Source organism: Rattus norvegicus, chromosome 13 (assembly GCF_036323735.1).
Source record: "Rattus norvegicus strain BN/NHsdMcwi chromosome 13, GRCr8, whole genome shotgun sequence".
NCBI lineage: Eukaryota > Metazoa > Chordata > Mammalia > Rodentia > Muridae > Rattus > Rattus norvegicus.
Window position 1 is genome coordinate 57,503,167 of NC_086031.1, and position 72,089 is coordinate 57,575,255.

The 72,089-nt window shown below is 39.5% G+C and overlaps 1 long non-coding RNA gene across 1 annotated transcript; it reads left to right on the forward strand.

Moving 5' to 3' along the window:
• The first annotated feature begins 35,976 nt into the window (after window positions 1-35,976).
• Window positions 35,977-54,387, forward strand: LOC134481505 (uncharacterized). Its single transcript, XR_010057035.1, has 2 exons — window positions 35,977-36,269; window positions 54,177-54,387. It is a non-coding gene; the product is annotated as an uncharacterized LOC134481505 (long non-coding RNA).
• Window positions 54,388-72,089: the final 17,702 nt, after the last annotated feature.

The following is a 72,089-nucleotide window of genomic DNA, read 5'->3' on the forward strand; positions in this document are numbered from 1 at the left end:
GTGTGGTATGTGTGTGTGTAGTGTGTGTGTGGTGTGTAGTGTGTGTGGTGTGTGGTATGTAGTGTGGTGTGTGTGTGTGTGGTGTGAGTGTGTGTGTGTGTTGTGTGTGGTTTGTGTGTGTGCATGTGGTGTGTGTGTGTATGCATGTATTCCTGTAACTAGCTACCCCACTTTGCTGTGCCTAGGTTTGAATAGTAAAGCCCTACATCCAGTGAAAAACCTCAGTCCTGAGCAACCCAATATAGATTCTCACTGTGATTCTGTTCCTGAGCAGTGTAAAGTAAGGTCAATAACCGCAGCTCCAGAAACAGGAAGGGGAAGCAGACATGTGAATCTGGTCACACAACTGGGAACTGCTGTCTCTGGTGTTCTGTGTTGTGTACTCTGAGTGAGAAAAGAGAAGCTCAGCCAAATGCTCATCATGGCAGCTGGGAATGGATGAAAGAAGAGAGGGCCAGTGGGCCGCAGGCCATGGCCGACATTCAAACCTACAGCCAGAACAAGCCAGCTTGAAAGGGAGCTTGGTCATGTCTGCACCAGGCACAGGCTTCATCTGGAATGCTTGCAGAGCAGAGAACCAACTGGAAACAGACATGCTCTATGGCCCAGAGGAGAACCAGGAACACTGTTCTGGTCTTCAATTCTGCCTTAGTGTGAAATAGCCTTTCTATGTTTCTTCCCAGGAAGTATTTCCAGAAGCTAGAACCAGCATTATTACCCAAGAACAATTCAGGGTCATCCAAATAGATGCCAAAGATCTTCATATCACACTAACCTTTACAATCAGGCTGTCTAGCAGACAAAACAGAAGACATTTTCCTCCAGTCATCTAAGTTATAGTGAGTTTTGTGTGTGGCCCTGTTAATTACACAGAAAAGTAAACAGTCAGAATTGTGGGGCTACCCTCAAAAACAGCTGCCAAAAAGGAGGGATTAGGATTGCTGCAATCCCTAGCAGTAGAAAAGTTACGTGCTTGTTTTAGTCAATCATCAAACATTCGAATACCTCATTGGTATTTATCTAGTACTGCACTAGGTTCTTGCCTTAAAATAAAAGCTTAACATCATTCTCCTTAATTTGTTTTTGCTTTGTTTTGTTTTTCTTCTAATAAAACAAGGTCATCTCCAATCACCTACCCAATCAGCTTCCTTTAAGCCAGGCTTTTAGCCAGGACATTGGAACCCAAGAGAAAAATAACCAACTTACACTCTCCCATATCCACTTGGACTTAAGCGTGCCAGTTGCCTGAGAGACCTTTAATAGGTCAGAGCCCCCTTGAAATAGGGTGAATCTCTCTAAATCTAGAGGATTATGCTTTTCAAAGATTGGAATGAGGAAAATCCTCTTTATTTTTTTTCAAAATCCTTCTAAAACACCATAAATCCAATAGTCTCTATTTTTGTTTGACTTACTACAGTCAAGCTGGTCTGGGGCATGCTTACTCTGGGCATATTCTCCTGGAGACCCAAATGGCGAGAACATGTCCACCCTAAAATAACTTTTAGCTCTTTGAACATATAGCAATTTCAGGGTCAAAAATATCCACTTCACAAACCATGCATTTGCATCCTTCTGTGACCAGTTCTACATCACATCAGCATGACAACTTCCAGAGGCAATCTAAATGTGAGTTTTTACAACACAAAGAATTAGGAGGGTCCTTATCTGATTACTCGTTCTGGAGAAATCATCATTACAGTCCTATTCATCAACATCAACTGATATTGAGACATTCAAAAACTTGCAAAAAATCAAGCAGCCACAAATTCCAAGCTCAGGCATTGAAATCAGACTCTCGGGTCAAGAGAACTATTTCTGGGCAACCCCCCAGTGTAATCATCACTATATTATAGGATGTGACACAGGTAAGATAGGCAATGTTTGCACAGCCCAACAACTCTGTAAGCTCTGGCTACGCCATGTTGCACCAGCCGCTTCAAAACCCAATGATGCAGGCAGATGTGGGCATCAGGTCCAGCAAGTATTAGGAGCTAGGATAATGAAACAATGGCTAACAGCGTTAGTAGGTGCTGAGAATAAGAAAGTTATGAATATGCTATATTTGTAAAATTAAGAAAATGGGCTATTTTCTTTTCCTTAACTTTTTTTTTTTTGCTAAACAAAAGCATTCTCTAATAGGAGATGAAAATGTGGTTTGCAATCAGTGAGTCATTAAGAAGAGAATATTTAAGGAAATATTCTTTAAATAAAAAAATCGTAGTTCCCTACAAAGTATGTTAGCACAGGGATGCAACTGACAAAAATGTTTTCCTCACCTTAATGGGGAGATTCAAAAGGAGTGTTTAAGACCAGATTCTTACGAGCAAGTCAAAATGTTAAATAATTACATTTTCTGCTGTGCCCTTTCACTTATAACAAAGAAACAAAAAAGAAAAAATGAGAGCGAGAGAGAGGGAGAGGGAGAGGGAGAGAGAGAGGATGTGAGAGTGGGATAGAGTATTATAGAGTACTCTTTTTGGTATAGGTATGGCATAGCCATGGCCCTCATGAGCTCACGGCATCTTTACTATCTATAAAAGAGCTGCACAAGCTAGGGACACCTGACCATGAATGGGGAAGGACTGTTAAAGCCACATACCCACCCTTAAGGATTTTTAGGTAGATAAAGTAATCTAAGGGGAGAGGACAAAAAGTTTTCCTCCTGCTAGCGGAACAAAAGGCAGTTAGTAGTTGCTAAGGGGAAAAAAAATATCTTACAGAGTAGTGTGTAGACAGTGGTAAGGTAGCCATTTTCTAAACAACCCCTTGTTCACACTACTGCAAGCAACTCTAATGAAACTCATCATGTCATGAAAACTTTCAAAAGCAGACTATTGACGAAGAGGAAGGAGATAAAGAGGAATGGAAAGGAAGATCAAAGAAAGTAATTGGGGGTGAGTATAACCAAACATTAAATAATTATGTGAACACAGAATAGTAAAATCTAGTATGTATGTGCAATTTATACTAATAAAAAAAAACAAAAGAGATAATACAAGGAAGCTATACATCCTACATTAAAGAAACATACATCATACCTCTCTGTAAACCAGTACCACCCAGGACAGATTTTTTGGTGTTACTTATATAAATATCCAAACGGATAGTTGAGTAAAATCCCTAAGTCTTTTCGGCTGCAAAGCACAATATTAATCAAAGCATTTCTGAGCTGCTTTCCTGTTCTGCTCTAAATAAATCCCCACCCCACCCCCAAGCTTAGGACATGCTCATTCTCAGTTGAGAAAGCCATCATCTTTCAATCCATGTGCCTTGAAATACTCAATATACATTTTATGGATTACCACAGATGTTGATCATATTATAAAACAGATTTGCAACTGTTTGCCAGATAAGTTTACATATATTAAGCTTTCACTTTTTAAGGTAAAATTTCTAAGGATCTTTGACTTTATGCTCTTTATCCCTTCACTTCCTTCTTTCCAATAAGTGGCCGATCATAGATTATCATGCTTAACAACAGCACTCCCGGCCCAGGAGCGGCAGGACCCCTGCCTGAGACACCACCGGAACCTGAAGGAAACAGACTGGATAAACAGTTCTCTGCACCCAAATCCCGTGGGAGGGAGAGGTAAACCATCAGAGAGGCAGACAAGCCTGGGAAACCAGAAGAGACTGCTCTCTGCACACACATCTCGGACGCCAGAGGAAAACATCAAAGGCCATCTGGAACCCTGATGCACTGAAGCTCCCGGAAGGGGCGGCACAGGTCTTCCTGGTTGCTGCCGCTGCAGAGAGCCCGTGGGCAGCACCCCACGAGCGAACTTGAGCCTCGGGACCATAGGTAAGACCAACTTTTCTGCTGCAAGAAAGCTGCCTGGTGAACTCAAGACACAGGCCCACAGGAACAGCTGAAGACCTGTAGAGAGGAAAAACTACACACCCGAAAGCAGAACACTCTGTCCCCATAACTGACTGAAAGAGAGGAAAACAGGTCTACAGCACTCCTGACACACAGGCTTATAGGATAGTCTAGCCACTGTCAGAAATAGCAGAACAAAGTAACACTAGAGATAATCTGATGGCGAGAGGCAAGTGCAGGAACCCAAGCAACAGAAACCAAGACTACATGGCATCATCGGAGCCCAATTCTCCCACCAAAACAAACATGGAATATCCAAACACACCAGAAAAGCAAAATCTAGTTTCAAAATCATATTTGATCATGATGCTGGAGGACTTCAAGAAAGACATGAAGAACTCCCTTAGAGAAACACAGGAAAACATTAATAAACAAGTAGTAGCCTACAGAGAGGAATCGCAAAAATGCCTGAAAGAATTCCAGGAAAACATAAATAAACAAGTAGAAGCCCATAGAGAGGAGTCACAAAAATCCCTGAAAGAATTCCAGGAAAACACAATCAAACAGTTGAAGGAATTAAAAATGGAAATAGAAGCAATCAAGAAAGAACACATGGAAACAACCCTGGATATGGAAAACCAAAAGAAGAGACAAGGAGCTGTAGATACAAGCTTCACCAACAGAATACAAGAGATGGAAGAGAGAATCTCAGGAGCAGAAGATTCCATAGAAATCATTGACTCAACTGTCAAAGATAATGTAAAGCGGAAAAAGCTACTGGTCCAAAACATACAGGAAATCCAGGACTCAATGAGAAGATCAAACCTAAGGATAATAGGTATAGAAGAGAGTGAAGACTCCCAGCTCAAAGGACCAGTAAATATCTTCAGCAAAATCATAGAAGAAAACTTCCCTAACCTAAAAAAAGAGATACCCATAGACATACAAGAAGCCTACAGAACTCCAAATAGATTGGACCAGAAAAGAAACACCTCCCGTCACATAATAGTCAAAACACCAAACGCACAAAATAAAGAAAGAATATTAAAAGCAGTAAGGGAAAAAGGTCAAGTAACATATAAAGGCAGACCTATCGGAATCAGACTTCTCGCCAGAAACTATGAAGGCCAGAAGATCCTGGACTGATGTCATACAGACCGTAAGAGAACACAAATGCCAGCCCAGGTTACTGTATCCTGCAAAACTCTCAATTAACATAGATGGAGAAACCAAGATATTCCATGACAAAACCAAATTCACACAATATCTTTCTACAAATCCAGCACTACAAAGGATAATAAATGGTAAAGCCCAACATACCCTAGAAGAAGGAAGAAACTAATCGTCTTGGCAACAAAACAAAGAGAAGAAAAACACACAAACATAACCTCACATCCAAATATGAATATATATGAATATGAATATGAATATGAATATAACAGGAAGCAATAATCACTATTCCTTAATATCTCTCAACATCAATGGCCTCAACTCCCCAATAAAGAGACATAGATTAACAAACTGGATAGGCAACGAGGACCCTGCATTCTGCTGCCTACAGGAAACACACCTCAGAGACAAAGACAGACACTACCTCAGAGTGAAAAGCTGGAAAACAACTTTCCAAGCAAATGGTCGGAAGAAGCAAGCTGGAGTTGCCATTCTAATATCAAATAAAATCAATTTTCAACTAAAAGTCATCAAAAGAGATAAGGAAGGACACTTCATATTCATCAAAGGAAAAATCCACCAAGATGAACTCTCAATCCTAAATATCTATGCCCCAAATACAAGGGCACCTACATACGTAAAAGAAACCTTACTAAAGCTGAAAACACACATTGCACCTCACACAATAATAGTGGGAGATTTCAACACCCCACTCTCATCAATGGACAGATCATGGAAACAGAAATTAAACAGAGACGTAGACAGACTAAGAGAAGTCATGAGCCAAATGGACTTAACAGCTATTTATAGAACATTCTATCCTAAAGCAAAAGGATATACCTTCTTCTCAGCTCCTCATGGTACTTTATCCAAAATTGACCATATAATTGGTCAAAAAATTGGCCTCAACAGGTACAGAAAGATAGAAATAATCCCATGTGTGCTATCGGACTACCACGGGCTAAAAATGGTTTTCAATAACAATAAGGGAAGAATGCCCACATATACGTGGAAATTGAACAATGCTCTACTCAATGATAACCTGGTCAAGGAAGAAATAAAGAAAGAAATTAAAAACTTTTTAGAATTTAATGAAAATGAAGGTACAACATACCCAAACTTATGGGACACAATGAAAGCTGTGCTAAGAGGAAAACTCATAGCGCTGAGTGCCTGCAGAAAGAAACAGGAAAGAGCATATGTCAGCAGCTTGACAGCACACCTAAAAGCTCTAGAACAAAAAGAAGCAAATACACCCAGGAGGAGTAGAAGGCAGGAAAACATCAAACTCAGAGCTGAAGTCAACCAAGTAGAAAGAAAAAGGACCATAGAAAGAATCAACAGAACCAAAAGTTGGTTCTTTGAGAAAATCAACAAGATAGATAAACCATTAGCCAGACTAACGAGAGGACACAGAGAGTGCGTCCAAATTAACAAAATCAGAAATGAAAAGGGAGACATAACTACAGATTCAGAGGAAATTCAAAAAATCCTCAGATCTTACTATAAAAACCTATATTCAACAAAACTTGAAAATATTCAGGAAATGGACAATTTCCTAGACAGATACCAAGTATCGAAGTAAAATCAGGAACAGATAAACCACTTAAACAACCCCATAACTCCTAAGGAAATAGAAGCAGTCATTAAAGGTCTCCCAACCAAAAAGAGCCCAGGTCCAGACGGGTTTAGTGCAGAATTCTATCAGACCTTCATAGAAGACCTCATACCAATATTATCCAAACTATTCCACAAAATTGAAACAGATGGAGCCCTACCGAATTCCTTCTACGAAGCCACAATTACTCTTATACCTAAACCACACAAAGACACAACAAAGAAAGAGAACTTCAGACCAATTTCCCTTATGAATATCGACGCAAAAATACTCAATAAAATTCTGGCAAACCGAATCCAAGAGCACATCAAAACAATCATCCACCATGATCAAGTAGGCTTCATCCCAGGCATGCAGGGATGGTTTAATATACGGAAAACCATCAACGTGATCCATCATATAAACAAACCGAAAGAACAGAACCACATGATCATTTCATTAGATGCTGAGAAAGCATTTGACAAAATTCAACACCCCTTCATGATAAAAGTCCTGGAAAGAATTGGAATTCAAGGCCCATACCTAAACATAGTAAAAGCCATATACAGCAAACCAGTTGCTAACATTAAACTAAATGGAGAGAAACTTGAAGCAATCCCACTAAAATCAGGGACTAGACAAGGCTGCCCACTCTCTCCCTACTTATTCAATATAGTTCTTGAAGTTCTAGCCAGAGCAATCAGACAACAAAAGGAGATCAAGGGGATACAGATCGGAAAAGGAGAGGTCAAAATATCACTATTTGCAGACGACATGATAGTATATTTAAGTGATCCCAAAAGTTCCACCAGAGAACTACTAAAGCTGATAAACAACTTCAGCAAAGTGGCTGGGTATAAAATTAACTCAAATAAATCAGTTGCCTTCCTCTATACAAAAGAGAAACAAGCCAAGAAAGAAATTAGGGAAACGACACCCTTCATAATAGACCCAAATAATATAAAGTACCTCGGTGTGACTTTAACCAAGCAAGTAAAAGATCTGTACAATAAGAACTTCAAGACACTGAGGAAAGAAATTGAAGAAGACCTCAGAAGATGGAAAGATCTCCCATGCTCATGGATTGGCAGGATTAATATAGTAAAAATGGCCATTTTACCAAAAGCGATCTACAGATTCAATGCAATCCCCATCAAAATACCAATCCAATTCTTCAAAGAGTTAGACAGAACAATTTGCAAATTCATCTGGAATAACAAAAAACCCAGGATAGCTAAAGCTATCCTCAACAATAAAAGGACTTCAGGGGGAATCACTATCCCTGAACTCAAGCAGTATTACAGAGCAATAGTGATAAAACTGCATGGTATTGGTACAGAGACAGACAGATAGACCAATGGAATAGAATTGAAGACCCAGAAATGAACCCACACACCTATGGTCACTTGATGTTTGACAAAGGAGCCAAAACCATCCAATGGAAAAAAGATAGCATTTTCAGCAAATGGTGCTGGTTCAACTGGAGGGCAACATATAGAAGAATGCAGATCGATCCATGCTTATCACCCTGTACAAAGCTTAAGTCCAAGTGGATCAAGGACCTCCACATCAAACCAGACACACTCAAACTAATAGAAGAAAAACTAGGGAAGCATCTGGAACACATGGGCACTGGAAAAAATTTCCTGAACAAAACACCAATGGCTTACGCTCTAAGATCAAGAATCGACAAATGGGATCTCATAAAACTGCAAAGCTTCTGTAAGGCAAAGGACACTGTGGTTAGGACAAAACGGCAACTAACAGATTGGGAAAAGATCTTTACCAATCCTACAACAGATAGAGGCCTTATATCCAAAATATACAAAGAACTCAAGAAGTTAGACCGCAGGGAAACAAATAACCCTATTAAAAAATGGGGTTCAGAGCTAAACAAAGAATTCACAGCTGAGGAATGCCGAATGGCTGAGAAACACCTAAAGAAATGTTCAACATCTTTAGTCATAAGGGAAATGCAAATCAAAACAACCCTGAGATTTCACCTCACACCAGTGAGAATGGCTAAGATCAAAAACTCAGGTGACAGCAGATTCTGGCGAGGATGTGGAGAAAGAGGAACACTCCTCCATTGTTGGTGGGATTGCAGACTGGTAAAACCATTCTGGAAATCAGTCTAGAGGTTCCTCAGAAAATTGGACATTGAACTGCCTGAGGATCCAGCTATACCTCTCTTTGGCATATACCCAAAAGATGCCTCAACATATAAAAGAGACACGTGCTCCACTATGTTCCTCGCAGCCTTATTTATAATAGCCAGAAACTGGAAAGAACCCAGATGCCCTTCAATAGAGGAATGGATACAGAAAATGTGGTACATCTACACAATGGAATATTACTCAGCTATCAAAAACAACGACTTTATGAAATTCATAGGCAAATGGTTGGAACTGGAAAATATCATCCTGAGTGAGCTAACCCAATCACGGAAAGACATACATGGTATGCACTCATTGATAAGTGGCTATTAGCCCAAATGCTTGAATTACCCTAGATCCCTAGAACAAACGAAACTCAAGATGGATGATCAAAATGTGAATGCTTCACTCCTTCTCTAAAAGGGGAACAAGAATACCCTTGGCAGGGAAGGGAGAGGCAAAGATTAAAACAGAGACTGAAGGAACACCCATTCAGAGCCTGCCCCACATGTGGCCCATACATATACAACCATCCAATTAGACAAGATGGATGAAGCAAAGAAGTGCAGGCTGACAGGAGCCAGATGTAGATCGCTCCTGAGAGACACAGCCAGAATACAGCAAATACAGAGGCGAATGCCAGCAGCAAACCACTGAACTGAGAATAGGACCCCCGTTGAAGGAATCAGAGAAAGAACTGGAATAGCTTGAAGGGGCTCGAGACCCCATATGTACAACAATGCCAAGCAACCAGAGCTTCCAGGGACTAAGCCACTACCTAAAGACTATACATGGACTGACCCTGGACTCTGACCTCATAGGTAGCAATGAATATCCTAGTAAGAGCACCAGTGGAAGGGGAAGCCCTGGGTCCTGCTAAGACTGAACCCCCAGTGAACTAGACTGTTGGCGGGAGGGCGGCAATGGGGGGAGGGTTGGGAGGGGAACACCCATAAGGAAGGCGAGGGGGGAGGGGGATGTTTGCCCGGAAACCGGGAAAGGGAATAACACTCAAAATGTATATAAGAAATACTCAAGTTAATAAAAAAAAAAAAAAAAAAAAAAAAAAAAAAAAAAAACAAAAACAAAAACAAAAACAAAAACAGCACTCCGGTCCAAGCAGCCCTAATGCACAGAAACAGTTTCGTTATGAAAAATCCTATCTAACCTCTCACCTAGCTCCAAGTCCGTCTATCATGTAACTGAGGGTGACTCTGTGGAGAGACTAAATACAGTATTCTAGATGGAAGCAGGAGTCAGAAAGGTCACCTCTAAAGGTGTCACAGGCGAGCCAACAGTTAACAACTGAGTCAAAGGCAGAATCCAAGTCACCCATTCAGACTCACTTGGTAAGAAAACAAGAACCCAAGAAAAGCTGAGAAAATTCCCTGCACATTGTTCACTTAAGGGGAATTCTAGAAACTAATTACATTTAGTGAGAAAGGGGCTTCTAGACAGCAAGAAGCGTGGCCAGATTGAAGTTTGTCTTTTGGTACAGCCAGCAATAGCTGCCAGTTTGCTTATCCTCCTTACTCAGGAGGGTGGCAGCTTCATAAGTTTCCTGTCTCCCTTGTCTCCAGCACACAAGGAAGCCAGCTCACTGTTTTATTATCTGTTCCCTGTCATCAGAGGTCCTTCAAACATCTCTCACGTTCTGTATCCTGTTATCTTCGCTTCTTGTCCTCTCCTCTATAAATACTGCTACAGCCACCAGATAAGACAAGAAATGTTCAGGAGAAAGTTTGCGCAGCACCTTCATTTTCAGCTACAACTATGATGCCAATTGTGCACGCACAGAGGCATTCAAGCCTACCCCTAACCCCTCACATATAGGTCCTAGGACTTTGAGCTAAGCATACCACAAATAGTATACTATCTTCTCCTCACTTCAATTATGACTTTACACCGAGAGTGCTCCAGAATAAGCCTACACCAAAGTGTACAGGAAAATATATAGGTTCCACTACCAAAAATCCCCATTTTCTGGTTCAAGGAAGACATTGCTTTGTTTTGGAAACATCCCCAACACCTTCCTGACACACCGCAGTAATAATCATTTCTTCCTTTATGTCTCAACTGTGCTCATTTTGGTATTATGCTTATGAAGATGTGAGCATGGTGCATTGGGTTTTGAAAGTTTCAAATATAACACACATATACTTTTATTTGCATGTGTCTTCAAAAGACTCTTGGTATTATATAACTAGATTTTGATTGGCTTAACTGGGACTTTCTATTCTGTTGCCTATCTGTTCAACTATCCCACTGAATAGGACTTCTACCTGGGTTTCAGTATCTACTCCCCACTTGATTGGCTGTCTTCTGTTCTCACCATTACAAGGTTGCAATGCGGCCTCAGATGGGAGTTTTCATTCATTGTTTAAGGTCTACCTACAGGTTTATGTTCAGAAGCCTGAGCTTGGTTTATATGATAAACTATGACATAATTCAAGATTGGCACATAAAGCTTTTTGTATTATTAGTCAATTCCTACCAGTCCTGTGTGAGAGCAATATCCTCACATTTCCAAAAAGGTTCAAACCATCTTCTCAATGTCTAGAAATGAAATGAAATTGCTAGCAATAGCCTGTTGGCTGGATGTTTTGGTAGACAGCACTGGACTGCAACATACCACACTTACTTGTGAACGGTATAAGCTATTTCACATCTCTGTAAGTGAGCCAGGGAGCTGTGACCATATGGAGCATGGTTTCTGCCTTGAGTTTTGGTGTCTGGCGATTTTTAAATGGTATTTAATCACTTTACCACTTGTTACTCTTATTAAATGACTTCATTACACCTCTTTCTTGGCCCTCAATTTTCTACCTTGTAATTTGCCTATGTGTATTTCTAGGTATTTTGGGGTTTTTTTTTTCACTTGTATATTTTACATCTCTATATTGTAACCCTGAATATCTCCTCCATTCTGTCAGCTGTTAGTCATGTGTGTGGTAACCTTCCTAAAACAGAAAACTTTACTTTTGATGTCAAATTAATCCTAGTATACTTGTAGCTAGTGACTAAAAGTCCTTTGGACCATAGCATTGTTCTTTATCAAGGTATAGTTATTTTTACACTTAGAATACTTTTGCTCTGGTCTTTTAATATGCTGGCTGTATTTATTTCTTGAGTTCCCGTCATCTCTATATAACTGAGCTAATTAATATTGTTTACTCTTCAGTGTACATGTGTTTCCACTCTGAACCATAACCTCCTAACAGATGTGTTTCCTATTTTGTAGCAATCCATAAATATCTGTTATAGTGACAAAACTAAATGGAAAATTGTCACGGGGACTCAGTTATTTTATTAGATAAGTTCTATAAATTTGTAAGAGTCCAAAGGACCAACTCTACAGCAAATTTGAAGTTACAAGGAAAGAACATCTAACATTGCTTGCTAGTGGAGAAAATCCTGAGTTATCTTATTGTTTGACATTTAAAAAATAAACAGAAGTGTAATCTTCCTCCTGGTGCACAATGAGTATTTCAGAACTCAAGGCACACTTTTTTTTTGCCTCCCTTCTTGGTCTTATTTCTGTTCAACCAACATTAAAAAAAGAAATAACTCAAAATGTTTTTGTCCAAAAGAGCCTTTGCTCTGTCCTTTTTCAAAAATTGTTTGTTCATATTTAGGAGTTTTCTTCTTTATTTGTTTGTTTGTCTGCTTCTTTGTTTGTTTTAGAATGAAGTATTTGTTATAGGAAGCTTAAGGGAGAAAAAAGAGGGGGTAAAATCCCTGTATAGCTAGAGGGGTCTCTTAATTGAAATACTCCTAACCTACACTTGAAGTTTTCCAAATGTTCTTACTTTCTATGCAACCCAGCTTTATTCCCCTTTTTCACAGAGAAAATTACAAACAAGTTTTAATTTTCTCTTTTTCATGTTTTTATGCCCCAAATAAAGCAGCTGGAGCAACATCAAAACCACAAACCTTTCTCCTGCTTTTCAGTCCAGCACATCATGCTGAGTTTCAGATGAACAATGGCACCAGATCAATGACAGTATGAGTAATGCCAAGAAAACCCACAGCTTATCAGCCTTACACCAATTTCTGAGCTCCTTCGATTTAGGTGCATTACATGCTAACTATAATAGTGTACTTGTATTACAGACCACTATCAATACAGTGCTAGCATTTACACACATTTTCTGTTTACAATAAGCCCATATGAAAAAATCAGGCATTCTACTTAATAAGTAGCTTTAGTAAACATTATGATTGAGAGATTAGATATGGAGCTAAGAACCGGGGAATTGGTCCATGGTCCCATGGAGCAAATACCAATTGTTAACAGCAGGGAGATGGAGAGATTGCTTTTGCAAACGTACATTCCTTGATTAAATTTACTGCACTCCAGTGGAAGACTACACAGCCAAGGTTTGGGCAGCACAATTTAATCTTGAAGAATAAGAACAAAGTTAGATGTGTAGGCAAGGAGAGTACATCTGAGAAGAGGGAGAAGTGATACGATCAAAACCTGTTGTGTGAAGCTCAAAACACTCAAAGAATGAAAATGGTATAAGAAAAAAGGAATTGCAGGAAACATGAACCAGGATGCAAAAAAAGAAAAGAAAGAAAAAGAATGATCAAGCATTCACTTACTGCGTGTCTTTTAGACCCTGTATTTAAAAAGACTTGGATTCTTATAATGCGTGATTAGGTATGGTGGAGCTAATCTTCAAGAAATTAGATATTTGGCATTCAGGAAAACACCAAAAGATATTATATTAAATAGATTTTCCTTTCTCTAGATGTTAACCAGTGCCGGCTCATACACATAAGTCTCAAATGACTTGTAACTTTCATTCTGTAGGAGACCAGGCTTACCCACGTTTGATACTGGCTGTGTCAACAGCAGATTTTTCCTCTCTTTTCTTCAAACAGAAACATTTCTCAAGTGTGTACATGTCCTAGAAGGGGAATATTTCGGAGTTGGCCTCTTCTTCGGAATAGTCTGACAGCATCAGCCTTCTGAAGCAAGGGGGAGGGGAAGATAAAGAAGCTGAAATACAAGGTTCATATGGTAAGTTTTCAAGTAACTATTGCAATCTGGGGTGTATAAGAATGTGGCTTTTGGGCCTCAAAAAGTCTGAGTCTTGGTGTGGAAACAAGTACTTGGCTGTCAAGGCTCTTAAAAGCAAATGAAAGCTTCACTAATCACAATTCTGAAGTTTTCTTCTCCAAAATATTTGAATATTTAAATTATACATATGATATTTAAATAATATATAAATCATATAATAATTATATATATATATATATATATATATATATATATATATATATATATATATATATGGTTTCAAAGCCCAAAATGTAACACTCGTGAAATCATGTAAGCCAAGACCATGGCTCTTCAGGCAACAGTCTAAGCTTAGAAGGTGAAAATGTCAGGAAACAAATCAATACTAGACTGTTCATGAAAGGAGGTTTAAGGGAGGGCAGAAAAAACAAGAGACAAACACTTGTTGAAGGCAAATAAAAAGCTGATCCAACCTTAGCAGAAATCTCCAAACACAAACGTCCTAGAAGTGAAATCCTACAGAAAATAACTTAGTGAGTCATGCGTTTTCCCAGTAGGAGAACTCCAACTGAGCAGTTAAAAATGCATGGAAACCTTTTAGCATTTCTCTTACTGTGTTTTATAATACAAGTAAATGAAAAAGGTTATTGTTTCAGCTGATTGGATGCACAGTTTCTATTATAGGAAAAATTCTGCCTTTCGCTAGCAAACAAGCTTGCTGCATCTACCCCATCCCTTGCCACTATAAATAAAGTTTTATTGGGATGATTTAGGTACTAGCAGATTGCCACATCAATGAGGTATCACACAGTAGGAAGTTTATTGTCCACTACACTTAATACATTCATTCGGCTCCTTTACAGAAAGTCTGTTCACCTGTACTTTGGGTGATCATTGCCATCTGGCTAAGTCAAACCTCTCAGGCAACTTATACTCCAGCACTGAGGGAACAATGAACAAGTATCACACATTTCCAGAGTGAGAAAATTACGTCAAGGAGAGAATAACAGGTTTTCTATTAACCTATCCATATTGGGTGTATCATTCAAAAATATTTTAAGGCAGCTTTTTAAACATTTTCCTATTACTATGTAATCTTTAAAATAAATTTATACTTTATTCATTATTTGTCCTTTCCTTTTGTTAAAACAATTTTCAATCAGTCCACTGAAGGAGAAACTTTCATAGTGCAAATCTCTACCCTACATTCAATCCCTCTTTACAAAGCAAATGAAATTTCCCACCGGCAGAAATTAAGAAGGGTGTTTCAGATAAATGAGAGGCTCCAACAGGTTACAGTTTAATGAAAGGATTCTAGCAAATATGTATATATATCCATATAAAAGCAGTTATTTATCCCAGAATTGCAGAAAGATAAAAATCCAGGGGTCCATTCATTTCAGCAGAAGTAATCAAGGAAGAATCAAGCTAGAGGGGAGCAAGAGCAGGCAAAGTATGTAAAGGAAAAAGAGACAAACTCTTTTCCAGCTCAGCTGGTCAGCCTCTGACCCCAACCACAAGCACAACCACAAGTTCTAGTTACTGTCTTGCCATCAACTTAGGGTCATAGTCCCATCCAGAACTATGAACACCAGACAGTCAGGATAAAGCTTTTAGTTAAACACCATCCCAATTCCTCCATGTTCAGTAGCATGAGTATACAGTATCTTCTGCAATAGGGTCTTATTACCGTGTTGTAGAGCATATCCAACCACATCAGTCACGTTGGCAATAGCCAGTAATGCTTTGGGCTGTTCACTGGGGCCCCTTTGCCCCAAAGCTCAGAAAGATGCAACCCATTTCTGATGTTGAGGGTTTTATTTGGTTGCAATATGTTAACTCAGTTTAAATATTTTTAACATCTGTATATATTTTAGGAAACTTTTACAGTGATAGGTTCCCATATGGCTTTACAAAAAGTCTGCAGTGTTTCTAGTTTCAGATTTCCCTTTTCTTTTATTTTTTTTACTTCTAAATTTTATTTTTCTTGGATAGTTTATGTACTTACATTTCAAATGTTATTCCCTTCCCCTCCCCATCCTATATTCCCTCCCCCACCCCTGCTTCTCTGAGGATTCTCCCAGTCCCACCCACCCACTCCAACCTCAAAGCCCCGGCATTCCCCTACATTGGGAAAACGAGCCTTCACAGGACCAAGGGCTTTTGCTCCTATTGATGCCAGACAATGCCATCCTCTGCTACATATGTGGCTGGAGTCATGGGTCCCTCAAAGTATACTCATTGGTTGGTGGTTTAGTCCCTGGGAGCTCTGGTTGGTTGATACTGTTGTTCTTCCTATGCAGTTGCAAACCCCTTCTGCTCCCTCAGTCTTTTCTCTAACTCCTCCATTGTCATATCCCCTTCTCACACTCTCAAGGCCCTCCCCATTCAATCATCCATGTCTAGTTTTCCATTCATCCCTATACAGCATCATAGTCTATTTCCCATTCCTTGGAAGATCTCCCTTCCCTCCTTCATCCTTTGGTACCCACCTAACCTCTGAATACTCAGAATGAAGCATGTGCATCTAAAGCTTCCAAGCTAATATCCACATGTAAGGAAAACAAAACACGCATTGTTTATCTTTTGGGTTTGCATTACCTCTCTCAAGGTGGTTGCATCTGGCTTCATCTGTTCAACTGCAAATCTTTGTAATTTCTTTTTTCTTAACAGCTGAACAATAGTTCGTTGTATAAATGTACTACATTGATATTTGACAGTTTAAGTAGTATAAGACTGTGGCCATCTAAGAATCAAAGAGACTGTAGCATCCTAACTGATATTACCCACCAATGTCTCACTTTACAGCTATGTAATTTTATGCCGACACTTGATAAAAAAAAAAAAATGCAGCTTCTTATCAAGCCCTGCAAGCAAGCATTCTACTGCATACTGTACCTGCTAATGAATTCTAACACTGCTTGACATGCATTCAAAGGGCGTTAGCAATTTTATTAATTAATAAGCTGACTTATTTAAATGTCCAATTATGTTCAGTGCTACTATGTCAGCCAACTGATAATTGTTTTCAGGCTACATGTGTTTAGGGTACATTAAACCAGTTAAGTCGTAAATATTAGCACAGAATATAGCTAAGAAATTGAATTATGTCCTTCCTCCCTGCTGCATCCATTTCAAATTTACAAAACATAATTAAGTATAATGAAAATGTTGCTTGTATTACAAAAACAAACCTTGAGACAGTCAGGCCAAATGGATAAAGGCCAGATACAGCACAAGGCTTAGAAAAACTTTATCTTAGAAAGTACAATGTGGCATTTGAAGTGTTTGTATTTTCTGATGGTGCCTTTCAGTTACTCCTGATGAACAGAGTTCTACTTTAGCGGCTGAACAGCTACTGACTCACAGACCTTACATTAGGACTCCTCAATAAAGACAAGAGGATATCTCATTTACAGGAATGACTGTTAATACTGACATTTTTTGTTCAAGATCACCTTTTCGTCTAAGTTTCTATCACCGTTCTGTGAATGTCTCCACATTTCTAGTAACTGGAGGAAAGTATCACTCAAAGCCAATACTGACTCCATACCTACCTATGCTGTGTTCTCAAAACAGTTTGAAGACTTACAACCATGGCTTTCACCATGGCTGTTTTGCAGGAACATTTGTTATCAATAGCAATCCCAGCTTCTATGTTTCTGAGAAACTCCTTAATAATGCATTGCTTCCTAATGATTTTACCAACAAGACAGGCATTGATGAATTTCAATTCGGGTTTGGAACAGCATGGTCCATGAGTCAGTATTGAGCACTACACTGGAGAATGGCTGCATTCATTAAGAGTCCAGGGAAGGCCCTCATTAGGTGAGGAATAATGGCTCCCGCAGCAGTTTTTAAGGCAAGTTTAAAATATCCCTTCCAAAAACAAACTTCCACCAAAATGGTACTCAGTCTGGGGCAGTATTGATTCCACTTAAAATTAACTATCTCGTGTACTAGTTCATGATCACGGAAACTGACAGTTCTTGTTTTTAAAATATTAACTTTGGAGTATGATAACCACTTAGTAAAACATACTTAAGTATAATTTGACAACAGTTTGGAAATGTATTCGTAGCAAATACACTGATGATTTTGCCGTGCTACATCCCTTTAAAAGGAAGGTAAAAGTCAGGGCCATTGTCTATCAGCTTGAAGAAGAACCTGCCTCATCACGAAGACACTATTAAAACAAAGACTACCTTTAAACAATGTTACATTTATCAGAGCGATGTATTAACTTTCACTTTCTCAACGGAGCCGACTGTGTCTGATCACTTGAATGCCAAGCTCATGGTAGGACTGATTCAATCACCAAACCTGCTTTCTCTTTAAAACTTCACATTAGTGATGAGGGAAAAATCATTTCAGGTTTAGGTCATATTCTTGGCTTTGTAGAATATTGATAGTGAGTCTAAATTGGTTTTCCTAAAAGAGCATATTTTTCCAGAGACAAAGAGTATTTTTTTTATATTAGCGCATAGTTTAGCCAGGTGCCTGAACTTGCAGACAAAAATAACCACGTCGTCCTCACCTATTTTTGTATGCTGCGTAACTTATGTACCACTTAAGGAGGACCATTGGGCCAAGCACGCATTTTGTTTACATTATTCATCCTGCCAGGAACCTGGGAGCTTAGCAAGCATCTCTCTCTCCTCTTGCTCCTCTCTCCCTGTCCTAGGGGATGTGAACGATAGAGGAGCACAATAGAGTGTAACAGGAATACAAATGTGTGTTGTCTTCAGCCCAAAGGAAAGGCTGGCAACTGAATAGATTGTAACTAATTTCTCCTGTTCCATATTCCACGGAGTTCAATTTGAGCCTGCTAACAGTGAACCCGGGCAGCTACATTCTCTGAGACAATAATACATTTTGTAATTTGGGCCACAATATCTTCAGGCACAGATTACAGGTGAGCGTAGGGGTGTAGATCATTAAACTTTGTTTTTAATCTTTCTTACTGGGCATACCTTGTCTTATTGCAGATAAGGAATGCAAAGTGTGTCTTCTGGCACCTGAGAAAGACCTTGAGGAAGCTGTAACAATGTCAATTTTTTTCCCCAATAAAATGTTAAATGGTGTGGGAGGGAAGTGAATGGGAGGGAGGGCTGGGAATCTGAGTGTGAGGAAGAAGAAATACAGCAACCTGCCTCAAAACTGAGGACCCCCAAATGATGAACACCAAAGCTTAAATCTGTTTGCATAATTAACACAGCTGTGCTGTAATTTCATTTTCATTCTAATGGTGCCATTTAGCTATGCCTTGAATATTAAAGACGAGCAAAGTAAAAATCATTGATTACTTATAAATCATTTCTATTTGAGGTCTGTTTTCAGACTCATTTTTAACAACAGGCATTGGTTAATCAATGCATAGCTCTAAGAAACCAAAGGGCAATGAGGAAGATAGAGAATTAAATCATTTTGCACTCCAATCCAATCGTGTTTAACATATTTATGTCCCCTGCAGTGTTCAAAATTGTCTGGTGTAAGGGATCTCCACCAGAACAATTAAACAGAAATGGCAGGGATGGCATTTAGTTGTAATTCTTTGGGTGCTCACACAGCCAAGGCTGAGTAACACTGACAATCTATTGCTTCCTATACCAATTTCTTTCCAGGGAGGAATGGAATAAACAAAAAGCAAGCAACCACAAGAAGTACTTCAGATTTGGCCTCTGGAAAACGAGTTCTACAGGCAAAAAATAAAAATACAAATAAATAAATGAATAAATAAATAAATAAATAAATAAATAAATTGTCCTCATAAATACTAGTATGTAGAAAGCAATTTTTATTATTTCCTTTATAAACATTTGGAAAGTTTACAGGTTTTACAGTAAACCCCAAACTAAGTATATAAAACAACTCTGAACCCTGGCCCATGCGTCACCAATAATCCTTGTTAGAAAACCCATAGAAGCAGATTGGCTAAGTGCTCTAGTTGTACATAAATTGCTCTCTGAAAACCCTTAGCCTATATCACTGAGGAATATATTTAATCATCTCCTGTCCCCACTGTTCCCAAAAATCCCTTTTAAAAGGTACATAAAACCAAGACAGATCCTCATGAAAGTGACGATTACAGCATTCACTGGAAGACAGTATCTCACCCATCCCATCTTCGGCAACTAGCATACTACTGATGGACATTGTCAGCCCAAACGCCAGGCTGTCTACTCAGTATAGGGCATATTCCTTCTTATTAACTGATCTACACATTGGGAAAGTGATCTACAAATCAGGAAACTAGTTCCTGGGTCATAGACTTATTGCAATGGTGAAATAAACTCAAAATAAACATGCAGCACCTGCAATAGCTGCTGGCATATGCTAAGTACGCAGTGAGTAAATGTATTTCCTTACTGTCCTGTCATTTTACAGTGGTTGGTTGGTTGAATGAGGTCTCTTAGTTAAAGGCTTTTAGTTGTTTACAGTCCCTCCTATCAAAATGTACTCCTAAGGAAGGGCCACTTTCATATACTACAATGGGAGCTAAGGACAGCTTAGCAATGGCAGAATAATCCTTGATGGTTGAAGTGCAACACAAAGTCCAAGACACTGAACAGGAGAGTACCAGAGATAAATTGCTTGTATTTCCCCGTTTCGCATGAGCCAGCCCTGCGGGTGCCTGGACTTAAGCCCAGACCTTCCCAAAGAATTCCTCAAGCAGCATAATTTTCAGTGCCTAAGAAATATAGAATGCAAAGGCCTAAAGAAATCAAAAAAATTACTGTAATAGAAGTGTAACAGTCATATCCCTAACTTTATTCCTTCCTTGCCTCTTAAACATTCAAATTAGGTTATAGAATTCACAGTGGGAATGTAAAACATAGCACAATACATATATTATGTATAATTTTCTCCAATGTACACTTATTATCCTACCAATAATTACAAAATCCATTTCATTTAACTGCTTATAAAAAGTTCATGGCCAAGAAGTCATTGAAGGGGGGAAAACAATCACTTTGATGACCAACATTTCAATAGTCCAGATAAATTCAGGGGCAATGTTTTTTACTAGGTTCTAATACTTCTATCAAATGCTCTTTTTTCTATGGCCCCCATGAAGACATGTAAATATAACCTGAACACAGCAGAGAGGTACAAATAGCATGGGGTTCACTCGGCTGCATGCAAGGAGGCAGGAGATTACAGAAAATGTATTTCTACATCAGCTTACAGAATTCTAAGTCTCACACGAATGTCCTGATTCCAAACTCAGCCACACTTAATTTCCTTCTCTCGTCTCTCTCTTTCTTGTGTAGCACTGTTAATGTCATTCTGACTGTACATGCTAACATTTACTTAGGACTTATTCTATGCCCGGCTTTAACAAAATGTCATCAAAACAATCTTACAAGATTAGTTGTAGTGTTATCCAGGTTCTGTAGATGAGGAAACCGAGGCACAGAGAAGTAAGAAACTCGCCTAAGTCACCCGACTGAAAGGTTCTGAAGTAGCATTGGAATCCAAGATGCTCATCTGCATAGGGGGGTGCTGCTTAAGCACTAGCACAGATGATACTCCCACTGCTTCAAAATAAAACAAAAACAAAAACAAAAAAATCTCCTTCAGGATCTCAAGACTGTTTTGGCTTGGGGATTGCTTTTTTGGCTTTTTGTTTTGTTTTGGTGGTTGTTGTTTGGTTGGGAGGTTTTGTTGTTGTTGTTGTTTATTTGCTTTTATATCTGAACATAACCCCATGGGAGAAGATTTGTCCCCCTGTTCAGAAGTCATGCAAAGTTTCTGTAGCCTTAGAGACATGATGGCACTTATCTCCTAGGACCCATACCACAAAGCTCTCATGGTATGTTTCTACTTAACTTTCCAATTTTAAAATAAAATATAAAAAGCAAAAAACATAAAAATAGGGGTTGGGGATTTAGCTCAGTGGTAGAGCTCTTGCTTAGCGAGCGCAAGGCCCTGGGTTCGGTCCCCAGCTCTGAAAAAAAAAAAAAACATAAAAATAAATCCGTTTCTTCAAATTGCCCATATTCAACCCTTCCCACATTGTCAGTAACACAAATTCATAAAACTTCATCTGGCTTTTACTTTTACTTTCCTTGTCTCTATTCACTATGGCAGTTGACCAAACATCATAGGTCCACCCATCCTACCATGAAACCTGAGGTTTGAAAAGCTCAAAAATAAAGGTTTAAATAAATTATTGCCATCATTACCATGTGGTGCCTATAATCAGTTTCTAATGTTTCAAACTTCAAAACTTACAGACAATGGAGTAATTTCTCTTTTTGGCTCATTAGCACTTTCTAATTTTCTTCCGGAATAACAAACTTTTTCCTCTATATCTTTTAAAGTGCACTATCAAACCAATAAGAGACATTTTGAGGAAGCACATCCGCTCACCTGTCCTGGTGTAAACCAACGTATCCCAGGAAACCCACTTTTACACAGAACTCTCTACAAAGCAGAAAACTGACTACAATTTCAATGATGGAAAGATGTTGGAATGTTGCAGGTCCACAACCAGGCTATCTCGACCTAACCTTAACACCATTAAAAGCCTATTTACTGTGCATCTCTGTAGAGAGGCAGACATCTTCAGGTACATCCTTTGCAATGAGTGAACACCTATCTATCTTCCACCAAATAGAAAGTAAAGGATATCATCAAAGACCACCTTGACTTCTCTAGGAGAGGTTTCACACTTTGCTATAACTACCTGTATGAAGCAACCAATATATTTAAAAAGCACATTAATTTATACTTTTCTTTTTGTTACTATAGAAACTTCACGACACTTAGCCTGTTAGAAAACAGAATTGGAGTAACCTAAACCAGCATTCTTGGGCCCTGGTCACTCATATCTAAGTCCAGAAGAAGCTCTATTCTCCCTACAACGTTAGACAGATACTGTAGCCTTGACACCCAGGAATTCCTAGGATGTTCTTTCATATTTTTAAACATAGCCTTCCCTTTTTTGGAATCATTAACACCTCTGCTTAAATTTTCAAATAATCCATCACTTTGCTCTCAACATTTTGGATGCAAAGGGTGTAGGGAAGTGTGAATCTTGTATTTCTTCTTCCTCCTCCTTCAGGGTTTATTTTGAGAGCTTCTTCCTGGCGTCTTCAAGAATAGATGGCCTATTTGTACTTGCTCGCTAACTTCTGATGGCTTACTAATTCACTTGAGGACACTAAAGATTAACCTTTCTTTTTCTGTTAGCAAAGCTGTACATCTTCCTTCTCTAATGTCTCTAGGCTATTAGGGGTGGAAGAAAAGACGAAAGAGATGACAGTAGGAGGTAAAAGCAGGTAGCTTGTTAACAGATGTTATCCAGAACATCTGGATCCTAGAGGCGTTTCTGATTTCAGATGATGTAAAACATGCTCAGATTTTTTTCAAACCGAAAACAGGCTGAAGTTTAGGAACTGATCCAGAAGAGTCTCCAGCGGAGAGTGAGGTAACCAGACCTCACCGTGCTGTCTCTCCCCATGATCTGTTTTCCTTGTTCCTGTTGGGTTCCATGTGTGGCTCAATTTTTTCATCCTAGTCTATGTGCTTATACTATGGTTTCAAAGTCATTCTTGTAGCCAAGTTGTCCCAGCCATTGGGTTCTACTCGCATGCATTGTACCTACCATATCTCATATAAACTAGATGTGAATGTATGTACAAAGAAAATTACATGATCGACTGATCTGATTTTTTTTAAATAACACATTCTCCTTGCTTTATTTCTCAGAGATAAACATTGTCCACTTAGGACATTATGAATTAATAAAAATAACGCTAAATTCCTCATATCCCTAAAGGATGAAAAAAATTCAATATCTTGTCCTGGTAGGATCCAAAACTCAGGTATTCCATAAAGCTCTTCCAGCGAGAATCTGATATGCCACAGACAGAGCAGAAGGCAAGTACTTTGCAGAAGCTTTATCATAGGCAATATTTTAATTCTAGCTAGGGTGCAATTTCAGGTTTGCCTGATACACTGGATGGGAGCAGGAGTTAGGATTTCTCTAGAATGTGAGCTAGATCAAAGAGAGCTGCAGAAAGGGATCAGCTCCAAACACAGCAAAACTGAAATGCTGAAATCTTCCCTGACCCAACTATACTCATAGCAGGGGCTCTTCAAGGTAAATAAAAATATCTGACACTCAAAGTGCTATTCTATCAATTCTACATTAAGAATGAAGCCTCCCCTGTAGAGAAATTCCAGAGAGATTAGGCTATCAAGTTTTATCTCAATGCAAAGATACCACTGAATACTTTCTAGACAAGAGCTGACAGCAGAAGGGACTGAGGTAGAATAGCATGCATTTTGTTTGTTTTAGTAAATGTGATGGGTTACAGAAAACTATGTGAATGAGATGGGAGCAGAAAATTCACAGCATGATTGACAGATCAATTGAGGAGCCTCCTACAAGATCTTTCCCTCTAAGGAGATCCCAGGTACACTATCATCCTTTTTCAAAAGCTTTTAGATGAGTTTCCTTTTTCTTAACACTTTTAGATAAATTTCTGTTATATATTTTGTATTATTCATACAAACATGTAATGTGTTCCTACTTAATCCAACTCTAATACCCTACTCTTCACCTCCTTCTCATCCCACACGATTTTCCCTCCCAGCTGTTTGTATTCTATCTTTTTATTACAGTTTAATACCTACTGAGTCTTTTTAGTGCTTCCAGTGTGGGAATAGGTATGAGACCATCTACTGGAGCATCTGTAGCCTCTCCTTGATCCTCATCCTTGAAGAAAATTGACTCTATCCCCTGGTAGCCATCAACTTACTATACAAACATCTTTTACTGCACAAATTACTTGCTCACAGGAAGCTTATCTGGGTACCTGATGGAAAGAAATGAGTATTATGTATTTATTCCCATATTTTCTCAGAATAAATCATTGGGATGGATTTTCAGTTCTTTCCTTGAAAGAAGAAACTAAACTATGTGTCGTGGTTTGTATATGCTTGACCCAGGGAGTGGCACTATTTGGAAGTGTGGCTTTCTTGGAGGAAATGTGTCACTGTGAGTGTGGGTTTTAATATTCTAGTCCGCCGGTTGTGGTGGCACACACCGGTAGGATTTGCTGAAGGAGGCAGAAGCAGGAGGATCACGAGTTCGAGGCCAGCCTGGGCTACACATTTTAATATTCTAGTCCTAGCTGCCTTGAAGCCAGTCTTCCACTAGCAGCCTTCAAATAAAGATAGAGAACTCTCAGCTCTGCCTGCCCCATGCCTGCCTGGATGTTGCCATGCTCCCACCTTGATGATGGACTGAACCTCTGAACCTGTAAGCCAGCCCAATTAAAGGTTGTCTTTATAAGAGTTGCCTTGGTCATGATGTCTATTCACAGAAGTAAAACCCTAAGACAGTATTCTACAGACAGAAGCAAGAATGTATAAATAATGTAATATTCCTCTTACCTATGATATATACAGTAGATAAGTTCTTAGAGACAAAAGGGAATGGTGGTTGCCAGGGGCTGAAGGGAAAGGAAATGGACAGTTTAATGAGTAAAAAGCTTCAAGATAAAAGCTTAAGATATTGGTTTTGCAACATTTTTCGTGTACTTAATGCTACTGACATGTACAATCAAAATGATAAAAATGTCAAATTTTTCCACAATAAAAACCTTACTAAATGTAATTACAAATACAGTTGCATTCTTTAATTCTATTGTGATCTCAATATAAATTTTTCTAATAGCCTCATATAACAAGGACTAGGTTCCTAGATGGGGGAGCTATTGAAAGATTAGCTCAAGATGGTGATAACTTCAGCAATGGTTAATTCATTGGTAAGCTTAAGCCCAATGGGCTGTAGTAGCTGGCACCTGTTAGAATATCAGGCTATTGATCATGTACCTCTGACTTTAACATCTTACCTGCAAGCCCTCTACTTCCTACATGCCACAAAGTGAATGGCTTATTGTGCTTTTTGACCATGCTCTAGTATCTTATTACAAGCCCAGAGATGCAAAGCCAAGTGACCATGAACCAAAAATACTCTCAAACCATAACCCCAAAAAAGTAGATCTTTCCCCAAATTTTTCCTTTATCAGGTTGATTAGCTCAGACTTGAAATTCTAGCCCTTGGGAGGCTCTAGCAGGAAAACTGCTATAATTTCAATAATAGACCAGAATACAGAGTAAGACTCTGTGTCAAAACCAGAGGAGAAAGGTAAGCAATAGCCCATCTACAAATCTCTTATCAACTACTATGACCTGCCCGCAAGATACATTGTTGCAATAATGACACAAACATTGTAGGAGAAATCAACTAGTACATGATTAGATTTAGGGCCCATTCCATGAGATGTAAGTCCTACCTAACACTTCTCACATGGCCAGGAACCTGAGACTAGATAGACCAAGGATATGGGGAAAACCAAATACTATCATTCTGCTAAAAGAAGGTACCAGTGGTATATAGCTCAGCCATCATCAGAGATGATTCCCCTGGAAGTAGATGAGAAATAACACAAAGACCCATAGCTAGACAATGTGCATAGAGTGAAAGACATTGAACCACTCAGTACCAAACCCCTCCATTCTGAGATTAGGGATCTATGTGGAAGGAGAAACAGAATGGTTTTAATAGCCAATGGTGGTTGGTGATTCCAAGGAAACAATGTCCTCCAGACACAACAGGACTGATACAGTTATGAATTCATAAAGACTGTGGTAGCAATGACAAGACCTGCAATAGGGCTAAACCAGATGGGCTCCCAGCCCTGAGAAGGGAAGTAGACACAAGCACCAGTTCCTAACCAAGAAGCTATCTCCAATTGGCAGCTACAAACAAAGGAAAAATTAGACTTCTCCATGAAGGTCTCACTGAGAATACAAAACAAACTTAAGGGCAATTCCCAGGCCCAGCAGTAGATGGACAGCACAAAGCTAACTCAATGATATTTTTGAAGTTTTTTTTTGTCTCACATTGCTCCGTTCAAGTATGAAAAATAAAACCTTGCTGGTCTTTTGCTTATATATTATGGTCTCTGATTTTGTGCTTTTTAGGTTTTGATTATGAGCGTGTGTGTGTGTGTGTGTGTGTGTGTGTGTGTGTGTGTGTGTGTGTGTTTGAGTTGTCTATGCACATGTTTTCTTGTGATTTTTTTGTTTTGTTATATTCTGATTTTTTAAAATGTGCTTGTTCTATAAAGATAAAAAGAAAGAAGGCATGGAGTTGGAAGGGTGAGTAGATGGGGGCAATCTGGGAGGAGATGAATCAAGATAAACTATGATCAGAATATATTATATAAAAAATATTTATGAATAAATTTTCTCACCTTTTACCACAGTGACGAAAACTAACACAGTTGATATAACCAAGAGCACAACTACTTCAGGAGAAAACTTGTGTCTGTACTTTATGTGTACTGGTGTTTTCTTATTGCATAATTATTTCCTAAATAATTCAAGAGATGCTTAGCAGACCTATTACAGTGTCAATATTTTATACGTGATCTCAAGAAACTTTAAGGCACCCAAAAGGGCATACATTTAAATTCTAGGTTATCATATAGCAAGGATTCAGTCATCTTTTGTCTTTCTGTATCTATATTAGGTTCTGGAACCTATTCCACACAGATTCAAAAGGATGGTTCTATGTGTGACTGTTTGCACACCAGTCTGCCCACATATCTGTAAAATCCTTAACTCTTGCTCGAACAATTGCATTGGGGTGAAGGTAGACCCATTTGGCATGTACCTTGAAGAACAGGAATACTAATGCAGCCACCACTGTATCATTTACTACCTATAAGCTCTTACAACACCCTTTTCCCCAACTCAAATGCATCTACCACTCAAGAGGAAGCCACTGTCCTCATTTTCCTGTTGATTATTGCCTTACTTTCCCTTATTAAAGTCATATAAATTTTCTGGCCTCCCAACACAGCATTTAGCCATTTGAAGGTTTTATTTTACATGTTTGAAATTAGGTATACATTTTTGTTCTTTTGCCTATTTCTACTAACACATACAACCATAACCTGTTTTCATGCTATAATGAGTCCACAATATAAATAAATAAAACAATTTGTTACTTTAATGTTGGTGGGTATTTCAGTTCTTAACATGATGTTATGAACCCTGTCTTTTCCTCAGTAATCCAGTTCCTCAGCAAGCTATGTCATCTCTGCATTTTAGCACATACTGAACCATTTTCCAAAGCAGTCGTACAATTCACACTTCAACAAAGAGCATCAAATTCTAGTTTATTTTTATTTATTTCCTTGTGATATCATTTGAAACACAAATGTATTTTATTCAAATAGTTATAGCAGCAGGACGTTAAATTGAGTTTTGTAAGGATCAATATTTTGAGAGGGAAAAATGCACAGTACAGCCCCTATTTTAGCACAGTTTAATTACAGCACCTATGGAGGTCCCTAATCTTTGGGATACATTTCAGCCCACATACAGGGCATTTGAGTTCTGGCCATAACTCTGGCTTGTAGAATCAGAGAGTTAAGAGAGTTGACTTCTGTTTCTTATAGGTGAAATTAAAGTTTGCCTAAATAATCTCAAAGTGTTCTTTTCCCTGGAAAATGATATTGCTCTGTGAAATTATGTCACTAGCTGCCACAAAGTAGTTCTATCCATTCCACAATTGTCTTTTTTTCCTTAACTGTGTTGTTGTTCATCCTAATTGAATATATGTGGACAGGTATGAAATCACATATTTTCTACAGAGCCCATTGGTCCTCAGTGTTATAACCTGGACCAAATATTAACACTGATCCTCCTGGATTTGAACATTTGAATTATCCACTCTCCTCCTACAGAAAATATTCCTATCCACTGCAAAATACAAACAGCACTTGTGGTACCAATTATTTGTCAGATTTCAGCTTATTATATGCATTATTGTATTTATAATATTTCAGTGATTCTTTTGCCAGTAGAATAGAGGACTTCTCTGCTGCACAACTCTGAGTACACCAGTCAAGAACTCTTCCTTAAATCACTGTCATTCTCTTATGCATGCAACAACTGGCACTCCACTTTAAGGAAAAGGCCCAAAACTCAAATCTCCAGCTTCCCACTGGTGATTGGCACAGGAAGCCAGGGTATAGGAAAATGAAGTGGGATCAGATGCTCTTCAACAAGTGCCAAGCTCTGCCCAGAATCACTCTGGAAGCCTCCTCCAGACAACTCAGGAGCCAAACTGAACATATGCTCACAGAAGGGGAATCAGGAAACAACTAGGACATCAGCATTCATATCTTGGCACAGGCTCCTAACCCTTAAACAACATGACCAACTTCTCTCCATAGGGAAGAGGAATGCAAACTCTACACGGTAGCACGATGTACCTTTCCAAGTTTACCAGCCCTGAGAGGAGTCCACGCATGATATTTGCAGTTTGGCACGCTCTCAAAACCCTGCCTGTCTTATGTTAATAAGTTTATTTGGTTTTACAAGATCGTCTTGCTCGCCCACAGGCAGTCAAAAGAACATGCATCATTTTCAGCCAGATTGGCTGTAACCATTATCCTAACCTTTACTCTATCTGCTGACATTCTGGTTTTGTTCCCAGGCCAGATGTCACGTACAATAGAGTATATCCACACATTATATGCATTAGTGTCCAGGAATGTCAACAAAATTCAATGAACTGATTGATATTTGAGGAAAGGCCTTCGTTTTTGCAAATTAGTCACTTTTTTCATCAGCCATCTACAAACCAGGGCAATTCATTGCCTACCTAATGGCCCCTGAGCTTGCCCTAGATACAGTGCAATTATGCTAAAAATAATCTGGCTTTCTATTAATCAGATCAGCTGAAATACATCGGAATAGTATGAGGCTGCTTTATTATTCTTTTGAATAAGGATGCAGTTCTGGCCCTAGAAATCCCAGGTCTAATGCAGAGGCTCAAGTCTATGTAAGGAAAACACAAAATGACCCAATGAAATCTTGAAGACAAGGATGAGGACTATCTAAATTTTGCCAGCAGAGAAGTCCCTACTTGTGTTGTTCTAAGCCGATTGAGGTCATGCTACAGGGGGAAGAAAACCACTTAATCGCACACTCTGTGCATTCCGTTCCACTTAAGCTGTTGCCCTAGCCAGTATTTGAGAACTATTTTCTAAAATAAACTAATGCCCTTCATTTTTCAAATCCAGGGGCCACATGTCTGTCTTCTCATCCTAGACATCTAAAGCGTCTGACACAGCTGACTTATTCTATGAGTTCAGCATTCATTTGGGCCTTGAGTTTCCCACTTTTCTGTGTTGACTTCCATGCCAGACTCTTTTAATATCCAGTATTTTCTTCTTGGCCTTCTCGCTTTCTTCTTAGTCTCCCCGGGGAATACCATTCTAATGTAAAGCTTTTCAGAGCGTCTATACATTTGGATCCCAAGGTCTATCTAAACATTTAATACCAATCTTCCCTCTATACTCCAGCCTCATACAGCCGTCTAGTCTCTATCTCCACTCAAACATCTTGAATCTTCAGCTTAAAGTGTCCAAAAGAGAATTACTGGTCTTTATAGCCAGAAGTTGCTTTTTCTCTAATCTTCTGTTAAACGTGCTGTCTACTCTGTTATCTGGCTGAAATATTGAAGTCATTATTGATTCCTCTTTTTCTTATACTTCAAGCCTCTTCAGCTTGAACAATTAGCAAGGAATACTAGTTATAAAATTTGTTATTACATGTACTTACATAAAGAAAGGTTCAGTATAGATAGATGATAGATAGATAGATAGATAGATAGATAGATAGATAGATAGATAGATGATAGAAAGATAGATAGATACATCCATGTGTGTTTGTGTGTGTGTGTGTCTGTGTGTGTGTGTGTGTGTGTGTGTGTGTGTGTATCTCTGTGTGTGTGTGTGTGTGTGTATCCTGAGAAGCTTAGACTATGGCTGTATGATAAAGTGTTTACTTTGTGGGCGGGAGGACCTGAGTTTGAGTTTAGATCTCCAGCATCCACATAAAAAGCCAGGTGCAGCACTAGGGAAAGATCTGAGCATCCCTAGGGCTTGCTATTCAGCTTAGCTAATTAATAAGCTCTGGTTTCGATTAGAGACCCTACCTCAAAAAACCAAATGACATTAAGGAAGAGATATGATTTTGACCTCTGACCTACATACATGCACACACATACCCGACACAACATAAATACATAACAACAAAGAGCAAAATCCCAGAAGCTATCCACTCCCATGTCCACTGCTCTAATTTGATTCATGGCATCATGGTAATTTTAGCATGGTAAGAACTGTGTTCCATTCTCATGTTTTGAGGGCCTCATCTTCATGCAGGAGATTGATATAAAACAAAATCTACTCATATCTTTCTTGCTCAAAAAACAATCTACTGCAGTTTCCCATGAACATGAATCTAATCACTTTCCTCACAGCATTCTCTAGGACTGCCTAACTGACAAACTCTAGTTCATGCCATTCTTTGCCAGGTCGCTCCTGTCTGTAACCTGTCTCTTTTTGCCTCTGATTTTGTCCTGCTTGCCCAATGTTCACATAGCCAGGTTCATGTACATCATCTCTCAGCTCAAGTGTCCCTTCCTAAGAACAGTATCCCCTTACATTTCCTATCTGTGCTTCCCTTATCTTCACTCTTGGAAGTTTTCAAACTAAAAACATGTGGCTTGTTCTTTTACTGATCACTCATTAATCAGGAACCCCTCCCAAGAACAGACCCATCATTAGCAGAAAACTGGGAAATTTTGTTTGTCATTGTGTATCTCATGCAACAGCACCAATGCACATATCATGTGCTGAGCAGTGACTTTATATGTGGACCACTGACCTGGAAATGTTTCCGGGAGACAGTGTTAATTAGTACTATCCCTGGCTATATTTCAGAATTAGGTTAAAGCATTAGAAATTCCCAATACTATCTACTTCAACTTGGTTGGGAAGATACTTAAAATATCCACTGATAATAATTTTTCAGTCTTTTAATTTTTCATATAACAAGCAGTTTTATATCCAAAAGTCATATTGCTCATTTGGGACAAGATTAAAAAATATAATTCACCATGAGCACTAGAGATATTATTATGTCTCTTATTACGTTGTTCACCTTCCTCTTCTTGAGAACCAACTTACCATTCAGCACTGGCTTATGGACATCAGCCTGAGTGGTGTATGACTTCAATACCTTGTTTCAAACTATCTGTCTGATCCAGCCAGGGACGCTCATGTCAGTGGTATGTGTTCCCTTACATCCTTTCACAGCTCTGAATACTAAGATAAGACACAAGTCAGGAGTCTACATTCAGACCACCGAGAAATAGAAGTTGGCTACGGCTTTTCCATCCAGGATATTCACTAAGAAACTATGATGTGTTTTCTTCCTGAAACTAGAGATAATAATATCAATGCAGGGATAGGGTTGTGAAGATCAAAGAAGGGGCGTATCATAAAAGCTCTCAGTCCTGAGGCAGGAGCCGCTGCAAGGGAAGCTGAAGGTGTTTAGACTTAGAGTCCGGTGCTCAGCACTCAGCACTTGTGTGTGTGTGTCTGTGTGTCTTTGTAGAACATACAAATGATGTGGGAAACACAGGATTGACTTTTTTACAGTGGAGTGTGTGTATCTTTATCTATATTATATATTATAAATACATATAATTTTGTATCTTTATGTTATATTCTATCTATTTATAAATATAGATATACCTAAATATATATTATATAAATAAAGGTTCCAGGGTCCAGATGCAAAGAACACCCCACCCCAGCAACATATTCATGAAATCTGTAATACATAAGTCAGAGTGCTTCATCCTCTTGCTGGTAGATATTCCTAACACAATGTTCTGCACAGACAGAGTCTCGATAGTAACACTGGCCAGTAACTTTCTGCTTTCCAGACCATAACTAAGGCATGTAAGATAGACCAGAGTTCTAACCTCAATTTTCTCTCACTTTCACATTCTTCCCTGTTTTATGAGCCCAATATAGTCTTCCATATTAATACCTACCATGATTCCTGAACCCTTGTAAATATGACTGGCATACACTTACTAATAGTAAATAACTCATTGAGGTCAGCTTTATACCAGGCCTTATTAAAAGTCTTTGCCAAGTGCTGACTCACCTTATCCTCTACCAGTCTAGTAAGATTCAACCACTATTCTAATTTTCTATGTTAGAAAATTAAAGAACAGTAAAATCAAGTTATCCCCACCAAGAGTGGTAGTGACATAATCAGAATTCATACCCACACACTCTTACTCTACTGGCAGATTCCTGACCATCATTCACAAATCCAAGGCCAAGTATCACTCAACTTGAAAGACTCTATCCCCTTCTACTTCACAGTCCCTTCGCATGGGAAAGAAACATGAAGAAGCAGCTATGAAAAGACCCCTAGGTGCTGTTTTATGTGAGCCCCTCATTTTAGAGATGAAGAAGTTGCCACTCCCTTAAGGTTCACGGCATCACCAAGCTCAAAACAGTGAAAAGTAAAACTCGGAAAAGAATTCAAGTTTGACCCCATGCCATCTATGAGGCATTAATTACTTCTCTTATAACTTTGATTGCCTAGCAAAGAGCAAAAACTTAAAATACACATGGGATGTACTCACTGATGAATGGATATTAGGCAAAGATCTTGGAATACCCATGATACAACTTACAGACCCCTGAAGCTCAAGAGGAAGGAAGATCAAAGTGTGGATGCTTTAGGATAACTTAGAAGGGGGAACAGATAATCAAGGGAGGTAGAGGGTGTGAGGGACTTGGGGGGAAGAGAGGACGGGGAGAGGAAGAGAGGGGAGAAATCGAGTATGGGAGGAGATAGAGGAGATGTACAGAGGTCAAGAAATTGAACAGAGCTGTGTAGCAATGGGGGATGGGGAAACGGGTGAGCAACCAGAAAGTCCCAGATGCCAGGAAAGCAAAAGCCTCCCAGGACCTCCACGGTGATGACAATAACTGTAATACCCCACAAAGGGGAGAGAGACCCTGTAGAGACCATATCCAGGGTTAGGTCAGGCATGGCTCCAGTTGAGGAATGGGGCTACCTACTTATCTCCAAATTTTAACCCAGAATTGCTCCTGTCTAAAGGAAATACAGGGACAAAAAGAGTGGAGCAAAAACTGAAGGAAAGGCCATCCAGAGACTGTCCCACCTGGGGATCCATCCCACATGCAGACATGCAAACACTAATGCTGATGCCAAGAAGTACTTTCTGACAGGAGCCTAATATAGCTGTCTTCTGAGAGGCTCTGCCAGATCCTGACCAATACAGATGCAGATGCTCGAAACCAACCATCGGACTGATCACAGGGACCCCAATGGAGAAGTTAGGTGAAGGACTGAAGAAGCTGAAGGGGCCTTATCTGGCATCAATGGGAGGGGAGACCCTTGGTCCTGTAAAGGCTTGATGCCCAAGAGTAGAGGAATGCTAGGGGGGTGAGGTGGGAGTGGCCGGGGGAGGAGGGAGGGACGGGAGGCGGGCGGAGGGAGGGGGGAACACCCTCATAGAAGCAAGGTAAGGTGGGATGAGATAGGGGTTTTGCAGAGGGGAAACCGGAAAAGGGGATAACATTTGAAATGTAAATTTCCCCCACCTCATACATATAGAAGTTTTTAATAAAGTATTTGCAAACTGGAAAAGAAAAAAGCTTAAAAGACAGATTTTAAAAAGAGTTGACCTTTTATTGTTAATAAGAGGGAGAAGACTACAAAACAGAATTTTTTTTCTACTGCATTAGTATTTGAAAATATTTTTACTAGTAACACCATTTTTCAACAACATAAAGTATGATTTGTAAGTATTGTAAGACACGTTTAACTTCTGAAATTATATAATTTTCATTTCAATCTTGACCTTCTCTGAGCTGCAAAATGTAAACACTGAAATGGTTCGTAACGTGTTACATTTTAAGGCAGCTGTAGTTCATGGTCTTTTCAGCAAATTTAGTGTTTGGATTTGTTTTTTTCTCCCCCTTTGAAAAAATTAGCAAAATGTGAAAAACACCCAGAGATAAGTGTGACTATGCATTCCTGGCCCCAAATTTGTCCAACTCTGCTATGAGTTAGAACTAGAAAGTAAAATGGTTAACCCTTCTGTTTAGAGCTTTAGGGAAACAGCAAAGGAAAGAGATTAACACTAATTCGGATTTCCCATGATATGATCGAAGATTCCCAACACTACTGCTGTAAAAACAACCTGCTTTGTTTTTTTTGTTGTTGTTGTTGTTTTGTTTTTTTTTTAATCTTTTAAAAATAAAACTGGGGATCGAACTTCTGGAGGTCCCATTTGCATTATGAGTATTTCTGAAATTTCTTTGAACAACTTTAATCTTTTGCACCGGAGTTCCAAATCCCTGCTAATTAAAAAGAGAATCTACAATGAGATAACATTTCCTCTCTCTGCCAGATTGCTCAAGTAGCAACCCGGCTGGGCAACCGCAATCATGGAAAATGATGCATCCAGTCCCTGAATTGTCATAAAAATGCCACCCTGAGTTTATTTCTCAGCAGTAAATAAAATACCAATTATTCACACTGTCTAAAGTGCATCTCCCTAAGGATAGTGATCTTCCCCGATAGTTGCTTCAGCATGAGTTTATATAGCTGAGTCACAGGTAGCTCTGGGAGGGACAGTTTCCCAAATGTCTTGAAGAAGCTGACTGCTCAAAGCTCCAGAATACCGAGGAAATGCCAATAATCAGGCAATCTAGACAATTGTACACATCCTGCTGCTAGGCTTATTTTAACGCAAATTGTCTAGGACTTTACAGAAGGTAAAGAAAAATTCAGTGATTTCTAATCTAAGTAGGAAAGCAGGTCATTGAGAGAAACTGCTTGTGGCTCCAAACTGCTTCATTAGCTAGCAGGGTTGGCAACCTCCTTCCGTGTTTTATTTTTCAAATATTTTATTAGCAGTCTCGTTAGTAACTAAACGTCCATGCATTCGTATTTCAACACATTAGCAGTAGAATCAACCACCACAATTCTGATTAACAAGAGTCACAGTAAAATCCCAGCCAAAAGTTTTGGAGAAAAATAAAAAAAATGCTTTACTGAAACACACAGAATGATCAAGAGGGCATAGCGTACGGGATTTCCGTCAGGCTGAGGGACACAACACACTGCAAGCCTCTGGCAAGGCCTGAGGGCTCCCCGAGTGCCTGAAAAGCCCCGATTATTGCAGAGCTAGAGACGTTAAAAGAACAAATATTCAAATCATCCCCCTGGAAACTAAGCCAAAATGAAACCACTAGAGACCCAAACAGCTGCACAGACCCTGTCCTGTATGCCATTGCCCGAAAATAAGGCATTCTCAGGATGCACGACAGCCATAGTTAAGTTATTTTTTTTAAAAAAAAAATAGCTCATCTTTCAATTTTATCTTGGAGAAGTCTTTCACCTCCAATAGCAAGCAATGTTCCCACTCGGCCATCCACAGTTGCTATCTGACTCTGTCTCGGGCTGTGTGGCTGCCTCTGTGGTTCTGTTTTTCTCTACGACAGTATTAGCTACTGGCAATGGGGACCTGGGGGAGACTGCAGCTTCTAACCAGTAAGTATAATTGCTCCTTCCAGGACCTCGTTCCTTACTCTAAGAGTCACATGTTCAGCCCCTGATCTACTATGCTGCTACTTGATATATTTATTATTTACTCACTGTAGATCAAGGGGGTAAGTGTTCAGAGACTGTAACAAGTAGCAATTTCTGAGAAATTAGTCATATGGAATAGTTACTGGCTTGTCTGACGGTTGTATCTGAAGGGAAAGGCCAATGAGTTCCGTGTACACTTTAACACACTGCTCATTAACTATATTAACAACCGCCCTCGCCAACAAAAACCATAATTAACAGCTTATTGGCACATAGACTGCCAGCAAAAAACATGGTTAAGTAATTGCAGGAAGCCGAGAAGCTCGCTCTAGTTCTTCAAAACTTGGAGTAAACAATCATTATGTTCAAATTCACTTATACAAACTAAAAAGAAAAAGAAAAAGAGGAAAAGCTTTATTTGAGCAGACTTCACTCTGTTTCTTGGTTGAGTTCTTTCTCACATTGTAGCTATCCTCAATGCATCTATTTCCTTGCTACATTTAACCCCCTGCTCTAAAGCTGTCATCCTCACTTGTCACAAAGATGCTTCCTCGCTAACCTGATAGGCAACCTTTTCAAACCAGATCCAACAGCCATGCCTGTCAATACATTATTTTGCTCCAGTGCCTTGTTCAGGTGTTATTTTTAAACTCACAGAACAGGCTGTGTTTCCCAATCACTGTAATTTTTTTCAATCCTTTTCGTTCACAATCCCCCTTCCACAGATATACTAAAGAAGTGGCTCTCAACTCTGCTATGACTGTGACCCTTTAATATAGTCCCTCGTGTTGTGGTGACCCCCAACCATAAAATTATTTTTGTTGCTACATTCAATTTTATTTGAATTTTAATGAATGGTTATGTAAGTGTCTGTGTTTTCCGGTGGTCTTGGGTGACCTGCGAAAGGGTCCTTTGACCCCCAAAAGGGTTGAGAACTCCTGCACTAAAAAGAACTTTCTGGAACTCCAGCCTGGGCCAAGTTCTTTCATATTTTACCTAGTTTGCCTTCATGGATCTTGGGGAAATCAGGTTTAACTTTCAGTCCCACAGTCTCCTTGTTGTCTTTACTCTCTGGACTTTAAAATAGATGTTGGTCCTACATACATGACTAATACCTCAGACCTTTTTCAGTAGGAGCTTACTTTCAATTAATAAAGAAAAAAAATGTTATCAGTGGATTGTGCTAACAAGACAAATGTCAACGTGGCTAAAAGCAAGGTAAAGAGGTAGCCAGTCCAAGTTGCTCTGGATGAGAAAGCAGGATTGTGAATTTAATTTCCCACCCATTTTTCTCCTCTAAGAGCAAGAGTTAGAAAAATTAAGACTGGAAACATAATAAGCCACAGGTCCCCTAAAGCTTCTGAATGTACACCTACCACGGGTTGATAACTACTCATTGAACTCAGAGTTCTATGTTCCCAGGACTCCACACCTGCACTTCTCGGCTCTCCTCAATGGACAATATTAACTATTTTTGACAAGGTCATCTCTCTCACCCTGGTTGAGTCTCTGTCCTAGTTGACAACTTGCATCTTCTTTCTCATTGAACCACCACAGGAGGCTTATTCAGGTACCTGCTACGCTGGCCAGAGCACAGGGAGTGTTTCTATGTGCGGTGACTGTTCACTCCCACGCAGTGCTGACTTGAACTTCTAGACAAAACCCTCTGTGTTCTGGTACTTGTTCAAGATCAAACCTCTTTCGGAGGAAAACAGCAGCTTTAACCTGAGTTTCCAGGGGGAAACCTTAGAGGTTGAAGCCTTTCAAACTCAGAATAGATGAAATAAATCTCCAGTTTTAAAACATGAGTCTGCTAATAACAAAGGGGGTAAATTATATGTACTCAAGAAAAATATAAGATAGGAGCGCGCTAAGATAGAAAAGAGGAAACTTTTCAATTCCAAAATTGGACTGCTTTCCTAATGTTTTCACATTTGAGAACTGTTTCAAGACAAAAGTATCCTTAATGGTATTTTCCATTTATATGGCATAAAAGCTATACAGGAGTTATTGTTACTTTGCACTGGATAGTTAATAAAGTGACAGACTATACATCCTATTTACTACTAGCAAGCAGCTCCCGCCCAGGAGATTTTATTCATTGAATCTACTACTCACCCAAAACCACCTGAGCACATTGCTCAGCCCAGGTTTCTCAGGAAACTGCAATTGAGTCCATGGTCCTGATTTAATAAAACCCACCTCTGTGTTCTAAGATTTGGAAAATACTTGAATATATATTACATCTCTTACTGAGATAGGCGTCACTGATGTTTTGTTAATGGAAAGACTTAGCTTTTGACATGAAGAAACAAAGTATCTCAGTGAAATTTAAACTCTGGAATTTTGTCTGCAAGTAAATGTCCCTGGGAAATAAATACTACTATTCTCTCCATTTTACAGATTAAGAGAGATTTGCGGTCATGGAGTTACACTGCATCCATATCTCCAAACACTGATCTACGTCAATGGTGCTCCCTATTGGCCTTCAAAACCCATACCCATGAGTGCTGCCCCTTGGCACAAGTTCGGACAAATCCTTGCACTGGGTTTGTTGGTTGAACATTTAAAGGGTTGAGAGAACATAATAAGTGGACACAAAATCTGCCTTATTAATAAGCCAATTTTTTCAAACATAAATTAGCAGATGCCAGTAGTAACGAAAGTTAGACACAAAAGCATAAAAAAAACCAATGATGAACAGAGTGGAGGTTATGTGCACTGCCTTATGCTCTTACGAAGAGGCATCCAGTGTGCGTGAAAGGTCCCTTATGAAACTAGGAATGTTTAATGTTAAAGCTCTATAAGCAATTCTCTTATAAATTCTTCAGTACATCTATAACTACTTGGCAGTTTTTCCTGAAAATTATCTCAGAGGAGAAATGTATTTGCTGCCAACTTCAAGAAAATGTAGAATAACTTACATAATCTTAAGTTCTTATGACAGGCTTATTCTTTTTTCCCTACTTCCCAGAAGGCCAGGATTTTTAAGACCTTTACTTTCTAAATACTCAGCTTTAGCTCTAGTTCTAAGAATCAAAGGGATAAAAAAATAAAAGGAGAGAGTTAAATTGCCCAAATTTGATTGTTGATTATTGCCTCTGTGATAATTATTTGATCTTCAAACCCTCTTTGCTTATTTTGTTCTATTTAATAAACTCAGACAAATTTGAGAAATTTTTTGTGATATGAGTAGTCATTGCTTAAGTTTCTCAGAAACTCAAGTAAGATGACAAATCAAAAGGAGTATTGTTTTTGTTTAGTTTTGCACTGCAGACTAAACTTTTGGGATGATGCATTCAGAACTATGGTATATCTCAGAGGTCCATCACCTGCCTAGCAAATACAAGGTTCATCACCTAGCACTTGCCTAGCACTGCCTCCCAAATATATTGGACTAAAAGTTATTTTTATATATTATATTAAGAGGCATTCTTCTATAAAGCCCTCTGTTTTATGAGACTGATATTGACTTTGCCAGTTACTAGCCTCCTAGCCACCCCTAGTTTGGGTGTTAAAATGGGCAATTCACAATCAATGTTACATACTTTGTAGTTTCCCAGAACACCTAAACAGGCAGTTGCACAACAACTAATATCATATATTATATGAAGGTTTTTTGTTTGTTTGTGTGTGTGTGTGTGTGTGTGTGTGTGTGTGTGTGTGTGTGTGTTCACAGTGCTATGGATTAATCACAGAGCCTCAAGGATGTAAGGCAAGAATTCTACCAATAAACTCCACTACCAATCCTACCTTTGTCTATCAACTTTAAGAACTACAAAATATTTTGTAAATAGTAAGCCAATTCCAACTCGCTGTCAGAAAATTCAAGATTCCAGAGGAAACTTGAGAAAAATACAATAAAGGGGGAAGAAAACACTAAATATCTGAAGGACAATTAGGTGGCAGAACTAATGCATTTGGCTTAAATAATAACGATACAAGTTTATGCTAGTGCCATTTCCCGTGAGTTTGGGAGCGCCATCTCCTGTGCTCACACCACCCTTTGGTTTTATATCACATAGCAAGGAAGCTCATTGTGCTTAAAACAGCTTTGCCTCCATCCTCTTAAAAAAAAAAAAAAGATTCACAGTCATGAAAAGTACTTTGTCTGCCAGGCCATTAGACAAATTCCTACTTACTCTTAACTTCAAAGTTATTTTCTCCGAGGCATTCAGACTTCTGTGTCACACATGCCATAACTTCTGCCTTTATGCTGCTATTACACTCCTAGAACTCACCACCACTGCCGTGTTTGGAACACACAGTTGGGAATGTTTGCACCCATGCATGCCATAGAGTGAAAGTCAAAGATAACTCTAATTGCTCCAGAAAGCACTAGATGAAAATCTACAGACACAGAGAACTGGGCTTGGAGTTACATATACAAAAGGATGAGAAAATTTCTGCCATCAAGAAGCTTAACACTAATAACAACCAAATTTCAGCTCACATCTTCAGGTGACTGGTGACTTATCTAGTTCTACACCAAACCCTTTATTTCCTGCTGGTCAGTGCTTTGTTCTTCCACAACCACAAAGACTTTCCCAGTTTTTTAAGGAGGTTGGACAATTTTTTTACCTTATGATTCACATATCTGTGGCTAGTGTTCCCCTTCTACCTTATTCCCATGTTTGAACTCCATTTGCAGATGAGGACTTTGAGAGGGCCAGTCATAATAACCACATAGAAACAAAGTAGCCATGATAGCCAAGAAGGGGGGTTTGCTTGGACTCAACAACATGGATGTCCATGCACCAAGGCTGGCCTGGCTACAGTTGCTGCTGAATGCCAGATCTGCCAACAGCAGAGACCAACACTGAGCCCCAGATAGGGCACCATTCCTCGAGGTGACCAGCCAGCAACCTGGTAGCAGGTTGACTACATTAGACCACTTCCTCCATGGAAAGGACAACATTTTGTTCTTACTGGAGTAGATACTTATTCTGGTTATGGATTTGACTTTCCTACATGTAATGTTTCTGCCAAACCACCATCTGTAGACTGATAGGATTTCTTATCCACCAACATGGTATTCCATACTATATTGCTTCTGACCAAGGAACTCATTTCACAGCCAGAGAAGTACAACAATGGGCCCACGATCCTCGAATCCACGGGTCTTACCATGTTCCCCACCACCCTGAAGGAGCTGGTCTGGTAGAAAGATGGAGTGGCCTTTTAAAGGCACAGTTGCACACCAACTAGGTGGTAGCAGCATGATGGGCTGGGGCAGGATTCTTCAGAAGGCAGCATATATTTGAATCGGCATCTGATTTATGGTATAATTTCTCCCTTAGCCAGGATCCATTGGTCCAGGAATGAAGGGGTGGAAAAGGGAATAGTTCCACTCACTTTCACTCCTAGTGACCCACTAGGAAAGTTTTTGCTTCCTATCCCCACAACCCTAAGTTCTGCTGACCTAGAAGTTTAGGTTCCAGAGGGGGAAGTGCTCCTACCAGGAGGCACAACAAACATTCAGACATCCCCCTAGTCACTTTGGGCTTCTAAGGCTAAGAAAGAAGTAACAGTTGTTGGGAGGATGAAGGGGGTGGTGATAGGTCCATATTACCATGGAGAAATCGGATTGCCTCTCAATAGTGGAGGTAAGAAGGATTATGTCTGCAGTGCAGGAGAACCTTCAGGGTGTCCCTTACTGTAGACTCAACTAACAAAGAGAAATATAATCTTTTGTTTAGAAATAAACAAAGCAAATTTTAAATATAAGCTCTGATTTCCCACACCCTCCCCCTTACTAGACCATTCAAGTTAGGGGACAGTGTTCCATAGTTCTGCTTTTAATGTCCATATTTCTTCTTGGCCACACATTCAACACTTATTCTGAAACGCTTGCCTCCTTCAGTTGAGCTACCTTAATTTATTTACCTGACTATCACGTGATATGAAGTAGAAACTCAATGCATATTTATTACATATTTTTAAAAGCTTTCTTTTTTTCCAGTAAAAGGAAGCTATAGTCAAGTCAACAGCCTTTAAAATGTCCAAGATGCAATTGAGATTTTAATTTTTGCTGCCAGCGAAGGTCAAGAATTTACAAGTTTTAACAAACATCTTAAGTGAAGCTTTTTTGAACATTAAAGAGTGTGGAAAAAAACCCACACCTCTCCTGTCATATTTCTCCTATTTCTCCAGAGACTGTTAAGTACTGTCTCTAGAACACAACTTTTCTTAAATCCACATCAAGCTAAATATATTGAGGGAGGAACGAATTAGGGAAATTTACTTAAGTTAATTTAGAGAAAATTAAATAACATGAAGGAGATAATTAAAAGCAGATGTGAAGCCCAAAGCGCAGTTTTAAAACACTAAATGACTGATAGGCTCACTATCTTATACATCCACCCCATGGCATTATAATAAGGTGTTTGAGTCCCAACACCTATGACATGGCAGCTGGAACTTCTGCCTTCATGTAAGAGGTTAGCATTTTCTCTGGGTCTTGTGGTCTGTGTTTAACATAACTTACAGTAACATTCCATGCAGTCACAAAGGCTTGATAGGATTCTATTTTATTTGTTTTCTCTTTTACAACATATCAGACACTGCGTGAGAGCACCTGCAGCAGACAATATTCATTCATTACGAGAAAGTGCTTCAGGATTCATTCTTATAAGGAATTCTTATAAAGAAGAAATCCTCTTTATAGTCATACTATAAACAGGTAACCTAACAAAATGTGCGAGATAAAGAGGCAACACACCTCTTCTCTGAGTCTTTTTCAAATGCTAACTAACTTCTCCATTCCCGGACCAAGTGCAGGGTTTCACACATCTATTTGCTTTCATTTTTTTTCAAAATTTTTTTTGAAGTGTGAGAGTGTGTGTGTGTGTGTGTGTGTGTGTGTGTGTGTGTGGTGTGTGATTTTGTGTGTGTGTGTGTGTAGTGTGTGTGGTGTGTGTATGTGTGTGTGAAGTGTGTGTGGTGTGTGTGTGGAGTGTGTGTGGTGTGTGTATGTGTGTGTGAAGTGTGTGTGGTGTGTGTGTGGAGTGTGTGTGGTGTGTGTGGAGTGTGTGTGTGTGTGTGTGGAGTGTGTGGTGTGTGTATGTGTGTGTGGAGTGTGTGTGGTGTGTGTGTCGAGTGTGTGTGTGTGTGTGTGGTATGTGGTGTGTGTGTGTGGAGTGTGTGTTGTGTATGTGTGTGTGGAGTGTGTGTGGTGTGTGTGTGTTGTGTATGTGTGTGTGGAGTGTGTGTGGTGTGTGTGTGTGGAGTGTGTGTGTGTGTGTGGAGTGTGTGGTGTGTGTGTGTGTGTGTGTGTGTGTGTGTGTGTGTGTGTGTGTGTGTGTGTTTCTGGGTTGCTGTACATGGGTGGAATGCCCATGGTATGAGAAAAGTCTATCAGATCTTTGAAGCTAAAGTTATTATAGGCATTTACTCCTGCCCTTTTTACCTTAAACAAACATAATTAATTAAGAATAGCAAATACTAAATTCTTCTATGTATCATATTGAACATTTTACTCTGCTGTCTCAAATACCAGTCCCCAGTACACACACACACACACACACACACACACACACACACACACACACACACCCGCACACACGCATGCATGCACCAGCTACTTCCTACACTACAAATGTGATGTGTGCCATATGTATTAAATTAAGGCTGCCAGTTGATGATGTCACTAGAGCTAGACTAGAGTCATTAGCGCATTTAAAGTACATGAGAATCACATGGTTAAAGAAATCTACGACAATGTGTAGAAAACAGTGTAAAGGCTCTTGATATTACTGTTTCGTCACGTATTGTGTGGTGTAAACTAAGCTTGTTGCGGCGGGGGGATAGTAATTGTTTGTAAATAAATCTTTTAAACACCTATAATGGAAAAGTAACAGCACATAATTAATAAAAAAAGAAAATAATATTAACTGTTCATTTCACAAAAACTAATGATGAAGGTAAGTTAAGTTTTAGAAAATAATTAGCATTTATCCACTACCAAAGGGCTATAATAACATCAACAACGACAAGAGAATCCAGAGATACAAACCATTCCTGAACTCGTAACTATTTTAATAAGGCTATGCCTTCTTTGACACTTTTGGATACAAAGAATAAGTTAATATAGTATGCTATAAAATGCATCTTTTCATTTAGAGTAAATGCTGTCATACATTAATTTTTCTGCATTATTTAAAGTTAGTTTTTAGTTGTATGTGGGGGTAAGTATGAAAGCACAAAGGTGCCTGGAGCTGGAGAACCAGGCAGTTTTGGCTGCTATGCCAATGTTGGGAACTGAACGCAGGTCCTCTTCAAGAGCAGTACATATTCTGAACGGATGAGCCATCTCTCCTCCCTGCAGTTTTAATTATTTGAGTATAGCACTTTTCTTGTACATAACAAAAGTGGCTCTCAATGTGTCAGTTGATCTAGTAGAGGTCTAACTTTTCAAACATTCAGTAGTACCTATTTTATAGAATTCTCAATACATGACTTTTAGAAAACACATAATTCTCATCGTAAGTCAGTTTCTTAACCTAATTCATGAAAAGAAGCATTTTGGAGATTCATGCTTTAATGCTTTAAAAAGATGTAGCATTTTAAGTAATTAATACTAGTGTAATTTCTTAAAAGATGTGTGTGCATGAGCATGTGTGTGTGTGTCTTTGTGTGTGTAGAAGTATTTCTTATTAAAAAGGGAATATAAATTTTGGTGATTCCTCCTATTAAATTAAGTAACTAATAAATAGGATATCAGATTGTTTGCACTCTTTACATAATGTGTCATAATACTCAAATCAGCTGCAACATTCTACTAAGAGCAAGGTCAGTTATGACAATTCACAATTTAATTTTAGATTCAGTTATAGGAAAGATCAACCACCAGCAGCTCACAGCCCCCAACTGTCCTTTCTTCGGATTTTATAAACATTTTATTGTAATGCAGTATCGTGAACAGAACTGGACCTTTTCAGATATTCTCAAATCCTAGCAAATACAAGCCTTGTAAGGCCTTTGCATATGTCATCCAGTTTATATGAAGCCATCCTGAGCGAGGATGGTCCCAATCTAATTAAACAGTAACCTTTTACGGTGGAATCTGGGTACAGGGTCACAGACACAGAGGCGGGCCTATAAAAAGAACACCATGTAAAACAAGCCAGAAATAGAATTTGTGCTTCATAAGACAGGAGACTCCTAAGATGCCAGTAGCCATCAATATGTAGTATAAAACCCTGGACCAGAGTCTCTTTCCATAACCCCCAAAGCAATATCCTCTGCTCACACTTCCGCTTACATTGTGTCCAGCCTTCCCTGAGACAGGAATCTGTTGCTTTAAGCTGTGACCAGTGGTACTCTTTGGAACGGTGACACCAAGAGACATAGCCATCAAGAGAATATGGTTACTATTGACTCGTGGGATACTTTCACAGTGCAGCAGCAAAGATTATTAAGTCCCACAGGGAAGGTATAGATTTCAAAGTCTAAAATATTGACTATTTGGCCCTTTGAAGAGCCAATATGATAACCTGAGGTAGAGTATCTGAACTATAAAATGTCCTTAATGAAGCTGATGCTGAATACAAAAGTGTACCCCAGCAGGACAAGACAGGCCTTCTCTTCCTGCTGACTATAATAAACCCAATTAATAATAATTGAACCATGGGGGAACTAATTTGTCCATCAAATTATGTATTTGAAATTTTTCTCTCCATCACTGACATAAACACGGGTAACATTTTCTTTCAAATCAGTTGGAAATCTTTAATCAAAGTGTCTGAGAAACGGAGCATCAGGAAACTTAAGCTTTTGAAGCTTTTAGCTAATTGTGAGTATTGAAAAAAAAGTTTTACATAGATTTAAGAAATTAAACTGTCCTTATATAATCAAGGGAAGGCTATAAAAATTCAATGAAATCTCAAAGAGAATGCAATGTATAATTGAAAGAGTTTAAAAATGTGCATCAGATTATGGACCATGGGGATCTTTCTATGAACATTCTACTTCTAATTTTAAATTTTGATTTATAAAACCATAGAGAGTGACATAACTCTGTAAGGTTTACTTAGTCGATGGAGCAAAAAGTCTATCGGGGAGACTTTTGAAATGAGTTTAATAATATTTCCAAAAATTATTACTAAAATAGTCGCAATAACTTAAAAGTAAAATTAAGATTATCTACCATGAGGTGGTGAGAAGAAGGTATATCCTTTTGTTATAAGATAGAATGTTCTATAAATATCTGTTAAATCCATTTGGTTCATGACTTCTCTTAGTCTGTTTATGTCTCTGTTTAATTTCTGTTTCCATGATCTGACCATTGATGAGAGTGGGGCATTGAAATCTCCTGCTTTTATTGTGTGAGGTGCAATGTGTGCTTTGAGCTTTACTAAGGTTTCTTTTATGTATGTAAGTGCCCTTGTATTTGGAGCATAGATATTTAGGATTGAGAGTTCATCTTGGTGGATTTCTCCTTTGATGAATATGAACTGTCCTTCCTTATCTTTTTTGATGACTTTTGGTTGAAAATCGATTTTATTCGATATTAGAATGACTACTCCAGCTTGCTTCTTCCGACCATTTGCTTGGAAAGTTGTTTTCCAGCCTTTTACTCTGAGGTAGTGTCTGTCCTTGTTTCTGAGGTATGTTTCCTATAGGCAGCAGAATGCAGGGTCCTCATTGCGTATCCAGTTTGTTAATCTGTGTCTTTTTATTGGGGAGTTGAGGCCATTGATGTTGAAAGATATTAAGGAATAGTGATTGTTGCTTCTTGTTATTTTCGTGTTTGGATGTGAGATTATGTATGTGTGCTTTTCTTCTCTTTGTTTTGTTGCCAAGACGATTAGTTTCTTGCTTTTTCTAGGGTGTAGCTTGCCTCCTTGTGTTGGGCTTTACCATTTATTATCCTTTGTAGGGCTGGATTTGTAGAAAGATATTGTGTAAATTTGGCTTTGTCATGGAATAACTTGGTTTCTCCATCTATGTTAATTGAGAGTTTTGCTGGATACAGTCACCTGGGCTAGTATTTGTATTCTCTTAGGGACTCCTGTTGAAGGAATCAGATTAAGGACTGAAAGAGCTGAGGGGGCTTGAGACCCCATATGAACAACAATGCCAAGCAACCAGAGCTTCCAGGGACTAAGCCACTACCCAAAGACTATACATGGACTGACCCTGGGCTCCAACTGCATAGGTAGCAATGAATAGCCTAGTAAGGGCACCAGTGGAATGGGAAGTCCTTGGTCCTGCCAAGACTGAACCCCCAGTGAATGAAATTCTTGAGGGGAGCGCGATAATGGGGTGAGGATGAGGAGGCAAACACCCATATAGAGGGGAGTGGAAGGGGTTAGGGGGATGTTGGCCTGGAAACCGGGAAAGGGAATAACATTTGTAATGTAAATAAGAAATACCCAATTTAATAAAGATGGAAATATACTTAATTGTACACAAAAAAAATCAGATTATCCACGGTTAGTGGAATTTTAGACAAACTTACCTAATACCTTTAGAGGAACATTTACAGTAAGATATATATCCAGATAAAGTAGAGTATGACTTTCAGCACTTGGGAGGCTGAGGCAGGAAGGTCAGATGTTTAAGGCCAAGCTACTATGGCCTATCCACAAGATTCTACTTGAAAAAAAATATTTTAAGAGAAAAAAAATAGCAGGGAAGTGGAGTGATTGTTCTGCCATTGAAAGCACTGGGTGGTGCTCCAATGGATACTATGTTGGCTAGTTTTATGTCAACCTGTCACTAGCTAGAGTCATCTGAGTGGAGAAAACCTCAATTAAGAAAAATGTCTTCACAGATTGGGCTGCAGAAAAGCCTGTAGAGCATTTTCTTAATTAGGGATTGATGTAGAAAGGCCCAACCCCAATGTGAGCTGGTGGTTCTGGATTCTATAGAAAAGAAGACTGAACAAGGAATGAGGAGCAAGCCAGTAAGTAGCACTCTTCCATGTCCTCTGCAACAGCTCCTCTCCAGGCTCCTGCCATGTTTGATTTCCAGTCTTGGCTTGCCTCAATGTACTGTGACTCACAGTGTGTAAGCCAAAAGACTCTCTCCTGCCAATTTGCTTTTGGTCATAGTGTTTCATCACAGTAATAGTAACCTTAACTAGGACGTCTGATGCTATGCAAACTTTATGTGATCATAATGAAATAAGGAAAATCCTTTCCCCTTCTAGAACCTCAAATCAAACATACAGTAGAAAGTACTATAACCCCACAACGTGGGCTTTCAGGTGTGGCTGCTCTATGCCAGATTCCACAAATAACTTACAGTATTTATCTGACCAGTAATTAAAACCAATTCTGCTTCAGGAATAATTGTATTTCCATCTAATCACAAGTCTCATAATTGTCTCAGAAAATCATTTTTATGATTCAGCTATTCTAAAGATGTTAAAGAAATTCAAATAAGCCAAGGATGGTGGTACACAATGTTAAACCCAACACTTGGGCCATGGATTAAAAAAAATTCTTTGATATCAAGACCAGCCTAGTCTCTACAATACCAGGTGAGCCAAGAATTCAGAGCAAAATGACATTTCAAAAATATTTGAAAATTAAAGAAGAAATTCAACACCATTCATTTCCCCTAATTTCAAAATTTGTCATGCACTATTTTATTTGTAGAATCTTCAATATATTGACCTTTTAAAATGATTTAACTAAGTATATTAGTTAATTAGGATAATTAGGAATCATTTCACTAAATATTTATTTATTTGCCAGTCATGTTTGGTTCTACCCTAGGTCTCTGGACTATCCAGTTTCTGATTCCTGGTCATCGAGGCAGTGTGGGGTATCTGCTCCCTCTCCTGAATTAGGCTTCACATTAAAGCAAACAATGGTTGACCACTCCCACAAGTTCTGTGCTACCAATTCCCCACCATCACCACCACCACACATACACATCTTGCAATCAGGATGCTAGTTTAGTGTCCAGGTTTCTCCTTCTATAACAAGAAGATTACCTTCTCACACCAAAGATATTCTGCTATACTCATAGATCAGTGCCATGTTTCCATTGTCCTCAGAGAGGTTTTATCTGACAGCAGATGGGAGTAGATGCAGAGACACACAGTCAGACACTATACAAAAAGAGTCTAAATTGGAGGTCTGAATCAGGTCCCTCCCTTCAGAGGTTAGAAACCCCATGGAAGGGAGAATGACTGTAGAGGTCTGGAGGATAGAGGATACCAGGAGAACATAGCCCACCCACTCAACAAAGTAGGGCTCACAGACACTAAAGAGGCAAGCACAGGACCCTCATGGGTCTACAACAGGTTCTCTGTGTATTGTGCTATGGCTGTTAGGTTGGTATTTTTGTAGGAATCCTGACAGTGGGAATGAGTGTATATCTGATCCCTTTGCCTGCTTTTCCTCCTATTGGATTGCCTTGTCCAGTTTTGGAAAAGGACATTTGCTTTGTTTTATATCTTTGTTTACCTCCAGCCTTGCTCTTTCCTGGACAGGAAAAGGAGGAGGACAGGATATGGGGAAGAGGAAAATTGAGGATTGTAGTGAAGAGCTAGGAAGAGTGGAGGGAGGGGGAACTGTGACTGAAAAACTATGTGAGAGAAAAACTATTTTCAATAAAAAATATTAATAATATACTTAGTTAAATCATTTTAAAAGGTCAATATATTGAAGATTCTACAAATAAAATTAAAAAAATAATTATCTCAACAAATCTATCTGTAAATCCCACAAGTTAGAAATAATTTAAATTATTTTACAAGGTGTGAATGCACCAAGAAGTAACAAATACTTATTAGGTTGAAACCTTTGGGAGGAATGCATTTAAATACAAATATGTTTATACTTCTGGAACAATTATTGTCTCCCAATAATATAAAAAATCAGTCTATAACAGCTGAATAAGCAAGATGTTTTTAAAACATGGAAATCTGCTGAGACAGTAAGAAAAGGGGAAAAATTTACAAGCAATAAATGAAAAAATTATAAAATTGTAAAATATATACATAGATATGGATATTCATACACATCCTCTAGCTTCTGTACTTGGTATTTCTTATATACTGGATACCTCTAGCATTAAGACAAACTTTACAATTAGTGGTTTGAGACAACTACCTTTTGATTGGGTTTGTTCTATGGGTCAACAATTTAGGCAGAGCTCAGATCATCGTCTTCCAACATAATTTACTCAGTAGGATTCAGCTTAGAAAGTTAACATCTCACAGGGGTCTGATTTGGCCTCATTCACATCTGTGTTTAGCACCTGGACATGCGACCAGATTCAGGTCGAATCTTTGGCTTCTTCAAAATGGAACATCCTATATAAGATAGACTTCTTAGTTTGTGGTTCGGTATTTTTAGAACCCATGTTCCAGGAGCCTGGGCTAAGTTCTTAAGATGTTCTATGACCTTCCCTGCAACACCTTGTCCCTTTGCTTGTGGCATATTTTGGTCAAAACCATCACCTAAGGCCAGTCCAGATTAAGGAAAGATTAGATCCAAATAATAAGAAAAAAATTTGTATCTATCTTCAATTTCACTACTTGCTTGCTTACATTTTATTTCTTTAGTGAAAAAATATCTTAAGATATATTTTAAATATGAGAAACTCAGAAAGTATGTCCTAGCCCACGACACACTCATTATGCCACTAATTAACACCTCCCATATGATGAAGATTAAAGGTGGAGTTGCCAGCTTTCTAGTCTAATTCCTGCTTCCAGAAGAAAAATGTTCAACATTGGATTTCAAAGTACATGGCATCTACCCTCAGTTTTCTAAACTTTTTATTAAGAAAATATATTGAGTTCATTTCAAGTACTATTTCTACATCTATTACGATTATAAGATTTTCATCGTTTATCTTTTGAATATGATTCACTATATTGATTCCAGTACTAATATCATTTTAACGCTGAATTCTTGAAATAAATCCAACTTGGTAATAATGTATTTATGTATCCTATTAAAGTATCATTTTGATTTAAATTCTAATATTGCATTTTGGGTTTTTGCATCTATCTATATGATGAATTGCTTGTGTTTTTCTGGGTTTTTTTGTTTGTTTGTTTTTTTTTTTACTATAGTCATCAAAGTTTGCTAAGAGCTTATTCAGACTCTGGGGGAGGGGAGAAGTAAAGTTTATCCCATCTCCCATTTTTTTCATTTCCTCTTTTTTTCTTCCCTTCCTGAACAATTCAATGTTGAAGTTATTAACAGAGAGAGAACAAGAAAAGCACTAACACTTATTCAGTGGGGGCTGAGTGAAGTAAAGAATGGCATTTACAGGTAGAGATTTGGCATGAGGTATCAGACTTTGACTATATAAGGGTGTATTCATACATTCAACATAATGGGCTCTATATAGCAGAGTTATCTGATCTAATGGGGCCAAGTGGTATGAAGAGGTGCCCCAATTGGAGAGTATAAATTATTAGTAGCTTTCTTATCACCATGACTGGGTGCCTGCTACAAGAATGCTTTATTTTGGTCAGTATTTCAAAAGTCTAAGTGTAAGTTCGTATAGACTTACCAACCTATGACAGTCAGTATCACGATGTCTCATGAGCAGAGAGAGCATCAGATCTATCAAGCCTCATGGGTCATCAACAATCAAGTAGATCTCCTCTGTCTTTTCCCAATGTCTGGAAATTGCTCACAGACATACCCAGAGATGTGTTTTACTAAAATCCTAGATATTCATTAGTTCTATTGAGTTAGGAATCAAGATTAACTCCTACAAGTCCCAAGCAAGCTGAGGATGATATCTGTGGAATCAAGTAGAAGAATGAAGGCATCTAGGCTAACATGTTGCTAAAAGCCCTTTCTAGTTTAGGAGAAAATTCACATGAGACAGTGATTCACATGCTACCAGAGAGGTAGCAGAACTACAGCCAAGAGAACAATGTAGATAATCTAATTGTAGCAGGTCAGCACATGAGCACAAACAAGGGAGAAATCATGAAAAAGAAGAGTGTTTAGTGTTGGAACCCTTACAATTTAAGAATAGATGAATGCAGCAAATGTTTGGCATGAGGCATGAAAGCTCAAGCTGAAGAGAGGTATGTAAACATGGGGCCTCCAAGCACAGGTACTCAAGTCCAAATGGAATGAGGTTTATATCCAAATGTAGGACAAATGGGGAACTGGTACAAAGTAATATATTAAAGAAGAATTTCCAGAGTTTTCATTATTTAAGAAGGGACTTATAAAATAGAAAAAGCAAGAAGCTACAATGAACCTAGTGTACTGTATTAATTATAGATATGATGGAAATCGACTCAGCATGAACTGGACATAGCCTCAGTGTGGAATTGTGATCTTAATCTAGAGAGATGGGAAATTCTAATTGTATGTATGAACATAATGAATACACATTTATTTGCATAAAACCAGTATATTATACATTCCCTAGCTCTGCCCATGGAGTCAGAAAACATTACCACATCTGTGAACCTAGGTGCAAAGAAAAAACACCCAACTGGATGACTAGGTCCATTTGATTGTCAAGAGATGGAATGATCTATAATCACAGCAAAATGGTCTTGGGCTATCTTGAGTGTCCTTTATAGTCATTCATTGTCCATTTTGCATATGACGTGCCATCTTCATGATTGTCAGATAAAATCTGGTGAAATGAATTAAGAGGTCACTAGCTTCCACGACCTGAAAAGCTTAGCGGGAACCAGGAAACATGTGAGACCTGTAGCAGAGATCTCCCCCTTCTGACCCATCACTTATCTACTTGATACTCCCACAAATATGTATGGAAGAATGTCTTCATTTTTTTTATTGGCTTTTCTTCTCTGGAGCCTTCATAACAATGTTTCCACACATTTGAATGTTATACAGACTAACCCAGAGCTATGCTGCTAGACCACAGTCATTAGCATTTGGCTTGAGAATAAGCTATTCCCTTTGACATAGAGCTGTGTTTTTGCAGTAACACACCCATTATCAAGGATCATGGTAAATTTCTTGAGTCTGACTCTGCAATTCTGTTTTTCCCTAAAGATTTCCCATTCTTCTTCAACAGTCAAATTAGTACCAGGGTTGAGAAAAAATGCAAGATGAGGCTTAAAATATGTTGTGAGAGAAAGTAAAGAGTGACTAACTGGGACAAATTGAAAGGACATGGAATTTAATGTACAACGTCACAACTGGGTCGGACACTGGAGCTAGCAAACAAAGCATGATTTCAAGATATACTGTTAGGGTTAAAGACCTCCTTAGTTACCCCAGTTACCTCTCTTCATCCCCTTAGTCCAGACCCTGCTGATTAGGCAGATAACATACAACTGGGACAAAGAAATTACTATAATAGGTTAAAGTAATTGATAAAGTAGCAGACTATACAGCACTATAGTAACAAAACACCTCCAAAGCTCAGAGAGAGAGATAAAATGATTACATAATTAAACATTGATGTTCCCATGAAATAACTTTTTATGCAAGAATAACAATCAACAATTTATAATGAGTACCAGATTTTACAAATATTAACACATCAAATTATTAGTGATCATCATGAACATTGCAATCAATAGGACAAATCAAGGTGGTCAATGACCTAGAAAAGCTCATTTGAGAGTGTCATGCTCTCGGAAGGATGGCTGCATCTCTGAGTCAGATCTATGTGGATTCTTTTGACCCCAAATCTAATCCTGAGTCCTTGACCTAGGACAAGAATTCACAGAATGGGTGAAACCAAATTCCAATTTCTTATAGTCTGATATATCATCTGCTTAATATAACAATTGAAGAGACAATCTGTATTAATTAGAATCCCACTTGGATAATGAAAGATTTATTTTCTTTCTGTGCTATCATTCTTGCTTTGTATACTTTAAATCTACTATTAGGTGTTTATTCACTTAGCATATAATATATAATTTTGTTTCATTTGTTTTTTCAGACAGGGATACATAGCCCTGGATGCCTTGGACCTCACCTTGTAGACCATGCTATCCTCAAATTTAGATCTACTCACCTCTGCCTTCACAGCACCAGGATTAAAGGCATGTACCACCGTGCCCACCCCTCTACTTTTTCATTTCTGTGTACATGAAAACGTGCCACAGTAATAGCAATAAAAAGCAGCAATGAGGCAGCCATGTTATAAATGTGAGACGAGCTTCCTTCACTCCTTGGGTGCCGCTACCCCTCCTTTGCAAGGGGAACTGACTTTCCAATACTATATCTGCATCCTGGAATGTGGTTTGGTTCAAAGAAAAACAATGAATTAAGAGCCATTTCTTCCATAAGACATCAAAAAGCTCACCGCACACCTCCATTCCCAGAGCTCATGGCAAACAGAATAATCATGTTTCTATTCACACGTTAGCTAGTTCTAGACCTGAAGGATAAATCGGGGAATGGCTACTGGACTATAATTAGCATCATTGTCTGCCTTGGGAGCTTTTAGTTATCTCTATCTTAGCTTCTTCTTGTCCTAAGTGCATTGTGGTAAGAGAAAGTGGTATTAATCATCTCTATTCTCTGAAGTACATTGATGGAAAAGGCCAGTGGCCTCCTAAATGGTCCATTTATGTAAATGTTTCCTGTTTGCATAAGAACTGCGTGTAATTCTCTTATTGCTGTTTGAGTGCTCTTTGTGTCTCCTAGATCAATGCCCCTAATTGTGACATTCCAATCTTTTATAGCCTGATATATCATCTGCTTAATTTAACAATTGAGGAGACAATCTGTATTAATTAAAACCCCACTATGATAGTGAGAGACGTATTTTCTTTGTGCTGTCATTCTTGCTTTCTACACTTGAAAGCTATTATTAGGTGTCTATCATCCAGCATTCATAACTTCCTAGAGATCTGAATCCCTCATCAGTATAGAGTACATTACTCTTTTTTATTTTAAAAAGTATATTTTGTAATGGTTTCATAGTCCACACCAAATTCCTTCCCACTTGTTCATCTTTCTCTATCTTTCTACTTCAAACTTTTCTGTAACCTCAAGTTTCAGTGTTGTCTTTTGTAAGCAAGTGAAGTACTTTGGATTTGATATCATTTAGTACTATTTAAATGAGCTTCAGTATTTATACCTAAGGTGTTACTGATAAATGGATGGATGTGTTTCCAGAATCTCAAGCACTACTTGGTCTTACATGTTATCTTGTATACCCTTGTGTAGGCTTTATTAGTTATTTCAATTCATTCAGCAGTCTTAACATTCATTAAGCATATACTTTAAAAATTTAGAATCTTCATGTTTATCTACATTGTGTGACAACTTTTAAATGACATAACTATAGACTATCATTTCTCCAAATAATGCTTCTTTCTGTATATTACTTTATGAACTTACAAATTAGACAGTGCTATGTAGAAATAGTAATAGTAGTAGTGGGAATAGAAGTTGTGTGTGTATGTGTGTGCTTATGTGTCTGTTTTGTGTGTGTGTTTTGTGTCTGTGTGTGTATTATTTTGTGTCTGCATATGTTTTGGGTGTGTGGTGTGTTCTGGGTGTTTGGCAGTGTTTTGGTGTGTGTGTGTGTGTGTGTGTGTGTGTGTGAGAGAGAGAGAGAGAGAGAGAGAGAGAGAGAGAGCGCAAGATGCTTTGAGACTTGCATGACCTTTCCTAGTGAGTTCTCTTGCTGGCCCTGTACTAAGAGTTTTTCATAGGCCCATGTTCTGTCTATTATTTTGCATTTCTAGATTACAGCCTGGAATTTCAGACTACTTACTTTGCGAAACATATTTGACCCTGAAAAACATGTTTCAGATCATTAAATCGTTTATAAGCTTTCATACTTTTATTGTCTTAAAAAGTAGACTGTATTTTACCCTTGCTTCTGAGAAACACCCTCATGACTCAGGTGCATAAGTTTTCTCGGTCAGCCCTTTGCAGCTATGGTTATAGTGCGCTCCTGTGGACTGCTGTTAACTAGTTTTCAACCATTAACTTCCCTTGTTTCGTCCCTTTGTCTCTCCTGGAGTTTTTCTATATCATGTCTAGCTAGTCACTGTCCCTTGGAGTATACCGGTGTCCTAAATCTAATAAAAGTTACTTTTAGCAGTTCCCAAACAGTCTAACGTCCTAATATACTTTGCCCCTACTCACATCATTCTCTTCACAAACTAGAAGTCCACAAAGAAAATGTGAAAAAGTCTTCAAGACTCTCAAACCAGCAAGCATTGTTTTTTAAAGATCCTTCTTCAGAACACACACACACACACACACACACACAGAGAGAGAGAGAGAGAGAGAGAGAGAGAGAGGAAGTAAAAGTAGGCAAACATGATTACATCAAACTAAAATCAAACTCAAAACTTCCACTGAAAGGAAACCACTAGCACAGTAAAGGTGTAATTTTCCAAGAAGGAAAGAATATTTGCGTACTATCCATCTAACAGGAATGGTGTACATAACTTGTAAGGAACTCAAACCAAAAATCTGGTTAAGAATGGGTAGGTGATCTGAACCCCAATTTTTTATTCATTTAATTTGAATTGATCCAGGCTTCTCCTACTTGAGTCTGATATTATAATGTCAAATGTATCTTAGACTGTTTCTCTGTCCAGCTCTTTCTAAATTTTTCCTTAAATGATCCAAAAATTTAATTTTGGTATTAAATTTTTATGTATAAGTCTATAGAGATTTAATTACATGGCTAGTGATTTTTATAGCCACTTACCATTTGATCATAAGATAGATATCCTCTCCTTATTTAAGTATAGCAAGGATTGAGAGTGTGCATTTGAGATTGACCATGTGTGCATGTACTCTTGTATTTTAAAAACTAATTTCAATTCATCAAAACTACTTCAAATAGAAGCAACTCTACCAATTTTTAATAAGGCCAGAGTAGGCCATGTATTAAAAGAAAACAAAGGTATAAGATAAAAGTATAGGTCCATATCAGAATTTAAAAAGATTCTCAGTAAAATACTAGCAAACTAAACATCCCACCAGAAATGTCATCCCCATATAAGCCAATGTGACTCAAACCAGGAATGCCAGGATGGGTCAGTATATGCACCCAATATATGTGACACAGCACATTGACAGGATCAAAAACAAATCTGTACGTTCATTTCAGTAGGTAAACAAAAGCATCCAATGATATTCAGCAAGACTTCATTCGTTTAAAAAACTAACCAATAATGTATAGAATGAACACTCTCGAAACTATTAATGCTGTACATTTAAAAAATTCCAAATAAGAATTAGATTGGCTAAAGGTAATCTGAAAGGGCTTCCTCTAAGGTGGAGCACAAAATGAGGATTCCACTTTCACAACACTTATTTAATATAATGCTGCAAATCTCAGTAAGAGTAGCCAGGAGAAAAAAGTAAAACTATCCCAAATTTGAAATACCAACAAATTATCCATATTTGTAGGCTGTATGGCTCTCTAGATAAGAAAATCTAAGCATTTCATCAAATTCTGTCACAAAATCTTTTAAATTTATATTCAGTGAAACTTCTAGACAAAACCCAAAATATAAAACATAAAAGAATTTTATATATTACTATTGATCTCTCTGAAAGAAAGTTTTAGAAAGCAAGTTCATTTACAACACCTACAAAATATTTAGGAGCAAATAGATCCACAGAAATGAAATATATATACTGATGAAAATGTTGTAGAGGGCATAAAAAAGATATCCCATGCTTGTGGATCAGAAACATCAATACTGTTAAATAAGGAGACTATCTAACTGGTGACACTATCCAAAGTGACTTACAGATTCGATGTGATAGGGAAAATGTAGTGAAGGAGAGAAAATTGGGGGGGGTGGAATTAGGAACAGGCAATGTCTAGTGTTAATTCTGAGAACAGAAACCAGAGACCAACACTAAAGGCATGACAGTAACTAAGGACTTTGAAATATACTACCAAATTGCAGTAACCACAACAGCATGATTCTGACACAAAAGGTACATACCCTGACTATGAAACAGACTATAGACACAAAGATAAATACTTTATACCACCAACTGATTTTCACAAGGACACTGAAAATGTCTTCTTGGTAAGTAGTGCTTGCAAAATTGAGTCTGAATATAAAGAAGAATCAAACTGGAAAGCCTCTCTCTCTCTCTCTCTCTCTCTCTCTCTCCCCTCTCTCTCTCTCTCTCTCCTCTCTCTCTCTCTCTCTCTCTCTCTCTCCTCTCTCTCTCTCTCTCTCTCTATATATATATATATATATATATCAATTCAAATTTGATCAAAGACCATAAAATGTGAGTCTATGAAACTGCCATGAGAACATACAAGAAACACACTGCATGCCATTAGTACAGGCATTGATACCTCAGATAGGACCCCAAAGACATAGGCAACCAGAGAAAAATAAGATTCTATCACGCTAAGATGCTTCTGCATAACCAAGGAGAAGCAGAATTATGACAACATGTAGAATGGTTGGAAATATTTGTGAATTGTTCACCTAACAAGGTATTGCTGTCTGTTCGTACAAGCACTTTGCAAAGCTGCACACCAAAAATAAACCACCATAACCCAATTTTAAATGGGCTAAAGAACTTGATATGTTTCAAAAAACATAGATAGATAGATAGATAGATAGATAGATAGATAGATAGATAGATAGATGATTAACAAATACAATGCTCAATTCTGCTAATCAGAGAAATATAAATCAAATCCATGGTTAGATATTGTCTTCTCTCAGTTAAAATGCTACCAACTAAAAGACAAAACAGAAGCATAAGTGTAGGAAGGGTGCACATGAAGGCCAACCTACACCCTGATGTAAGCTATGGTTTAGTATAACTGTTACAGAAAACCATCTGGAGAGTGTTCAAAGATATGGAGAAACCATATAATTCAGCAATTCTACTCATTGGTATCTTAGTCAGGGTTTGTATTCCTGCACAAAACATCATGACCAAGATGCAAGTTGGGTGTGGGGGAGGGGTTAGTGTTCAGTTTACACTTCCACATTGATGTTTATCACCAAAGGAAGTCAGGATAGGAACTTACACAGGAGGCAGGAGCTGATGCATACACCATGGCTGGATGTTACTTATTGGCTGGCTTGCTTCCCCTGGCTTGCTCATCTTGCTTTCTTATAGAACCCAGGACTACCAGCCCAGGGATGGGACTACCCACAATGGGCCCTCCCATCCTTGATCACTAATTGAGAAAATGCCTTACAGCTGAATCTCATGGAGGCATTTCCTCAAGGGAGGATCCTTTCTCTGTGATAACTCCAGCTTGGGTCAAGTTGACACACAAAACCAGCCAGTACAATGGCATACATTAAACAATGACAAAATCATTAGTAATCAAAAGTAATCTTTGCCTGTTTTTTAATTGTAGCTCTATTCACAATAGCTAAAATATGAAATCTATCTAGATCGCCATCAACGGATGAGGAAAATATGACATATGTATATAACAGAATAGTAGTCCAAAAAGACAAACTCCTGTCATTACCATTAATACAGAGGCAATAGAGATGATTAGGTGAAACAAGCAAGACACAAAAGGATAAATAGAAATACATGTTCTTACATATACAGCCACCCAATTAGACAAGATGGATGAAGCAAAGAAGTGCAGGCCGACAGGAACCAGATATAGATCTCTCCTGAGAGACACAGCCAGAATACAGCAAATACAGAGGTGAATGCCAGAGGCAAACCACTGAACTGAGAATGGGACCCCCGTTGAAGGAATCAGAGAAAGGACTGGAAGAGCTTGAAGGGGCTCGAGACCCCATATGAACAACAATGCCAAGCAACCAGAGCTTCCAGGGACTAAGCCACTACCTAAAGACTGTACATGGACTGACCCTGGACTCTGACCTCATAGGTAGCAATGAATAGCCTAGTAAGAGCACCAGTGGAAGGGGAAGCCCTTGGTCCTGCCAGGACTGAATCCCCAGTGAATGGAATTGTTGGGGACAGGGTGGTAATGGGGGGGAGGATGGGGAGGGGAACACCCATATAGAAGGGGATCAGGAGGGGTTAGGAGGATGTTGGCCTGGAAACCGGGAAGGGGAATAACAATCAAAATGTAAATAAGAAATACTCAAGTTAATAAAGATGGGGAAAAAAAAGAAATACATGTTCTCACTCATTTGTAAAACTAGTAAATCAATCTTGTAGAAGGATGAGATGAGTTATTGCTCAAGACTGGATGAAGAGAAATGGTAGAAAGCAATTGAAACAGGATTGCCAACATGACTGTGAAGAGTGAGCACAAGAATGTACCTTTTTCACAGTTTGGATGGTAGGAATTTTCAATTGGATCTCAATGTGTAGAAGTACAGAGTAAGAGTCAGTAAGAGTCACCAATGGAAGGAGAAGCCCTTGGTCCTGCCAAGGTTGAACCCCCAATGTAGGGGAATGTCAGAGATGGGGAGGAAGGGGTGGATGGGGAGGGGAACACCCATGTAGAAGAAAGGGAGGAGGATGGGATGGGAGGCTTATGTCCCAGAAACTGGGAAAGGGAATAACATTTTGAAAAATTTTTAAAAATTTAAAAAAATATCCAGTTTTAAAAAAAGAGTCAGTAAGAGTGGAAATGACACATTCACATACAACACAAGAGCTCAGAGCTCAATCCATGAGCTCCAGACTAGACTGATTGTCCCCTGGACAGAGCTGGGCAGGATTGAACACCAGGCTTTCAGTGTAACATAGTTACTCATCATCAGGTGGGTGAAAATAGAAACCAAGATCTTTAAAGAGCTCTTATTATTATCTGAAGCCCACTAGTTCAAACACATAATATTGTAACCTGTATGGAATTATTTAACTATTGCTCAACTCATGGGTTAGCATTCAATGCATAAGACCCAAGCCAAAAATAAAAGCATTTGTTTGTGCACAAGTGTAGTCTGAGAATAAATAAAGTTTAAACTGTTATTGAGGAGACAGAATATAAAAAGTATAGAGAACATTATACTAAAATTATCAAAGGCTTTTCCAAACTGCCACCTTTGGTTTTGATTGCCTCAACTCAGAAGGACATAAGGAATAAAACATTTTTTCTAACTAGAGAGTAAAACCTCCTTGAGCACCGTTGCACTCAACACTACAAAATGCTAGAAATAAACCTCCTTAGTAGAGAAATAAAAACAAACTTGTAAAAAAAGACAAGGGAGATCCAGCATAAATCATTTGTAGGCTAAGAGAAGAAGGCAGTGTAACAACTTTATGAAAATATAGCAGTTCTCCCTGGGAATTTAATTTATATAATAATTCCTTTGAAAATCAAAAATTTTAAATAATCTTGTATTTCACTACAGAGCATGAGAAGTCAATGTTGACATTATATATTAGTTTTAAAAGCATACATTGTTGCTACAGCAACAATTTTTTTCAGAAACTTTCATCAGTGTAATAAGCTGCTAATAAGTCATTTGTCTGGTTCTCACAGTAAAGCATAATCTTGGAATGTACATTTCCACGCCAAATTCCATCAGCATGTATACATTTCAACTGTAGCACTTACAATTACAGACTGCCCAGTAGTACCACACACACACACACACACACACACACACATATATATATATATATATATATATATATATATATATATATATATATATCCTCTTCACCTCTTCACTTACATCATCTTCCCTATCCCAGCTTGTCACTATTTCTTTTTCACTCTAGTTATATCAAACCTAGTCATTTCGCTTTTGTCACTTACATTCATTTTGCCAAAAGCAATCTATAGAGTCAGTGAAATTCCCATCAAACTTCCAACTCAATTCTTCATAGACTTAGAAAGAGGAATTTGCTAATTTGTTTGGGATAGCAAAAAACCCAGGATAGGGAAAACCATACACAACAATAAAAGAACGTTTTGGGGAAATCATCATCCCTGACCTCAAGCAGTATTACAGAGCAATAGTGATAAAAACTGTATGGTACAGAGACAAACAGATAGACCAGTGGAATAGAATTGAAGACCCAGAAATGAACCCACACATCTCTGGTCACTTGATCTTTGACAAAGGAGCTAAAACCATTCAATGGAAAAAAGATAGCATTTTCAACAAATGGTGCTGTTTCAACTGGAGGTCAGCATGTAGAAGAATGCAGATCGATCCATCCTTATCACCCTGTACAAAGCTTAAGTCCAAGTGGATCAAGGACCTCCACATCAAACAAGATACACTCAAACTAATAAAAGAAAAGGTAGGGTAGAGTTTCAATCATATGAGCACTGGGGAAATTTTTCTGAACAAAACACCAATGGCTTATGCTCTAAGATCAAGAATCAACAAATGGGATCTCATAAAACTGCAAAGCTCCTGTAAGCCAAAGAACACTGTCATTAGGACAACAGCAACCAACAGATTGGGAAAAGATATTTATTAATTCTACATCCAATAGAGGGCTAATATCCAAAAGATACAAAGAACTTAAGAAATTAGACTCCAGAGAGTCAAATAACCCTATGAAAAAATGGGGGGGGGGGTACAGAGCTAAACAAAGAATTCTCAAGTGAGGAATATTGAATGGCTAAGAAGTACCTAAAGAAATGCTCAACATCCTTAGTCATCAGGGAAATGCAAATCAAAACAACCCTGAGATTCTACCTTACACCAATCAGAATGGCTAAGATCAAAAACTCAGGTGACAACAGATGCTGGCAAGGATGTAGAGAAAGAGGAACACTCCTCCATTGTTGGTGGGGGTGCAAACTGGTACAACCATTCTGGAAATCAGTCTGGAGTTTCCTGAGAAAATTAGACATTGCACTATCTGAAGACCTAGCTATACCTCTCCTGGGCATATACCCAAATGATGCTCCAACATAAAACAAAGACACATGCTCCATTGTGTTCATAGCAGCCTTATTTATAATAGTCAGAAGCTGGAAAGAACCCAGATGCCCTTCAACAGAGGAATGGATACAGAAAATGTGGTACAGTACACAATGGAATACTACTCAACTATCAAAAACAATGACTTCATGAAATTCATAGGCAAATGGATTGAACTAGAAAATATCATCCTGAGTGAGGTAAAGTAATCACAGAAAAACATACATGGTATGCACTCACTGATAAGTGGATATTAGTCCAAAAGCTCAAGAAACAATTACCCAAGATGCAATCCACAGACCACATGAAGGTCAAGAAGGATGACCAAAAAGCAGATGCTTCACTCCTTTTTAAAACAGGAAACAAAAATATCCATAGGAGGGGATAGGGAGGCAAAGTTTAAAGCAGAGACTGAAGAACTGCCATTCAGAGCCTGCCCCACATGTGGCCCACATATATACAGCCACCAAAACTAGATAAGATTGATGAAACTAAGAAGTGCATGCTGACAGGAACCGAATATAGATGTGTCCTGAGAGACACATCCAGACCATGTCAAGTACAGAGGTGAATGCTAGCAGCAAACCATTCAACTGAGAACAGACCCCTATTGGAGGAATTAGAGAAAGGATCGAAAGAGCTGAAGTGGCTTGCAACCCCATAAGAACAACAATTCCAACCAACCAGAGCTTCCAGGGACTAAAACACTTCCCAGAAACTATACATGGACTGATCCATGGCTCCAGCTGCATATGTAGCAGAGGATGACCTTGTTGGGCACCCATGGAAGGAGAAGCCCTTGGTCCTGCCAAGGTTGGACCCCCAGTGTAAGGGAATGTCGGGGGTGGGGCAGAAAGGGGGATGAATGGGGAGGCGAATACCCTTATAGAAGAAGGAGAGGGGGAGGGGATGGGGGCTTATCGACAGGAAACTAGGAAAGGGAATAACATTTGAAATGTAAATAAAAAATATCCAATTAAAAAAAATATTTTGACTCCATTCAAGTCTTAATAGGCTTCATTCTCTCTACCAAGCGCTTTAGTGGCTTGTCTTGACAATCTTTGAGAAAATGCAGTGATTTTTTAAAAAAATGTTTTATCCACAGTGACTCCTTTACAAAGCCATTGCAAACCAGTACTGTTCTGTGGGAAATGTTTAACCGCAGTATATAGCACTTGTATGCTTTACTTCAAGGTAAGCTGAGTGTAAGAAGAAATCAAGCTCCCCTTGTTGATGGAATTTCCAGCTAGAGTGCATAAACGCCATCCCGCAGCTGCCGCTGCCCCCCTTGTGGTCTCATTTCCATTTTTCCATTTCTGTCCCCCTCCCCCAGGCCCCACCTCCCACCCCACCACCCCACCCCCGGCAGACTCAGACACAAAGGTCAGAGTAAATTAGCTAAGAAGCTATCTATCTATAACAAGGTGAAAGACGTGTGGAGAGTGCTAAACACCAGACCTCATTGCACATAACAAATACAAAGAAAACTACTGAAGGCTTTCAGGACCATCCACCAGACAATCAGGATGCAGTTTATTGAGCTTGGTCGGTTTCAATAGCCACATACTCAAGTGTACCTTGCCTGCCAAATTCTTCCCTCCCAGGAAATACACGATGAATGTCAGATAATGAATTGTGTAGAAAAGCAGTCTCTAAGGAGGGTGGAAGTCATTAGTATTTAAAGGTGTCTAAAGAGAACTGGCTTTTGAACTCCCAGGATCCTTAAGGACCAATAAGTAAGGTTGGAAGTATGGACACCTGTGCCCCTGCCTTCGAGGGGGAAACACTTAGGAGAAGTGACTGTGAATAGCTCCTAGACTTCCAGCAAGAACGGGGGTGGGGGACAATCAGGAAACCCCCCCACCCCCAACTGAAATGGCTAAAATGCTGAATAAAACACGTAAATTATGGTTGTAAAACAACAAAAACACTTGAATTCTGGCAGAAAAAGTACCTGCAGGGCTAAAAGCAAATTCTAACTGTGAGTTGAGTGAACCATCTAAGGGGCTGTCCACCACAACGGTCTGAGCCACAGAGATCTCTTTCCTCTAACCTAATAGGGCATAAGAAAGGAGATTCTGGCCTGGGGCTCACCCACAGCCAGTCTTCTCATAGACTATCAAGCCTCGAATTCTAAAGGTCACCAGACACATGGCAAAGAATATTGTCTCAATGCATCGTAACAAATTACCACTGGCTGAACCGCTTGCAATACAATCTCTAAAATCAAGTTGTTGGCAAGACTACATCTCCACTGCCAGCTACGGGAGAGAGCTGTTTTCTTGTTTGATGTGGACTGAACATCCTGGTGCTGTATGGACAAAGTCTTTGTTGGACAAGTAAGGATAAGGTAACATGAGGCCATTATCTGCAAGGAGAAGTGGCCTTATGAGAAGGAAAAGGAGGGAGAAAAAGGGAGAGAGGGAGAGAGAAGGAGAGGAGAGGGCAAGGGGGAGAGAGCAGGGAAGTGGGGATAGATGGGGCGATCTTACACTTGAAGAAAGCACAGAGATCAAGAAACATGTATCTAGAGAGTACTTGGCAAGTAGATCGTCCTTTGGCAGCAAGAAGAAACAACACATGGCACTGGCCATGTTGGCAGCTTGATCTTTGAATTTCTTGTCTTGGCAAAATTGTGAGAAAACACATTTCTTTGTAGGCATTTCCCAGATTCCGTCATTTTGCCATAGAGATTGCAGTAGCCTAATAAGTTGCTTTTTCTTGCCTTTTGGTGGCTTCTTCCTCAAACCACCTGGCCTTCCACATGCCTCTCACAAGGAACCTTGGGGTTTCTTTGGAACTCTTCATACACATCTTAGAATAATTTCAACAATTCAAGATTCTTAAAATGATCTCATCTACAAAGTAACTCTTGCCACAGAAAGCACTGGTAATAATTCCAGGGACTGAGCTGTGAGTATTGAAGGAAGGGTATGGAACATAATTTAAATGACTATTAAATATTGAAGAACAAATTGGCCAGGCTTTACAAAAACCATATAAGCTAGTAAACATAAATCACACCATTATAACAAATGTAACGATTTCTTTAGACTATTGCTTTGCTCCCCTACATAAAATTCTGCTAGGAATGGTATGAAAAAAAATATTAATCAAAGGGCCCACAAGGTGGCCCAGCATGTAATAGTGCTATCAGTACAAGCCCCATGACCTGGGTTCAATCCCCAGAACCATATAATCTTGGAAGGAGTGAGCAAACTCTACAACTCATTCATTACTAAGTCACCCTCACCCACATTCACATATACACAAAAATAAGATTTAATAATTAGTTTCATAAATATTTAATTTAACAATACATTTAAATTTATTTTTTAATTTTTATTTTTTAATTATTTTAAATAATGAATTTAAATGTCTAAATATTTAGAAAGATGCATTGCCGTAGAGTGTACCCACAGGACAAGTGTACACTTGATACTGGCACCAACCAATCAGAGCATATCTGCACCATCACATCATACTTTCTGCCCCACTTCCCTCTAGATGCTTTGGCCAACGTCAGATCTAAAGTATCTGCTCATCCATGTATTGGGGCAGTGTTGCTGTCAGTCTTATTTGTCTGTTGTCCTTCACTGTAGTACAGCTATTGCTCAAAGGCTGGCCAAATGTATTCTGGGAGTTGGAGAAAAAAAATCTGTACAAATGTATTGATAGACACATAGGAACTGACATTTTGGGACCTTCTTTATAAATGTAGTGATATTCTTAGAAATTAAGCGGCCACTTATTTTTACACTAACTGTTTCCCACTTCAAGGTCCAGCCATCTTTTCCAGCAGCCAAAGCAACGTTCCTCCCTAAGGTCTGTCCACCAGGCATCATGCCTGGCTTATGAGCTATCTATCCTCTGGTTTACAACATTTTTCCAGGGGTAATTTAGGTCAATTACTGTTGGTCCCACTGGGTCAGGAAACCTTAGCTCACAATTCACTTGTCTGCTACCAGGAGAAAGCAAGGCGGTGCACCCTGATCTACACGGTTACCTAAAGGTAGATTTAAGTCTGAGAACAAAGAGGAAATCAGAGTTTTCTCAGCTTATAATTTACACGATGGATGAAAATGTCGGCTATGTTGCCAGAAATTATTCTGTACATTTTAATATAAACATCCAAATACAGTGAATCATAGTAACCGAGGAGAATGTGAGTGAATCCCTGTCTTGGTAGGATTGCTCCAATCCTAGCAATCAGTTGTATGAGAAAGAGCCTTAAATAACTTCCATGAGAATTGCTAGGAAGCCTGAGATATGGGCGGTGTCTGTTTGCTGAATTCATCCCACATCAACACCTCACAGACATAACAGAAAAATTTACATTAAAGTTATACTGAATAAAACCAGTTTCCTAACATCGTTTTTATTTGGGGAGGGGGGTTCTATTCTTTTACGGGTTAGAGGGGAAAAAATCGGGAAACCCATGAATTAATCCAAGAGGACAGGAAGCTCAATAATGGTTGTCTAGCAACAGGGCAGCCTGGGCACTCGAGGAGTATGGGTGTGGTAGAAGCTTAAATGTGATGTTTCATGCATGTGCCATGTCAAAACTCTTCAAATTATACATTGCGAAACTGTTCACTCCGTTGCATTTCACTTAAACCTCAATAAGGCTCAATCAGCCGCCGCCTCCTCCTCCCTCCTCCCTCCTCCTCCTCTGCCCCCCTCTGTCCTCTCCCTCTCCTCCAACCCTCCTACCTCACACAAGCCAGCCTCGAATTGTCCTCATCTTTCTGCCTTCGTGTCATATGTGCTAAGATTATGCACATTAATGCCCTCCCACTACCACCACCTAATGAATATCTGCTAAAGAAGTAATAGATGATTTATTCATGGCAGCCTGTCAGTGCCTGAAACCACTCCACTTCCTTCAGCAGTAACAACAAGTAGGATCCCCCTGGCAACAGGCAAAGAGCTACCTTATTGGTGGTGGTATTCTTACATCCATCCACGGCAGATGGGTTTAGTGGCCAAGGTTGTATTATTGTACCTAGGATTTATAAAAATCAATTTGCATCAAGTCAAATCTAGGCAGCATAATGCAGGAGGAGGGAGACAGAGAGACACATGCAGGCTACCGTGCTACCCACACACCTGCCCTCTGGTATATGGCATAGGCAGGCCGTAGACATCAGCTTGCAGCCATGTTACGCAGCACTGATGGAGGATGGCACCAGGCGCCTGCCAGCCGAATGGTCAGCCTGCAGTAGGAGCCACTACAATGTGTGAGTGTGGAGAGAAAGAGAAGTGGATCGGCTTGAGCGTTTTGAAGAGAAATGGAACCGGAGACTCGAGGGTACAGAGGAACAGCCTGTTGTACCCTCCACCACATAGGATCATGGTGAGGTCCCAGTCCAAGCTGCTGATGAGGACCATGTCTGAGTGAAGGGCTTTGGAGCTGCAGGGATCAGTGTGGATGTCCGTGGCTCATGCTACCACTAAAGAACACAGGAACAACCATGGTAAAGGCAGCTGCTAGAGCCCACATGGATGTCCAGGGACTATGCAGACCTGGTCCTGCCCTGTCTGCAGAAATGGTCCCATTTCTCAACTGAAACAGCACTCAGGAGAGAAGGCCCTATTTTTCTCCCAGGCGTCACAGTGAAGCTGGCCCTGGGGCCAGGGTTATGGATGATCTGGACTCGAGGGTGTGAGCGTGGGAGAACTGACCTTGCCACTCATCTGCCATAGGAGGCACAGGCGCAGAGGTAATTTCCTGCCCTGCTCCTTGCCACCTCTGGCAGTCGAGAAAGTTGCCCACAGGGTCATAAGCTTGTAAGACTTAGTTCCGTCCCTCCCACCCCCGCCAGCCGCAGCACTCAGGAATGGGACCCCTAACCTCACCTGGACAGCATAGCAGAGCCGACCCTGGGGGACAAGGAGGTGGGGGTGGGGGGGTGAGGAAGCACAGGTGAGTCAGCCACGAGGGAAAGTGAGAGGAAGATCAGGCTCCACCACTCTTCTATCTTGAAGTGATGAGACACAAGTGTGCAAGGGTAGTGTCTTCCCCATCACCCCTCATCACTGCCTCTCCTGAGATAGTCAGGAGAGCTGGCCAATCACTGCCTCTCCTGAGGCAGTCAGGAGAGCTGGCCCTGAGGTCCTGTTAACAGGAGGGCTGGCTCTGTCCCTCTCCAGTTGCAGTATTCAGAGCCAGCACTGCACCTCATCTGGGCCTCAGAGAAGAGCTGGCCCTGGTGACCAGGGATTGGGAGGGGAGGGGGATCAGTCCTGAAAGTGAGCAAGGAACAGCTGGCTCCACCATTCCATGAGATAGACTTCATCCTTCACCCCTGGCCATCTGAGGCAGTCAGGAGAGCTGACCCCAGGGTCATGAGAGCAGGTGAGCTCACCCTGCCCCTCACCAGCTCCACACTCAGGAGAGTGGCCCTGAACCACTGAGGCAGCCAGCTCTGGTCCAGGACCTGGTCAAGAGGGCAGGGGTAAGTCAGCCCTGGAGGTCAGCCCTGGGTGCAACACTTGAGAGAGTGGGCCAAGTGCCATGACTGGGCTGCACAGTGGAGCTGGCTCTGGAGATATGCACGTGGGTGAGCTAGCCCAAAGGAGGTGAGCATGAGAGCTAATCTTACCTCCTGCTGATGGCAGCATTGTGTGGCCTAGCCAGAGCCGTGCTGGAGAGCTCCCCCTGGTGGTTCCAATAACAGAGAGCTGGTAGGCTGATGAGCTCAGCCACCACCCAGGCGCCTATCTAGGACACTGAATAAGTCCACCCCAAAATCTGCAGAAGGTGAGGACATGGAAAAAAGGCAGCCCCGTTGACCCAAAGCTGTAGGTTGTAGAGACAACATAGGGCAACAACAGAGATAACCAGGGGGAAACCCTGTGAGGATCCAGTATTGATGGTGTCACAGACTCCAGAGATCTGGAACCAGACCCCTAACCCACTGCAATGAACATTTACACGGGAAGATGAGTGCACAAAGGGAGATACTCTGACATACTAAGCTTCCACAATGAGATGTTTTCTGTGCTTTGGGTTTTGGTGGTGGTGGTGGTGGTGGTGGTGGTGTGTGTGTGTGTGTGTGTGTGTGTGTGTGTGTGTGTGTGTGTTGTGTTTATTTTGGTGAGGAGGTTGCAAGCACAAGGGGCAGATATGAGGAGAGGAGATGAGCAGGACTGGGGTGAAGGATGTGAAACTCACAAAGAATCAATAAAAACTTTTTAGGAATAAGAGGAGAAGCAGATATTGTAACCTCTTTAGGAGATGCATAGTATCTTTTTTGAAAATTCTTGGTGATTAAACACATAAGTATCTGCAAACTTCAACTCTGAAACAAAGAAGAGAAAGCAAAATCAGAGTCCAGGAAATAGAATACTCTGGAGAACATGGTTCATCTCTACACAAACTATGGGCATATGAGATGGGTCCACGGAGTCAGACCCCACAACAATGGTAAGGGGCTTATATATACACTGTGAAACTGAAGGGAACCTACTGAGCTGTGTGAAGACAGTATTTCCATCTTTGGGACAACTGTAATAATTTCATTAGGGCCTGGGTAATAGAGAATTCTAAGAACCGCTTAGACACAGGAAGTTTGACACAGTAAGTAGTAATAAAATATTCCCCAGTGGATGCACTTTCAGAGACGAATAACGTAGCATTTGAGATATTTCTTAATGGATTTCTAAAACGTTTTATGATTTTTATTTTTAAGAGACAAATCAGGAAGAGGGATGATATTTGAAATAAAGATAAAGAAAATATCCAATTAAAAAATGGGGGAGGCTACCGCCGCAGAGAGCCCTTGGGCAGCACCCCGAGAGCAAACTTGAGCCTCGGGACCACAGGTAAGACCAACTTGTCTGCTGCAAGAGAGCTGCCTGGTGAGATCAGGACACACAGAGGCAGAGTTCATCTAGGACCGGGCACGTCCTGTGTTTGCCGGAGGTCCCACGCCCGCGGATCCCGGCCTGCAGCAGCTCTCTGCTCCCACACCCTGTGGGAAAGAGACCTCACCGCCTGGTCAGGTGGGCATTCCTGAGGCTGCAGAGCAGAAGAGACCACCAACACTGCTCACCCCTGCCCACATCCCTGGCCCAAGAGGAAACTGTATAAGACCTCTGGGCTCCCGTGGGGGAGGGCCCAGGAGCGGCAGGACCCCTGCCTGAGACACCGCCAGAACCTGAAGGAAACAGACCAGATAAACAGTTCTCTGCACCCAAATCCCGTGGGAGGGAGAGCTAAACCTCCAGAGAGGCAGACAAGCCTGGGAAACCAGAAGAGACTGCTCTCTGTACATACATCTCAGACGCCAGAGGAAAACACCAAAGGCCATCTGGAACCCTGGTGCACTGAAGCTCCCGGAAGGGGCGGCACAGGTCTTCCTGGTTGCTGCCGCTGCAGAGAGCCCTTGGGCAGCACCCCGCCTGGTGAACTCAAGACACAGGCCCACAGGAACAGCTGAAGACCTGTAGAGAGGAAAAACTACACACCCGAAAGCAGAACACTCTGTCCCCATAACTGACTGAAAGAGAGGAAAACAGGTCTACAGCACTTCTGACACACAGGCTTATAGGACAGTCTAGCCACTGTCAGAAATAGCAGAACAAAGTAACACTAGAGATAATCTGATGGCGAGAGGCAAGCGCAGGAACCCAAGCAACAGAAAACAAGACTACATGGCATCATCGGAGCCCAATTCTCCCACCAAAACAAACATGGAATATCCAAACACACCAGAAAAGCAAGATCTAGTTTCAAAATCCTATTTGATCATGATGCTGGAGGACTTCAAGAAAGACGTGAAGAACTCCCTTAGAGAACAAGTAGAAGCCTACAGAGAGGAATCGCAAAAATCCCTGAAAGAATTCCAGGAAAACACAATCAAACAGTTGAAGGAATTAAAAATGGAAATAGAAGCAATCAAGAAAGAACACATGGAAACAACCCTGGATATAGAAAACCAAAGGAAGAAACAAGGAGCCGTAGATACAAGCATCACCAACAGAATACAAGAAATGGAAGAGAGAATCTCAGGAGCAGAAGATTTCATAGAAATCATTGACTCAACTGT